The sequence below is a fragment of the Thunnus albacares genome, chromosome 1, assembly GCF_914725855.1.
Source record: "Thunnus albacares chromosome 1, fThuAlb1.1, whole genome shotgun sequence".
Classification (NCBI taxonomy): Eukaryota; Metazoa; Chordata; class Actinopteri; order Scombriformes; family Scombridae; genus Thunnus; species Thunnus albacares.
Window position 1 is genome coordinate 1,057,423 of NC_058106.1, and position 60,948 is coordinate 1,118,370.

General features: G+C 40.2%; 2 protein-coding genes and 2 long non-coding RNA genes across 7 annotated transcripts in view; 1 reads left to right on the forward strand and 3 right to left on the reverse strand.

Annotated features, from left to right (window-relative positions):
* LOC122972712 overlaps window positions 1-2,437 on the reverse strand; it is an 8,234-nt gene extending 5,797 nt beyond the window's left edge. For 2 of the 3 annotated variants that reach the window (XM_044340361.1, XM_044340995.1), the window contains exons 1-2: window positions 716-2,437; window positions 354-685 (exon numbers count right to left, since the gene is read on the reverse strand). In XM_044340361.1, coding sequence (XP_044196296.1) covers window positions 354-685; window positions 716-1,389 — 1,006 coding nt within the window. In that variant the 5' untranslated portion in view covers window positions 1,390-2,437. Of the gene's footprint in view, window positions 686-715 lie in introns of those variants that run through there. The other variant, XM_044341747.1, reaches the window with a different exon arrangement.
* A 12,243-nt stretch (window positions 2,438-14,680) lies between these two features.
* LOC122987974 lies at window positions 14,681-15,891 on the reverse strand. The gene is made up of 3 exons (XR_006404675.1): window positions 15,636-15,891; window positions 15,358-15,430; window positions 14,681-15,270 (listed from the first exon to the last, which is right to left on the reverse strand). It is a non-coding gene; the product is annotated as an uncharacterized LOC122987974 (long non-coding RNA).
* A 17,806-nt stretch (window positions 15,892-33,697) lies between these two features.
* On the forward strand, window positions 33,698-36,409 carry LOC122987980. The gene is made up of 4 exons (XR_006404676.1): window positions 33,698-33,921; window positions 34,809-35,014; window positions 35,270-35,688; window positions 36,175-36,409. It is a non-coding gene; the product is annotated as an uncharacterized LOC122987980 (long non-coding RNA).
* Window positions 36,410-38,651: 2,242 nt separating this feature from the next.
* LOC122987983 lies at window positions 38,652-46,140 on the reverse strand. 2 transcript variants are annotated; one of them, XM_044360053.1, is made up of 11 exons: window positions 45,956-46,140; window positions 45,009-45,160; window positions 44,665-44,896; window positions 44,415-44,502; window positions 44,075-44,317; window positions 41,595-41,694; window positions 41,352-41,491; window positions 41,149-41,246; window positions 40,584-40,731; window positions 40,175-40,301; window positions 38,652-39,684 (listed from the first exon to the last, which is right to left on the reverse strand). In XM_044360053.1, exons 6-11 carry the CDS (start codon window positions 41,683-41,685, stop codon window positions 39,557-39,559), a joined length of 732 nt encoding a protein of 243 aa, XP_044215988.1. In that variant the 5' UTR covers window positions 41,686-41,694; window positions 44,075-44,317; window positions 44,415-44,502; window positions 44,665-44,896; window positions 45,009-45,160; window positions 45,956-46,140; the 3' UTR covers window positions 38,652-39,556. The 2 variants fall into 2 exon arrangements, with proteins under 2 accessions (XP_044215988.1, XP_044215997.1); XM_044360062.1 differs by lacking the exons at window positions 45,009-45,160; window positions 45,956-46,140 and having other exon boundaries at window positions 44,665-44,996.
* Between the last annotated feature and the right edge of the window lie 14,808 nt (window positions 46,141-60,948).

Genomic DNA, 60,948 nt, shown 5'->3' on the forward strand with positions numbered 1-60,948 from the left:
CCACTGGCCATCCTCTGTCCGAGCAGGGAAAAGAAATTCACCTTTGCACAAATCCCACTCCGTTCTGTATGAGCCAGCAAGTAATTGTTCAACATCAGGTATCAGACAGTTATACACAGAGCATACATATCTTAACCATCCCCAGTATTCATCTGGGTTTGTGGTCGGATTGGGGGCATTTTGTGTCATTCCAACTATCTCAGCAGGAGTCCATGGTTTGCAGACAGCTGTGTTGCCAACCATGATTTTTGGAGCATTTATTGAGGTGGATGTAATGTTTAGAGGGGGCTCTAAAATGTTAGTTTTCGATCTTATATGTCTTTCCAGATGTGAATGTGTCATTCTAGTTGTACCTCGTCTCTGAGTTTTGCTACTTGCAGTGTGGGGTCGTCTCTGTGTCATCTTTGGCCTGACTGCAGGTTCTGTGTCGTCACTATGGTCTGTGTCAGACTCCTCCCCCTTACCTCTGGCTCCTTGTAACTCAAGTTCTACCTCACTTTCTCCTGAGCTGTCCTGAGTGTCTATCTCTGTTTCTTCAGCAACGGCAGCTAAATGTCTTTTCTTTTCCTTTCTTTTCTGGCTTTTTACCTGTTTGAATGACAAATTAGCTTTCTTTTCTTTTTCTGCAGCTTTCCTAGCTTTTTCTTCGTCGGCTCTATCTTTCTTTTCCTGTTTAACTCTTTCCCTTTCTCTAGCAGCCTGACTGTCTCCTTCCCTTTCTCTAGCTGCTATCTGCTCTTCTCTATTTTCTACTTCAGTCTGTAGTCTTTGTCCCTCAACAGCTGCGGCTAGTAAGAGAAATTCATCGTCAGTCTTTGCTTGTTGTGAAATGGTTTGATCAGTCATGTTAGCAGCTGAAAAGGGGTTTGAAGGTGAAAGTTGTGGAAAAATTGAAATCATTGTTTTGTTTGTGTGTGACTCTTGCAAAGGCACTCCAGCTTTGGATACAATGGTCAACAAAGTTTGTGGAGAGGGAGCATCAGTTTGCCGTTTTGCCCAACCGTATATGATAGCTTTGGAAATGGCCTTCACATTCTCACCATGCCTCTGTTTAATTTTCATCATTTCTGTAGCTCTGGTTTGCAACTCTGCTTCCAACATAGGCAAGTGACATGCTGTCACACATTTAACACAGTTCTCCACTGCTGCTCTGAACTCATCAGAAAAACGATCAACTCTTTTTTCATCCAGACTCACTCCACACCTCTGACGAGCAACAGTTAACCACACATTTACACAATCTTTCATATACGCACTATCCCAAGATGGATTTCCAAAATCTGGGTTAACATTGTACTCAGCAATCTGAAGCTTATCTCTATCAAACGCTCCTTCGTATGGCCATTCGCCATCTGTCCACTGATTCAAAATGGAAACACAAAAGTCCATCCTTTCAATCTACCAACAACTCCCGCCGGAGATTGTGGAGAAAACATCGCTCTATATTGTGCATCTGTGAGTGTGTGGGGGTTTGCTTCGGGAAGCTTATCAATGGCAGATTGACCTTTTACTTCTGAATTGGTGCGTTTGTTTCCTACTGAAACAGATTTGTTCTTTCTCTTGTGTTTTGGTGAATGAATTAATTTTGTAGTAGATTGTGTTCTACTCACTGCTTTAGACGTGTTGTTGCCCATTTTAACACATTTACATTAAAAACATCACACAAACAAACACATCAAACACAAAACAGACACATCAAAACTTTCCCAGCATCACCGAAGTTCTTTTTTTTTTTTACACCTCTCTTCCTGGTGCAATAGCAGTGATCTGAAGCCAAACCGACGAAGCAACTCTTCGTCTTGTGTACACTGTTTATTGTTTGAAAAAATTTTTACCGGCGCCCGACTCTAGGACTTAGAATCCCAAGTCTGAAAACATTTCTCACAGGACACAGAGTGGATGATCCCCGATCTTGGCTTAAACGAAATAGGCCAAATCCTACCCCGAAAACGTCTTTTCTATAGTTTAAACCTCAGGTGGGTCCCCCTGTGCCGGACGTAGCCCGAAGCTAGCCCAGAAATCCCAGCCACTTTTGTGGCACTGCAGGAGTTAAGACTCACTCAACTCTGCCTTTTTTTACCTCTTCACAACCACATGCTTTGCACCTGCTTATCACTGCACAGTTTCAACACATTTTCATGTGTTTAGATTCTTTAACCATCAGCTTTTTGGTTTTTTTTTTTTTTTTTTTTTTTTTGTTCACTTTGTGACCACCTTTAAAGTGAAAGTGATGCACAGTTTCTTTGTGATTTCGTCAAACGCAGACATGGTAAGGCACAATAATAAAATAAAATTATGCACTTACCACGTCTTTGTTGTGTTGAAATCCTGTTCGTGACGCCAAATTGTTGTGGATTTTCGGAGCTGATGCACTGGCAGTTGTCAGTTTGAAGAAGAGAAGACCAAACCAAACTTCGTATGATGATTCTGGGAAAACTTTAATGAAGAACCTTGCAAGGGAGAGCGACTCAAGGGACACCTCCTGTTCGTACGGTGTCCCCAAACTCGTCTGACCCTCACAGTCCAAAACCAGCCTTTAAGCCAATCATAGAAACTAGTTCGTCAGTTCCGAATCATAAACCTATGACCTAAATCTGTATCTTTGGTTTGTCTTGTTGCGTCTGATGATGACCTGCATTCTGGCCTTGGTTCGCCTGTGAGGCTCCTGGTTTATTAAACAACATGTGTTATCTTCTGTTTGAGAGAACAGAAGAGTACAGCTTGACATTCTGTTGTCCTGGTCAGTTATGGAATATCCATAACACATGCCACTTCTGTGACCCTTTTAGATCCAAACGTGAGCTCAAAACCTGCTTAGGGCAGAACTCAATAGAGTTGAAGGTGAAGAAAATGCAGATGAACACAGGTGCTATCAATCTGCTGATTGAGACTGCAAAATATAGTCCTCGTGTTTTGGGCACAGTATGTCATTCATCACATTGCCTTTCAGCCACTTGCTTGGTGATTTGCACAATCGGGTTGCAGCTCTTCCTGATCATTTTCTTCAGGGTCTGAAGGTGGTTCTCAAAGTGGAGGCAGGAGATGTCATTTAATGAATAGCCAAAAACTTCAACATCGTCTGCCACATGCCTTAATGAATTTATGTAAAGTATGTAATGAATTAATGTACATTGTACACAGGGAATTCATCACTGTATAGCTCTGCACTGTTGCACTGCTGCATGAGCTCCTTGGCATAGGGAAGATAGGCCTGTCTCTTTACATTGTCTGACTCCAGGAGAATGGAGGTGGCATCTGAGAGAGTCAAAAAATGCTTGTAGTAAGCCTCTTCAACTACACCCAAGAGAACAACTGACCCTGTGTACAGAAGGAATTGCCATAACTCTGTCACCTTCCACCGGTCCAGCTCTTTAAGAAAGTGTGGCTGTCTGGAGAACTCAGCTTGAATTGCACCCTGCAGCATGACCAGTCTTTCAGAAATCTGCTCTTTTGCTCTTGGTCTAAGTTTGCAGACATCAGGGCCACACAGCAAAAAAAATGCAGCAATCTCTTTGTCACTCCAAGGCATATGAGATGCATTTAATCCAATGGAAGCTGCTGTACACAGAGTATGCCAGCATCAACTAAAGGAGATGGCCCATGTTGGTGCTCTGGATACTGGGGATGGCTGAACCTGAGATCAGTCCTGGATTCATGACTGGCTATGGACAGGAATGTTTGTTTGTTACTTGATCTTACTGCATTTTCCACACAACGTTCATAGCCCTGGATGGCATTGTGGCCCTTGATGTTCTTCAGAAAGGCCCTGATGGGTGCATCACACAGAAATGCCCTAAACCTGAATGTGTGCGTTGTGCTGTCATGAGTAATGCCATTGGTGTGCAGGTGTTTCAGCTCTGCAGCCAAGTCCAGAATCTTATAAACAGGTTTTGGCTTTCATGTACCACAATAAAGTCCAACGAAAAATGGTTGAGAGTCATGGAAATTTGCAAGTATTGGCCACAACTCTGTTCTGCTGGACTTGAATAGTGGAGTCCCATCAATATTTATACTGAGTTCTATGTCATGCGTTAATATACAAAACAAGGAATGTGGCACTAGCAAGGCCAATAGCATTGCATTTTATACTAATATGGTAACTAGCTCAGGGTGTCTACAGGTATCAAGATATCAGCAAGTTAAATTTAAGTCTTCAAGACTTTTTCATGCAACAGTTTAATTAAATTTAAGGCCAAATTTGCAATAAAAAATAAGCAATAAATGTGAAAATATAGACATTTCAACTTGACAACATAATGGACCAAAGTTTACTTTCTGTTGCAGTGTTCGCTAATATCAGTAACTGACAGGAAATAAACTTGGGCCCAAGCTGTTCCCTAGCAACACAATTCTATAGGCATTAGGGCTGAACAATTAATCAAAATTTTATAGAAATTGCAATATGGCCCACTATAATTTTCTAATCGCAGGAGGCGCAACATTTTTAAAGGCGAAATCTGTTAAAATACCATTTTAAATTTAATATTGTGCTGCAGAGATATCCTGGCCTAGACAGCATATTCTACACTGTGTGCTGCAAATCCCTGCAAAAATTACACAATGATTTGAATGTCTTTCAATGAAAATTAGAAAAATGTAAAAATTATAATTCCCTCTGATATCGCAAAGTCAAAAGTCAAAAAATAAGTCAAAGTCAAAATGATCGCAATTAGATATTTTTTCAAAATCGTTCATAGGTATTTATAATGAGTAAATACACATATTGCCGGTTCAAAATGATCAGTAAGGCAAAATGACAATAACTGACTTGAAGAACCTTTGCCAACGTATGTTTGTTAATGTAAACAAATATATTTGCCCTTAATGATATTAATCACTACAGTAGTCTTGCAGCCAGAGTCTGAAATGAACTTTTTTGGCTCACCTGCCAAGGACTCCTGTAGGCCTGCTTTTCATGATAGTGTAATGTGCTATCTGGCCATGTTGAGACTACATCAAGGTAGAATGCTAATTTCATGCTAAAAGTCATTTAGACCCTGGCTGTATTATTATGGTGGTTCTGTGTTTCATAGTTAACACATGGATTTTAAATAAACAGGTAAATCCCCACCCTAGATGCAAAATATGAACTGTCACTCATTACATATTTTATTGATTTATATGTCTCATTCTGACTAAGTCAATCAAGAGACCCATGTCTGAAATTCACAAACACACCATTTAAATCATAACGCACAAACGCTATTGGTGTCTGCTCATTTAGACAAGTTATTAACTAGCAAAAGCTATTCTTCTGTCTCAGTCTTAATGGAGCCAGCTGAAAGTTAACACAGTAACTTTGCTCGAGCAAGCTAAGTCCCACACGAGTGGGAGGTAAAGATGATGTGTGGCTGGTAGCATGATGTGCTCACCAGCAGCAGGGCTATGAGTTAGCTAACGTAGCTGATGAGCTCAGGCAGCTTGTTTGCTTACATTGTCAGCATCCATCAACTTCAGTACAGCACAATTTAGTCACTAGCCTTGCTAACATGGATGTCTAATGCGTTAGCTAGCAATTCAATTCAATTCAATTCAATTCAATTCAATTCAATTCAATTCAATTCAATTCAATTCAATTCATTTTTATTTATATAGTGCCAAATCACAACAAAAGTCATCTCAAGGCACTTTTCACATGGAGCAGGTCTAGACCATACTCTTTAATTAACAGAGAGAGAGACCCAACAATTCCCCCATGAGCAAGTACATGGCGACAGCGGTAAAGGAAAAACTCTAGGTGGGCGGCCATCTACTTTGACCGGTTGGGTTGAAAGAGAGAGAAGAGGGTGGGGGGGGGACGGACACAGAGAAGCAGAACAGCAACAGCAACAACAACAACAATAGATACATGACTAGCAGCAACAAACAGCAACAACAGCAGGAACAGCTGGTGAAGGACAGAAGAAGGATGTCAACACATGAGCATGGTTCATGGGGTTTCCTGTGGATGAGAAAGCACAAAGATCTCTGGGGAAGAAGTCAAGTTAGTAACATGCATTAATGGTAAAAGAATACATACAGATGGAGAAAAGGAAAGAGGAGCTCAGTGCATCATTGGAAGTCCCCCGGCAGTCTAGGCCTATAGCAGCATAACTAAGGGCTGGTCCAAAGCGAGCTTGGTCGGCCCTAACTATAAGCTTTATCAAAAAGGAAAGTTTTAAGCCTACTCTTAAATGTAGAGAGGGTGTCTGCCCCCGGGATCAAATCTGGAAGGTGGTTCCACAAGAGAGGAGCCTGATAGCTGAAGGCTCTGCCTCCCATTCTACCTTTGGCGAATGTAGGAACCACCAGTAAGCCTGCATTTTGGGAGCGCAGTGCTCTAGTGGGGAAATAGGGTACTATGAGCTCTTTAAGATATAATGGTGCCTGACCGTTAAGGGCTTTGTATGTGAGGAGAAGGATTTTAAATTCAATTCTTGATTTTACTGGAAGCCAATGCAGCGAAGCTAAGATGGGGGAAATGTGATCTCTTTTTGTAGTTTTGTCAGTACATGTGCAGCTGCGTTCTGGACCAGCTGGAGAGACTTTACAGACTTGTTAGGGCAGCCTGATAATAATGAATTGCAATTATCCAGCCTAGAAGTAACAAATGCGCGGACTATTTTTTCTGCATCTTTTTGAGAAAGGATGTGCCTGATTTTTGCAATATTACATAAGTGAAAAAAGGCAGTCCTTGAAATGTGTTTTATGTGGGAGTTAAAGGACATATCCTGATCAAATATAACTCCCAGATTCCTTACAGTGATGCTGAAGGCCAGGGTAATGCCATCTAGAGTAGCAATATCATTAGATAATGTGTTTCTGGCCAAGCACAGTAACTTCAGTTTGAGTTTGGTTGCAGAAAACTGCAGGTCATCCAGGTCTTTATGTCCTTAAGGCATGCTTGGAGTCTAGTTAACTGATGGTTTCATCTGGCTTCACTGATAAATATATTTGGGTATCATCTGAATAGCAATGAAAGTTTATGGAGTATTTCCAAATAATATTACCTAAAGGAAGCATATACAAAGTGAACAGTATTGGTCCAAGAATAGAACCTTGTGGAACTCCATGCCTAACTTTTGCTTTCATGGAGGATTCATCATTAACATGTACAAACTGAAATCGATCTGATAAATAGGACTTAAACCGGCTTTTATGCCAATTACATGTTCTAGTCACTGTAGTAGGATTTGATGATCAATTGTGTAAAATGTGGCACTAAGATCTAACAAGACAAGTACAGAGACAAGTGCTTTGTCTGATGCAGTCAGGAGGTCATTTGTGACCTTCACCAGTGCTGTCTCTGTGCTATCATGCGCTCTAAATCCTGACTGAAAATCTTCAAATAAACTATTAGTATCTAGAAAGTCACACAACTGATTGGCGACTGCTTTCTCAAGGATCTTAGAGAGAAAGGGAAGGTTAGATATGGGTCTATAATTGGCTAAGATGCCTGAATCAAGAGTAGGCTTCTTAAGAAGAGGTTTAATTACAGCTACTTTAAAGGACTGTGGTGCATAGCCTGTTACTAAAGACAGATTGATCATACTTAGTAGGGAAGTGCTAATTAAGGGTAAGACATCCTTAACCAGCCTAGCTGGGATGGGGTCTAAGAGACAGGTTGAAGGTTTGGATGAAGAAATTGTTGAAGTTAGTTCAGGAAGGTCAATTGGAGAAAAACAGTCCAAATGTATGTCAGGTTTCACGGCTGCTTCTAGGGTTCCTGAGTTTGTGGATAAATCAGGGCCTGTTGAGGGCAGAGACTGTTGAATTTTGTCTCTAACTGTTAGAATTTTTATCATTAAAGAAGCTCATGAAGTCATTACTACCGAGAGCCATTGGAACACATGGATCAATAGAGTTATGACTCTTTGTCAGCTTGGCCAAAGTGCTGAAAAGAAACCTAGGGCTATTTTTATTCTCTTCAATTAATGATGAGTAATATGTGGCTCTGGCATTACAGAAGGCCTTCCTATATGTTTTAAGACTATCTTGCCAGGTTAAGCGAGATTCTTCTAGTTTCTTCTTCTAGTTTGACAGTGGTCAGATAGTTCAGTTCAGACTTTATTAAGGACACAACTCATGGGGGGGAGGTCCATAGTCAAATTTTGGAAAACGGACTGGACTGAAAAATATGTGATTTGATCTCAATTACAAACACTTAGTTATCCTCATGGTGATTTCAGAAGCAAAGTCTTTTTCTGACTAGCCTGATCTGACTAGTCATGATATGACTTGATCTGGCCCCTATCAGGCTCTCACTGATTCATCTGGGTCCATCCATGTTTGCTTGGTAGTGTGGTCTTAGGCTATTAGTCCTGATAGTTCCTTGAAATCTGAATAGCACATTGGCATGTGGTTCCCTTGTTTTGCTCTGTTTCCCATCCTAAATTCAATCTACAACAACACTACAAGTACACTACATTCACTGTTAAAATGCAGAATTTTTTGTGCAAAGACACCGATGGATTTCTATTGTACTAAATGGTTTATAAATAGACCACACAAACTTTCTGAACAGAGGCCAAACTGGCTGAGTGGCTCATATACATGAAAGAAGACAGTTTCAATACAATGTGGAAGAAGTTGCTTAACATTTCTGTTCCAGTAGAGCCAATTTAAACCCCGCCTCTTTTCATCCACATACTGTAGGAGCGCTGAACAACAGCCTGCTTATGAAGGGAAAGCAAACACAGAAAACAACATGGCAGTTTCAAGTGGCAGATGCTCAAATCTGACCAGGCTTCCTGACTCAAATGGGCTTAGTTAACCGCCATTTACAGTTAATTTGGAATACCAATGCCTCACATGTTCTAGTTAAAAAATAGAAACTTTTCTTTCCTCTTCCATTCTAATCTTTGTTCACATTAAGAGCTCTTGATGCTTTCTTTTCTCCTCTATTTTAGTAAATACTTATTGCTCTCATTGAAGTTGTGATTAGATGTTTTTGTAATTGCCATTTTGGGAGAAGTTTTTGTCCAACATGATTAAATCAATGAAAAGAATTTGGATTTTTTTCCCTTTATGTGCTTTTCTTTCCATCATAAAGACAGCATTCAGACACCTGTGCGTGCTGTTTGATAAATCTTTCTGAAGTAGTGCATCACATAGTTTCATTTCAGCATTTGATGAAGAAGTAGAACATATCTCACCTAGGACATATTTGCAACTTACTGGTAAACAAGAGGAGTACATCAGTTGTGGACTGACTAGACACACTGAGAAGGAGATGTAGTCCTTACCTACCTATGTCAAAATTTCAACTGTTGTTCATAGTTCAAACAGGTGTGGATTTTACTCCAAAATCATTCTTGAGGTTCGACTGTATGATGTATTAAATTGCATTATATAGAAAAACATATTTTGCTGACTTAATTTTCACTTTTGTTGATGATTAGATTAGAAAAACTGCTGACTGCTCTGCAATTTACTAAACAAATGACTCAAAGTATTTTAGTCTTGAACTAGTTCAGTGCCAGCAAGTCCAAACATGCAGAAGCAGTTCTGTACTTTAAAAAAAAACATGTTTTTGCCTCTCGAAATGACACATCAGCGTTTTCTGATATAAAGACCATATTGGAAGGACAATGGCATTTGTCAAAACTGTTACATATCAGATCTGCCTTAACCCTATCATTAAGATTTGATTAAGTTCAGGCGCTAAAAATACTGGCTTGTTAAAGAGGATACAAGTCTCCCATGACAAAGTCACTCTGTTGGGTCATGCAACCGCCCTCACCTACTTACAAGGCTTATTGTGCTACAAAAATGTCACGACCCTTTCCTCTTCATATTACATGTGGCTGTGTTAGACGTCCTGGACAGTTAAAAGCAAACGTGGGTCAGTTAGTCATTTAACCCAACAACAAATACCAATAATTCCATTGTACACATTCCTGCTATTTATAGACTTTGATACGTTTGTTGCACCTGGGACAGCTCAAAGGTCAACATGTCTGTCATAGAGAAGAAAATTGTGGCAAAAAGTCATGTAGCCTACACTAAGCTTTACTTGCACAATGCAAACTGAAATTCTTCATATTTTCTGATTTCTATTTCAAATGCTGATCATATCTTCACGCCCAGAAGACACTACAGCATGATGCCATACTATTGAGTGTGGATGGATGGTCTTAGAGTGTGCTATTCTAAAATTGTTCTCAAAATGAGCAGAGCACCTGTATCCTTGATACTGGTGGACTGGCTAAATTTTAAAGAAACTACATTTTTCCTTTTAATTGCATAGATTTTTGGGGTGGATAGACAGTCAAGTTGGTTCCAAAACAGATTTTAAAACTTAACTGATCCCTTTTCAAACAAAGAGAGAGGAACAGGTAGAGAGGGATGACTGTGTATCCAGACAGAACACACTGTGTGCACAAATCCAGGACTGACTCATGCTTCCCCAAGCAACAGAGTGCAGACCAGCTATCCCTGATGCTGTGGGAGACTCATAGAACTGCTCTGAGTTCCCATACAATAGAGCTTATTGATTTGACCTAACTAAAACAGTTCAACTGGAGCTGTGTACTTGTAGTAGCCCCTGACAATTACTCAACAGGAGAACAGTTGGTATAATCTCTGTGGGCTTACCATTAAAACATTGCATTCCTCAGCAGAGAAACAGAACCAGGTGTGGCCGTTTGAGTGTGTGTATGTGCATGTACAGTTTAGCAACATTAAAGTAATTGTTATGACCTGGCTCAAGTGGCCACAACAAAAGAGAGACACACCATGTTGAACTTTAACAAAAGAAAAGTTTATTAAACCAGTTAACCAAATGAAAGCCAAATTGAAAGGGAACTTAAGTAATTAAAGTATCGATTGTGTATGTGTGTTTGTGTGTGTGTGTGTGTGGTTGTTGTAAGATGGATAAAAGCAACTCCAATCAGTCACCTGCAGGGCAAGGAGAGACACAGGCTTGCAACACATCAAAACCCCAGATGACCCCAGGAAAAACATTATGAAACAAACAAAAACTATTAATCAAAAAGCAAAACTAAACAATCCCTTAATTAACCCATTGGGGCTGACTGAGCAGCAGCAGGAAGATCTGAGGATTTAGCAGCTGGTGACAGATCCCATCCAGTAGAGCTAGGTTATGGTGATGATGGTGTGGCACAGGAATCAGGCCCAACTGCATATCCTGCGTCAGTACAAAATCCCCCGTTTCTATCTCAGTTGAAAAAGACAACACTGACTCCACAATAAAAGAGTGTTTCGCACCAGTGTCACACAACAGCTTAATTGGAACACACTCCTCACTACCAACCAAGGACACAACAGAATCACATATGAAAGGCTCAAAACCAGAACCAGTTTTGGGAATCAGGCCAGAACCAGAACCAGTACCCACATCCACATCCACACACAATGGTCTCTGCTCCAAAACTGTATAACATAGCTGGAGCATAGGATGGCGAATGACATGAGGGCGAATGATGCAGGGACAACGGTAAATGACATGTAGCTCTTGTTTTTAACAGTGGACACTGCTCTTTCCAGTGACCCTCGAATAGCAGTAATTACACACTCTGGTACTCTCAGGTCACCCCGTAAATGCAGGCTTACAAATTTCGCTTAGGAATCAGGTGAAAATTTTGTCATCACTGTTGTCATCCCTATTTTTCCAATCACCCCTGGAGCACGTCTCTGAAAACTACCCTTATGCATCAACACAAAATCAGCTAATTCAGTCAATAAAGACTGTCAAATGTATCAACTTTAGTGGCTGAGCACCAATGGTGTAAATGGGAAGCCAAATCACAAACAAACTGGCTGTGGCTCAGGAGGTAGAGCGGGTCGTCCACTAATCGGAAGATCAGCGGTTTAATTCCCAGCTCTTCCAGTCCACATGCCGACGTGTCCTTGGGCAAGAAACTTAACCCCAAATTGCTCCTGATGGCTGTGCCATCAGTGTGTGAATGGTCAGCTTTCTCTGATGGGCAGGTTGGGACCTTGCATGGTAGCCCCTGTACCCATTCAGCGTATGAATGGGTGAATGTGATTCGTAGTGTAAAAAGTGCTTTGAGTGGTCAGAAGACTAGAAAGGCGCTATACAAGTACAGTCCATTTACCATCTGTTTGCTTTTTGCCCTCAAGGCAATTTCTAAATGTGGCTGGGTGCAAGCAAGGCCCAGATTTGTTTTTGTTTTTTTAGAATTTTAGGTTGGACTGACTCTTTAATACTCAACTCAAACCAGCTAAAAGGCTGGTCCAAGGCCCAAGATTACAAAATTCATTAATACAACAATTAGACCACTAATAATTTAACAAGAAATTAAAAATAGGAAATTTATTAAAGCCAACTACTTTAAAACTATACAAAAAATACAAAATATTTTAATATACAATTTTCAGTATGTAAATGGGAGTGCCAAAGGGAGATCGGCCATAGTGGGAAGCTAAAAGTTACACTGGCATAGACCCAGACACCACTGTGCCCTACACACACACAGCACAGCAAACAAAAAGGGAAAAAACAGTAAATTGTGAAGGAGGTGTAAAAATGACTACCAAGCACATTATTATGGGGGTGAGCAGCAAAGGTGAGAAACTATCGCCAAATCCTCCACCATCTGGGTGAGGATTATAGTGAGTGCTATAGCACTTATAGCACTCACACAAACAGAAAACACAGGTTAAATTCACAATAGCAGGACTGTGCAGCAGCATGCTATGTTATTAACTTCTTAGGGGAAGGCAACAAACACCACAAAGGGCTGGCAGGATGTAACAAAAAGAACTAACAATAACAGAAACCACCTAATGAAGCTAGAGGCTAATAATACAGACGAAAATAAGACGGCACTAAAGCAAACTAAACAACCATATTAACAACTAATCAGATACACAGCCAAATAAAAAGGTAGCAAAACAAAAACTAGGCTAAACAAAACAAAACTAAATAAAACAGCAGTGGCAGTCAGTGTCTACAAAAGAAAACGGATTAAATTAATTAACACACTGCCAAACAAATACATAATATAAGCAAACATACCGGTATTACCTCTCCTGCCTGGTTGTTGCGCAACATGCACAGAGAAGACTCAACATGTGGGAGCGGGGGGTCATTAGGAAGCGGAACCTATAGTGAATAAAACCAGAAAACCAGAGCGTTGCAGCATTGCATTGCGTAACAGCCCCAACCTGTCACACCGGGGACCAGAAAAGAAAAGCAGCATACTGGGGCTTCTTGGTATGACTTATATATTAAACCAAACAAATTGACAACAGGGAGGTAGGCGGTGCTAAGGCCTGTCTAGCCCTACGGTAGCCCGGGAGGGATATTTACTGGCTACACTCTGCCTGGGGGTTCTTAAACGGTCCAACAATTTAGTAAGACCAGGGTCTGAATAGAGCTGGTGTGGCACTACTAGAACCAAGTATCTGAGAATTTGTAGCCCCATTTGCTCTATTCCTTATTGTCAACAGCAAGTGGTGAGGATTAGAGTGTTTGCCAGCTGTCTCGTGTAGATTTTCTTACCACCTCAGGACAGGGGGCTGGACAAGAACTGGTACTAGCTGGGGTGTCAGGCGAAGCTGCCACAAGAAGCGTGAAGCGCTGGGTCCACTTCAGGTGGGGTCTGTGCTCTGACAGGCTGGGGGTCCTTTGGTCCAGTTGTGCGTCTGACCACCACCCACAGGTTATGCTCCTTGGTGTTGTGGCAAGAGAATAGGATGGAGAACACTAACCAGTGTAATTAAAAGAATCCAACTACGCCACCCTGGGGTTTCTACCCAGGGACAAATGTTACCTCAGACCAGTACCAATAACCCAAAAAGGCAATCAGGTTCGTTACACTGAGAAGTGAGAGACGTGGTTCCAGCCATCAATAATCCTTTATTTTAACAATTGCAAAAATTAGTAAAAAAAAGAATTAAGCATACCATCCACACATTAAAAAGAGGGACAGGGGAATTATTCAGGGCTGAGACTTACCAGTGGAGGGGAGGTAGGAGAGGTATCCAAAAGAGAGTCACCCCGAATCACATGTGCACACACATCCACACACACACACACACACAATGGTGAAGGGTCAAACCCAGGGGTGCTCAGTTGAACACAGCACACAGGAAAGGCAGGAACCCCCACCTAATCACCAACCCCACCACCGTTAGCGCTCAGCTCCTTAAAAAATAAAAAGGGATACAAAATCAATAAAGTATTCAACCAAACAAACAAAACAAAAACACCATACAGTTGCCCTTATGTTGAATTGCTTAACACTGGTTATCAACAGCTGTAGAAAAGGGTGTAACGGGTATAGGATGGACCCAATAGCAGCACAAATGACACTGGTATAAACTTTGCAGTCTTTATTTCACACGATGTAAAGGCAATATTAGCACGGTCAGAGAAACAGTCCTAATGAGTATGGCTCCACCGGAAATTGAACCCCGATCTTCCACTCCCACAGCGGACAAAGACCAGGGAACAGGCAGGCAGAACTCAGAGTCTGGGACAGAAGGCTGGTGGGTTTACCGGGGCAGAGACGAGGAGCGATGGTCGAGGACAAGCTGATCAGAAACCAGGAAGGCAGTCCAGTGAATAAAGCAAGATGACTTAGCATAGTAGTGTAGACAATCTGACAAGGAGGGAGTGGGCCGAGGCAGTTTATATACTGGCTTGATTGCAGATGATGAGCAGGTGGGAGCGGAGGTGAAGGTGGTTGAACTAATGAGGGGTGTGGCAGAGCAGAGTGAGACTGAATGATTGGATAATTCCCACAGCAACAGGTGAGGGGGAGAGCAGACTCTGACAAAGGGCCTCTTGCCAGTGGTGTAACGAAACAAGAAAAAAAAAAGGAAGAAGAAAAGAATGAACAAACAAACTAAACTAAACTAAAGAAACACTTCTCCAAAACAATAGCAGTTGGTCAGATGGTTAAACACCTAACCAGCAACTTAGGAACAGAATAAACACAATAAACTAACAATATTATTGATATGAAATCTTTATGTAAGCTATAAAGTAGAGATAAATGAATGAACTAAACTAAGCAAAACTGAGAATAAGCAAACGATGACAACAAAAGAAAAGAAAAAACCCTGCTCACTACACACACGCACACTCACACCATTAAAACGGCTAAGCTAAAAGAGTACTAGTCATGGAACTGCCGGCCCTCAACGCAGCAGCAGTGGACCCGACCAAACAATTCAAAACAAAGACAATGATTGTTAACACTAATTAAAGGCAAAGCAGCAGCATTCTTGCAGCATGGGCCAGAATGGCCACAGCAGCTCCTGGGGGAAGCTGCTAAATGCTGACCAGGGCCCACAGTCCTGCGATACATAATGAAAAATCAAATTAAAACAAGAATGACAGCTGTCAAAAAAAAGATGAACCTGGCACCATAGTAGGCTACATACCAATCAGGCAGCGTCTGTAAGTTCAGGGGAAGAGAGAGTCTATGGAGCCTATCCTGCTACTACACACAGGGACCTAGAAACAAAACAATCATTTACTACACGCAACATAATAAAATTTGCGGAGCGAGAGAGGAGTGAACCTATCGACAGCAGTCCGTGAGAGGATCACTTCTGAGGGAGGTGAGTCACCACGGAGGTATGTACAAAATCATAAACCACTAAAATAAGCAACAGCATGAGAGAATACTCTATGGACCAGCACAGAAACTACTCCATACCTACAGCAATTGCAGAAGTCCAGCGAACGGGAGGTGGACGTGCATTCAGAGTGAAGGGAGCGCTCAGAAAGCAACTACCTGCCTTTATAGTCTACCCACAGACAATGATTGGCTACTGATCATCAAGTAATCAAGAGACTACAGGCCTGCTTAGACTAGACAGGAATACATTTCCATTCTGCTACAGTGTCAGGGCCTGTCACCACTGGATTAGGCCTAGCTACAGGAATAGCATGACCACCAGAAACGTACAGGTCTGAGCATTGAGTGATGAACATGACGTATCTCTATTAGCCTATGTTGTGGGGCAACGGCATACACTGCACCTCCTTGCTCAGGAGGTTTTACCACCTGAAAAATCTCAGGGTCCCAGGCATCCTGGATTTTATTCCTTGCTTTATGGGAATGCTGGTAACACCTCCTTCTGGGCCTGCTGATGCACTCTCTCCTTCCGGTGGGTTGCAGACTGCTTCATCCTTTCCCGGGCAATCTCTACTGCCACCTGCCATCGTCACTAATGTTCCCGGACCCAGTCGCAGACTTCACCTGCAGTCAGCTCTTCTATGTGACCTAGCAGAAAATCTATAGGCAGCTGTGGTTCTGGTTCACGGCCAAAGATCAAAAAGAAGGGGGACTAACCTGTAGTTTGGTGGGACATGGTGTTGTAGCTGAACAAAACCTGTTGGAGATACTCTGGCCATCTGTGCTGCTGCTCAGCTGACAGGGTGTGCAGGAGATCATGGAGGGTCCTGTTAAAGCACTCACACTGGCTATTTCCCTGAGGGTGATTAGGGGGTGGTCCTAGACTTCTTGATGCTGTACAAACCACACAATTGATGAATTATTGTGCTTTTCAAACTGCGACCCTGGTCAGAGTGCAGCCGAGCTGGGACACCATACTTGTAGAACTACTCCTTTGTCAGCACATCTACCACTGTAGAGGCTCACTGATCTCTGGAAGGGATGACCTGGGTAAACTTAGAGATTATGTCAGTCAACACTAGTACTCCTTTTAATTAATTTAATTAATTAATTACTATTAGGGCTTGGGCACCAAACAGTGCAACGCCCTATTGCATCTGGAGGAATTCTTTTTATCTGCAATGAATTTTTGAGAGGCTAAAGGCAAAACTATTGTTTCCACATCATTATGTGTTGTACACATGGTCTTTTTCAGTAGTTGGTTGCGAGACAACTTATACGTACCCTCTTATCTGTCATAAAATTACAAATTGTTGAGACTTGAAAAATGTCATCATTAAAATCTCCCATTACAGCAATTGTGTCACTTATTGGATCAAGTAAGTCCAGTGGTCTGTTTAGATGTGCTTTAAACAAAAACAGTGGATATGATGGTGGATGATAAATGACTGCTATCAATATGTTGTAAGTAACACAGTTGTATGTCAAATTGTCTGCAGTATACATGCCAACACCACCGTGTTGTTGGCCTTGCAATGCAATCAATGCTGTATTGCTGCTACTATATGAAAGACTTCAAGGACAACTATGAAAACTAAAACCATCAACGTTTATATTATAAATGGCCTTCTTTTCAAAATCTTGAATCATTAACCCTCACAGATTTCTTACACAACTCAATGCTACATATGTTTGTCCAGCAGCTAAAATTCTCTTAAGGGAAACTACAGCTCTATCTTCTGTAAGACCCTGTACCTTATGTACTGTACATGCCCAAGTTTAAGTGGAAACTGTCGCCATAATCCACAATTACTGCACTTTGTTTTCTCTGATGCATGCCAATTTGTTTATCATCAAATTAAACATAGTCTATTTGAGGAAACTTATCATTACTTAAACTAATTATATCTGTTACTGCGCCACATGTGGCATTAACGAGACCATCCATAACGTCTACATTTTTTGTCAGCATTACTCCAGCATTTTTCCCCTAAACCAGCTTCTCAGTTAAACATGTATGATAAACTTTAACATGATGTTTGTGTTTCAACTCAAGTTTACCTATTTCTTTTGTTATTATTATTTTCATAATCCTGGGCATCTATTTCAATATGTTCAGAACAAGTTTTTAATAACTGTTAAAGATTGTGCTTATTTACTTGCTTATTTATGGAAAAAATGTGTAAAGCTGAACTATCTTCACCTGTTTCACATTGTTTTAAGAGTTTTATGTCACTGTTCTTTTGAGCGGATTCTTAAACGGTTTAGTAAATGCAGAAAAACTTGATCCTGTTGTTTCACAATTGTTTTCAACTCTACAACCTTAAACAGTTTGGACCGCAAGCTAACAGCTACATCATCTATATAGAGTGGTTTCCCTTTCACTGGTGGCAACTGAAAGAAATCACCAACAGCAATAACACTAACATTACCAAATGGGGAGAAGTCACCTGTTTGTTTAATTTGTCACAATCTACCATGACTGTATGTGAATAGTTTCTCTACCATGGATATCTCATCCATTATCAAAATTTTCAGAGAACTGTATTTTGCTTGTAAAGTACTCAGTTTTTCTTCACCTAAAGGTGTGTAAGTTAACTGAATATTAGTTCCAATGCTAAATGTATTGTGAGTGGTTGCTGCATGTAAATGGTATGCAGCAATCCCAGTTGGAGTAGTAAATAATACACAAGTGTCTTCAGGATGTTGACAGTTTGTAACCGGATTGCTTCATATTGGATAGCCTTAATTAAATGACTTTTGCCTGTCCCTGCACCACCTGTAATGAAAACGTGAAATGTATTTGGACTTTTCCCTATTACACCATTGCCTTATATGATAAAAATAGACAGTTGTATCTCAATCAAAGATCTAATTAACACCAAACTGTCACTTCTGCACAATTATTGTTCTTCTCCAAATGTGCAACTTGTTGACTACTAACTGCTAAATCTGGAATATTCTCTACATGTTCATCTACTGTCTGTTCTTTTTCTTTCTGTTCTTGTTCAAGTTGAAGGTTTTGGCTCCTTCACAATATGGCAGGAACAATTGCAAACTAGTTTGAAACCATGATTCTGGATTCTTTGTCACACAAAAGCACATGTAATGAACAACTGTGAATTGTTTCCGAATTCTTTTCATGACAAAATCAAAGTCCTTGTTCAATTTAATGCTGTTTAGAGACATTTCATTTTTGCTCAGAACACAACATTCTGATACAAATGTTGCAATATACATGTCATTGAAAGTAGCATCTTTTTGCCTATTCTTATAACCGTCAACTGAATTAGTCATCTGCATGTCTTCTGTGGTAAGATCATGTGATGATGCCTTTTGTCTCAATTTTCTTAAAAGCTTACTCATTTCAACTACATTATCACCTATTGGCACAAATTCAACTTTTCTAGAACATTCTTTTAGATGCAAATTTTACACAGTTACACAGCTTCTTGAGCACACACATTGTAAATAAACACTGCCTAAATTTTTCATTGCATCATTTGCACTAACATTTCCTTTAGATGCTTCTCTATGGACATTCCCAAACGAGTCCCATCGCCCTTTCTACCTTTGAAATATAAGAACTTGTGTAACATACACATGCATAAGCATCAACAACATACTGGAAATCCATATTGATATTCCAGCATTTTAACAGTGGTTTGGTATATTGATTTACCCAAACCTCATTAATCTGCCTTTTTAACACAACTCAAAAGTTACTTGATCTAAACCCAAACTTTCAAACAAATGTTCCACACTATCATAGCTACTGTTCTCATCTCAAAAAGCCTTCTTGATTGCTGTCATAATGTTTGCTGCATGGTCTCTTTTCCTTTTATTAGAATCTTTCTGACCCTGATTTACACATGCATATTATGTTAAAATGGTTGCCTCATCTACCTGACATTTGCATGTTTTTTGACAATCTTCTTCACTTTTGCCACAACATATAAATGTTCGACCGGATGCTGGCCTGGGAAAACTGAAATGACAGTGTTTTTCTTTTTATAAGTCTCTGAATGTTGCTTTGAATGTTGCTGAACAGATGACACAATGTCCAATAATTTGTCGTCTTGTGATGGTAATTCACATGTCACATATTGATAAATAAACTGTATGACCTCGTCATCTGTATTTTTATCAATCTGCAGTGCATTTTCTATCCATAACAGGCAATGGACATGAAGTGAACCACGCTGCTGAGATTCCATCTGATAAAAGTAGTTTTTTATTTTTCCAATTGGATGCGAGACATAGGGACCTCCCTCAAAAAGCCATTGAAAATCAAACATTTTTGTTGCAGTGACAGGATTGCAATGTAAATTGCTGGGGTGGCTGTAGCTCAGGAAGTTGAGCGGGTATACTTATGGAAAGATTGGGGTTTGATTCCCGGCTCCTCCAGTCTGCAGGTCAATGTGTCCTTGGGCAAGATACTTTACCTAAATTGCTCCTGATGGCGTCTTTTGCATATCAGCAGAAGAAAACAAACAAAACCAAGTGAGGATACCAAGTTGATGAAGACAAGCTAGCAGGTCACACTGTGCTCCTTGCCAAAAAGCTGGGGTACCTCTAATATCAATCAATCAATCAATCAATCAATTTTTATTTATATAGCGCCATATCACAACAGAAGTCATCTCAAGGCACTTTTCACATAGAGCAGGTCAAGACCGTACTCTTTAATTTACAGAGACCCAACAATTCCCCCATGAGCAAGCACTTGGCGACAGCGGTAAGGAAAAACTCCCCTTTAACAGGTAGAAACCTCAAGCAGACCCCGGCTCTTGGTGGGCGGCCATCTGCTTTGACCGGTTGGGTTGAGAGAGAGAAAGAGAGAGGGAAAGGGGGAGGGGGGACAGAAGAAAACAATCACAACAACAACAACAACAGCTTCTTGTTCCATGTGTGGTGTCTAAGGAAATTAAACACATCATCAAACTGCAACAAATTCTTTAAAGATAATTATTGTTCAACAGATTGTTGCCTCTACAATTTGTTACCTGCTGTAGCACACTTCTTATGCTCAGAATTTCCACAATACTTCCTTTTGGCCATGGCATTTACATTCTGCTTGTGCAATTCAATTTGATGGTATTTCCTTTTACTCATTGCTTTAACTTTCTCCCCCATGCAACATATTTGTCTGATATTTCACTACACTCTTTTCTTCCCATTTCTCTCTATGCAACACATTTTCCTGATATTTCCTTTGATGCATTTCCTTAACTTTATCCCTATGCAACACATCTTCCTGATATTTCCTTTTATACATTTCCTTATCTTTCTCCCTATGCAACACATTTTCCTGATATTTCTGTATAGTATTTGCCTTAATGTTCTCCCCATGAAACACATTTTTTATTTTCCTCTTCATATACTTGGATAAACAAGAAGAGTGTTTTGAATCTCTACTACTAGGGATGTGCAGATTTGTATTTGTATCGATATTTGTTGAGGCAGCAAAATTATTTATATTTGTATTTGGTTTTAAATAAAAGTGGAAATAGGTGTAAAAATCCAGTTTTTGTTTTTATTACGCTTTTGATTTTACTATATTAAAGTGTTTATGAACAAACTATCTCAGAAAGGAGGCCCCCACACTGGGTCTTGAACTTGAGTCTCCCAGATCATAGATGACTGCACTGACTAATGAGCTTAACTGAGTACACTGCCAATGTGCAGACAGACCTCTACTTATTTATACACCCATAACCCAGAGAAAGCACAGCATGTAACATGTAGAGAAGAACTTCAAAGGTGATTCTTGCTTTGCACTTTCTGCTTTTCAGAAATCACATCACTGACAAACACAACATCTGAATTAACTGCAGTGACATCATTGCTTTTCATTTCCTTAGATGCACAAGTTCTCTCTGTAACCTTACACTTCGTACCTCTCTCAGTGTTTATTGTTGATGGAATAGTGAATTCCAGTGATGAACCCAAACCCAGCTCTGTGGTTTCAAAAGTCTTGACAGAATCTGTACACTTCACTCAGACACACAGACTTATGACTGTTTTCATTTGAGCCTGTGTGAATGATACAAACACCAGCAATCTTAAAAGGCCTTTGCCTTCCACTGAGTGATGCAGATAAATTGCATATGTAATCATACTCGTCTTTGAGACATCTAAAATATACAATAATTCTTCAACGATATACATCTGCCATTTTAGCAGTATTGCATGAATGAGAATCAGCCACTGCATACTGTCTATTCAGGAGGAGGAAGCGCTGCATGGTTTTGATGGCTCATGCAAGAGGTGCTCTTTAGTAGGGCAGGTGAAAACACACACAAAAAAACAAAATCCAGGAGGTCTTGCTGAATGTTTGTCCTTAAGTGGCACAGACAACCATGGAGGAAAAACAAAGGCACTCTGTCCTCAGATGAAATAATATAATAAGTTTATTCTTTGAGTATAGGCAATCAAACAGACCAACACGTATCGACTCTAAGCCTTCATCAGGGTCTAACAAACACATAATCAGTCTAAATTATATACCAGCCATGAGTGGCAATCAACCCAACACATGTGAACAAATAAATGACCAATAGGGGGCATATGTGTAAAAAAATGTGAATCTGCAATTGGACATGAAAATATTCAACATATACCAATTAAACAATAATACTCAATACAGTAATACAGTAAACAGTAATATTCTCACCCCCCTCCCATGGGGGTTGGTGGTGGCGGGTCCTCTACCAGAGGCCTGGGAGTTTGAGGGTTCTGCGCAGTATCTTAGCTGTTCCTAGGACTGCGCTCTTCTGGACAGAGACCTCAGATGTTGTACCTGGAATCTGCTGGAGCCACTCTTCCAGTTTGTGGGTCACAGCACCTAGTGCTCCAATTACCGCTGACACCACTGTTGCCTTTACTCCCCACATCTTTTCTAGCTCCTCTTTCAGCCCTTGGTATTTTTCGAGCTTCTTGTGTTCCTTCTTCCTGATGTTGCTGTCACTTGGGATTGCTATGTCTATCACCACTGCCTTCTTCTGACCCAAAAAACACATGAAACCAACTTCATATGATCTCAGTAATTTCAATTAATTTCAAGAAGAAGTAATTATATACAGTTAAATCAAACAAAATATCAAAGATAATATATATAGTATGTATCAATATTCCAAAAAGACTTGCAATAAAGCAATAAGTGAGTGCAGCTGCATCAAAGAAAGTTTGCATAAGGCTCTAATGTAAACAAACAAATCTCAGTTTAACATATGGTTACCCGATCCCCTACAAAATGATCAAATAATTAAAGCAATGCTGAAGTCTATTTGAATAAAAATTGTGGTGTGCAGCTTCCCTGAGGGCATTTTAGTGATTTTGAGATCCAGATAGTTTACTTCCCACTGACGGTAGGGGAGACCAGGGACAGTTGTAACACTTTTTGCAATTTTTCCCAATAAATCAAAAACCATTGGAACTGGAACAGTCCATTTGCTATATTATAAACTGCAATGTGTCAACTACTGAAACAATGTATTTAAGTGGATGAAATATGAAATATGTACAGGTTGCAAAATTGATTTAAACACAGCCACTCCACCATTACAACTGTCCCAGTGTACAGGGACAGTTGTAACACATGCCAGGGACGGACATAATTAATCAGTCAAATACTCAAAATGAAAGATCATTTATCATTCAAGTTATTGTGACTATTTATTTCTTTTTTTAATGAATAAATGTATTAATAATGAATACCTTTTTTCACTACATGACAAAAAAGAGGGGAAGCCATCAAATTATATGCAAGAAAATTATTTAATGGGTAGAACACACATCCTCAAAAAAGTTTAAACATGGAATCAAAATGGATTAGTTTGAGGACAACATTCAGTACAGGGTCACATGGCAAATGCTGTATGATTTGGCCACTGTCCTGGCTGATTTGCCCTGTATTATGCCATCTGAAGCCCTCTCCAACAAAGGAAGTGGGATTCCCCTGTCTATCTTCCTCTTTCTGATATTTAGCATGTGTTTCCCCTGACTATTAGCATGCAACTGATTATCATTAACTTGGCATGTAATTCTATGACATTTTACATTTAATATGCTATCTATCTATCTATCTATCTATAGATATCTAGTTTATGCAGGCCTTTAGGTTTTTAAAACATAAATGAAACTTGGTTCAGGGATGGTTGTAACAAAGCGTTACAACTGTCCCAGTATCACCAGCCATGTTTTCACCTCATGTGAACTAGCTTGACTGCTAGTTTGACACATGTTAGCCATTTCTATTTTTAGCTTACAAAACAGTGATTCTAATAACACTTGTTTGGATTCCTAGACATTTAATCTCAGGACAGTATCCAAAAAATATATCTGATAGAAAAGTTACATTTTTACCTTGAAAAAACACTTTTGCTGGTAACTTTCTCTGGGGTTTTCAAATGTGGCTCCTTTTTTATAAACAAGAAGACAATCTAATGGAGAATGTGCAAAGTGAGTGTAATCACTGTAGCTTGTTTCTGATTGGAGGAATTCAAGGTGTTACAACCATCCCATGTTACAACTGTCCCTGGTCTCCCCTACTCTAATGAGAGTTCCACACTGTCAGTGGAAGAGGTGGCTGTGAAAGTCCTTAAGATCTTGTAGGTCACCATTACAGAAGAATATTAAATCATCAATATACCTTCCATACTCGATAATTTTCTCCCGATGGCGGTTGGAGGGGCCCAAGATAAACTTGAAAGGAGGTGGGCATAGTTAGGTGCAAAACTGGCAACCATGGCTGTGCCATGTTTTTGCCTAAACAGTTTGTCCTGAAACACAAATACATTGTTGTTAAGGGTCCACTTTATTAACGTCAGAATGAATTCATTGGGTGGATTTTCCACTGTTCTGGAATGTAAAAAGTGTCTCACTGCTTCAAGGCCTTCCTTGTGTTTGATTTTACCATATAAGAATGTAACATCCATGGTGACCATGAATGCATCACCTGTATTTTTAATTTCATCAGTCCTGGTGAGGACATGTGTGGTGTCTTGTATATAGGCTGGGAGAGCAGAAACAAATGGTTTAATGCAGTTGTCAATGTGTTGAGAGACAGGTTCAGAGATAGAGTCTATACCACTGATGATGGGTTGACCTGGAGGGTTGGATATATTTTTATGTATCTTTGGTAGCATGTAAAATGTAGGGATCTTAGGACTGTTTTTTACAAGGAAGTCCGGTCATTTTCTGTTTTTCACTTTTTTCAATGGCATTATTCAGAATGTCCTCCAATTCACATTTCATACATTTCAAAGGATTAGATGAAAGAGAAGTGTAATATTCAGAGTTGTGTAGCTGATATTGGGCTTCCTGTACGTATTGATCTCTGCCCCAGATTACCAGAGCAACACCTTTGTCCGCTCTTTTTACTAGTAGGTCTTCATTATTAGAGAGCAACCGCAAGGCTGCATTTTCTTGTTTGGTCAGATTAAACCTAGAGGGACATCTAGCAGTCTGAAAAAGGGATTCAACTTCACAAGAAACTTTCTTGGTAAAAAATGTCAAACAAGCATTATTACTTGTAGGACAAAAAGTGGATTGGGTTTAAATTCCTTTTCAAAGCCAACATTGATATCGGGTTTTGTGAAGTTCTTAAAGCAGTATTTTGAGGATTTTGATGGTACCAGGCTTTCAGGTGTAAACTCCTATAAAATTAAATAAGTTGACCTTGGCCTGAAAAAAGTTTGCATGATATGTGGGTACAAGCTAAGACCCTGGGACAGCAAAGAGAGAGCAGTCTCAAAGTGTACTAATCTATGAATTTGGGACTTTGATTAACAATTAATTGAATAACTATAAACAAAATCACCATATCAGTAGTTAGTTATGGTTAAAGGATTTGGAGTTCTTTACAGAGCAGGGGTTGGCAAAACTCATTCCTGTGCAACATTAAAACAGACAACAGGTATATCCAAAAGCATTTATTTAACAAAAGGGTAAAAGCAACACACAATACTAATCTAGCTAAGTGTACCTATACAAGTGTGAGTGTATGTGTGTGTGTGTGTGTGCGTGTGTGTGTGTGTGTGTAGGGAAGACAATAGCAAGATGGCTGCAGTCATCTGGTGACTGAGCACATGGCATGCTGACAATTTGGCTGATAAAGGGAACTACAGAGATAAAAGGCCAGACCATGTGGAACCACATGTGCTGCCTGAACCAAAGTTCGCCAAACTAGGTTTTAACCTCTTAACTGTGTGGTTCTCTATTCAAGGCCAATTGGTGTATGCTAAAAGTGCCAGGTTAAGATGAGGTTAGTTGCATGCAAGGCCTAGTTATTGGATGTAACATGTGTTAAGCATGCTAACATTAACCTAGCGGTGTGGCTATGCAGTAACCTGACCATAGGCAACAAGGACATCACAATGACAGTTCAATGTACAACCTTAACCAAATCAATACACGTACAGTACATTGTTTGAGTTAAACATTCTTGCTTAGCCGTACTATGCTTCACTGTGTTGCTAGGCTATGCCCAGTTGTTACCAGTCCATGAAGGAAGAGATACTTTGTGGCGTTCTGCTTTGTAGCTGGTGAATCCATGGGTGAGTCAGGCTGAGAAGGCTTTGGCTCTGAAGCTGAAAGATGCAGGCGTTGCTGGAGAGACAGCACTCCAGTCATGCAGAGGGCCCAGGTCACTCCTTTGTGTAGAGTTAGTGGCAAGCTAACTCCATTTTGCAGCTCCTGTACTTGTTAAACTGGCCAGCAGACTTGTGTGGTAGCTGCTGGCACAAGGAAACTTAGTTTCTGAGTCTTAGGCAGGCTCTTGCGTCTTCTGCCGTAAAGAAGACGGTATGTGTCTGCTGTGAGCAGGCCACACAAGAGATCAGAGAGCTGCTCCAGCAGCTGCTGGAGGTGCGAAAGACCAAGCAGGTGCTCCTGCAGCTGAAGGAGAAAGAGAGCAAGGAGCTGCTCCTGCTGCAGCTCGTGGAGAAAAGAGAAAGATAGGAAGGGAAACTCTAGTTTTGATAACCTGGATCCATGGGTGGAGCTTCACACTTTGGGTGTGAACCCCCAGGGCTCAGGTTTCTTGGAGTCTTGAAACATGTGGTAAACTGTGGTCCACATGTAGTCCCAACATTGGAAATCTTCTCCATGTCCTCCTTAACTTTCATTTTGAGTGATATTTGTTCCTCATTGGTCACGCTAAAGATACAGGATTAACAGGATTGATTTTGCAATAATCCAGATTATATCTGAGTTAACTGCTGTTTCTTATTGTTTTATATTTAGTTTATGTAAAGCACTTTGTAATCAATAACAGCTACACTTTTTGTTATCGACGTACATGTATCTCAGCAGTTTATTTCAGTACAGAAATGGAGTAAATGTGTCTGGTTACTTTCATCTCTGACAGAAGTTTGGTAAAATGTAAACATTGATATCTAGTGTCTGTAACTCCAAACTCAAAGTGCTTTTACTTCTAAACTGTACTCACCGTTTAACACTTCATGTTCCTCTGAACAGAAACTCTCAGCCCAGTGTTGTGCCGTAAAAGCATCCCCTCATTGTGGGAATCCACATTTGAAGACAGCCACCTTAAAACGATGACCAAATGTGCACACAATATTCACAAGATGTTTTAATCATTTATAAAGTGAGTATAAAGTATAAATGTCAAAAGGGATGAAACAACTCATGTTTTTCATGACACAACTTACTATGACTAACAACCTACACAAATCAATATCATACTCATTACACGCCACATTCTGTTTAAAGTCCAGATATAATTTGAGATTGAATAGAACAGAATATATTTAGGGCTCAAGCTCAAAGAGAAAAGGCTCTATTGTATTTCGTGTGTTTGTTTTTTTATTATTCCGCCACTTCAGACCTAAATTTGACCCTCTAAACATGCTCAAAAACTCACCAAATTTGGCACGCACATCAGGTCTGGTGAAATATTTGGTAAATGTAAAAATTAACCCCCAAAGTGCCAAAATGTGCCACCTATGTAACTAAAATGGCCGCCACGGCCCGTAGGAATGTCGTAGAGAGATCAAACCAAAACTCAATTATTTGTCTCATTAAGACCTACAAATCGTATCAGACACCCCTGACCTAAATCCAACAGGAAGTCCACAATTAGCCTTTCAAAATAACTTTTCCTCAATTTTGGCTCCCGAACAAATGCTATCTCCTCTGAGGGCGTTAATGGTATCAGCTTCAACCTTTAATACATGACTTATGACACTGTGCTGAAAAAAGTTGTTAACAACTTTGTAATAACTCGAACGGTTTAGATTTTATAAACCCTAACATTTACAGTGCCACCCTTACAATGTAAAACAATGGGGAGGCATGAACTTTGTGTCAAACAGAGGCCTCTGACATCTAAACTATAAGTTTGACCACTTTTAAACCTGTATCAATGGATTCTCCACAAAATTTCCTACTAATATATGATTTTTAATGTAAGATTTGGCCAAAGTCGTGGGATTTATGTGGAGATTTCACAAGAAGTGTATTCTAAAATCCTCCTCTCCAACTGCTCCTTGTGATGTCACTCCCTCAGTGCTCTGAAACATTCCGCAATACAAACTTTACATGTTTGATAAGACTCCCGGCCTGAACACGTGTACATGACAATATTCCATCAGTGATGCAAACTGGCTGAATAGCGCCCCCTACAAAATTTCAGCGAAGCAGCCCCAGCAGCAGGCAAAATAGGGGACAAAGGAAGTGATGTTTATCTTGTTCTTGCACTGTCTGAAAACAGCCCGAGTCTTAAGACTCGTTTTGCTAGTTTAGCATTAACATGAGCCTCATATAGCTAAACTGCACAGCTGCCAAACAACTCTATGAATTTTCACAGCTTTATGCCTTAGAGTTCATTAACATGACTGCCTCAGTGAGCAGACTGAAGCACACTGCAACTTTTTTCTTCCTTGTATGGCAGGGAGGTCATTTGTTGTAGAGTTTGTGTGGCCCTTATGGGCGGTCACCAAACACACCTGTAACCTGTAATCTCATTAAAAAGCAATGGGCTCCGCTTGATGACTTAACTACATACTACAGCAAATCTACAGAACATTTTCTGACAGTTCCACCACACATCCCTTGTCTTCTGAATTATTAGTTAATATATTTTTAATCGGTTGAATTATTAACAGCAATTAACTGTTAATTGATTAATCATTTACATCCCTACTTTATATTATATATTTTCTCTGTACTCGTTTGCCCAATTTGCAACATAGCCAAGCCTATATGAAATTTCTTAATAACCTAAATGTGGGTGTGGGTGGATGTGTGGCCAGGCACCACAGTTAAATAGGGACAAAATAATTCTTGTTCTTCTATCAGAATGAAACTTATTAATATAAACCCACAAACAATATATTTCTGTGTTATAACCTTTATTTTTTATCATTATATTATGCAAATTAGGCCAATTCATGATACAAGTTAGAACAAATATAACAATTTCAGGTGTGTTGTCTTCCCTTAATCTTACATGTATAATAATTAATTAATAAGCAAAATATGTATTAATATAACACATATACTGAAAAGTTATGTAGATAGTTTATAATTTGAAATAGTAAAAACTAAGACAAGCTTTGCAAAAAAGAAAAGTAAATGGTATTTTTTTAAAAAGTAAATGGCATGAAAAAGACAAAAAGATAACTGGCAATAGAAAAGCTGTTCAAAAGCATCATCTTCCCTTAAAACACTATTGGTCAGGAGTATTAAAACTTGATGGCTGCATTAGAGAACATGGTTATGTGTGGAATGGTGCTGAAATCTCTTAATTTTACATATTGTAAAGCAGGTGTCAATTAATGTAACCTGTAACATGTTTTACAAATTTGCAGATGGGGAATATGACTTGGCTTTGGCTTGAAAAAAAATTCAGCAAAAAGGTTTTTTTTTTTTCTTTAATCCCTGAGTAGCCTGCTAAACCTGCTAGTAGGTTCAGAAGGGAGTTAACATCTATTGGTCAGGTGAAGGTCACCTTTGAGTTACAGACGCCCTAATTATTGCCTGGAGAAGTGACATAGTTCAGATTACGTCAATACAAGATGATTTTTCACTTGTTAGGAGGAGGCGGGTTGGGTAGATAGCTAGATGGTTATTTGAGTTGCAAGCAAGAGACAGTTCAAGACCACCGTTCACCTCTGTCGGGACATTTTAATCACATTTTCTGCTGCTTAACCTGACATTTTTACAGCATTTTATTGCTGTTTAACCTGACATTTTTACTACATTTTACAGCATTCATAACTGACTGTTACCACGTTAAACCATGTTTCAAGTGATCATTTCAACCCCTAACCAAGTGTTATTTGAAAACCTAACCAGACCTTAACCTTCACATTGTCACATCATAAAACATAATTATTTTTTAGTGTAACGTAACATGTTTATCTAACCTCTTAAGTAACTAGCATATTAAGCATCTCTATTCTGTCCACTCATTTTCTCCTTTCTTCACTCTCCAATCTTTTCCTACCTTATGTGTACTCTGTCCTCCATTTCTTCTTTACACTCCTTTCCAACTGCTGTCTGCTGCTGAAGTTATTTTAAAAACCTAAAAGATTTGGGGCTTTTGAAAAAACACTCAGGGGTCAAGCCATAAGTTAGTTGTTGCCTGATTGGACAGACATGCCTATTATTATGCATAGACTAGAATTTCAGTGTTGTTATTGTGTTTTGGGACTTAATGAGCTTTTTAGTTCCTCCAATACACTTAGGCCTATTTTGTTACCAGTCAATTTAAAGGGTCAGTTCACCCCATTTTTCTCTCTTACCTCTTGTGTTATCTCTCTAGTCAGAAAATTTTCAAGTCCATGTAAACCAATAATAAACGTGTTTTGAGTTTGTTACACCACAAAAAAATTTGTAATTAACCACCCAAAGTTGAATGATTAAAACAGTTGCCAATGTATAAAAGGTTTCGAAATAATGTAAAAATAAGCAGTATTCTCTGCTCTGAAATGCTGGGGGCATATGCGCTGAAGGCGCTGAAGTACAGCCCAACTGAACAGCCTCTGAGTTAACGCTCAAACAAAACTCCTGTATAAAAATACACAATTTAAAACAGGCCTTGTTTGTAGGTTTAACGCAAGCGACTTGGATGATGTTTTTAAAATAAAGCAACGTTAGGAGCCACTGTTTAATTCAGCACATATTTTGTAAGTAAATGTGGACTTGTTTCGGTAAAAATGTAACTTAAATGACTAGTTAACAAGCGAACCATCACCAATCATTGTTATGTAAAATTGTCTTTTTTTTCAATGGAGTTCAGTATACTTGACGTTAAACTTAATGGTACACTTTAACGCACTTAACTCACTTCCCTGCTGAAGTCCTTGGCAGCTTCATTGTGGCCATCACCCTTGGAGCAACTGCCTCTCATGCCATGCTTTTTAGTGAAGTGCTGCCTGACAAATGCTCTCCCTCTGGCTGGGGATCTCCCTGCCGCACAGATGGTGCTGACGCCAAAGTCACAGGGGGCTCCACCCATCAGCAGATGCTTCAGCTGGGTTTAAAATAATTCCTTGAGCATTAACATTGACTGAAAATGGCCCTATTCACCAGTCACAGCAGATTATCTGAAGTGAGTCCCAGTCTACCTGGTGTGAGTGTGTGTGCTAGTAAGCCCTCTACATCATAGAGCCACCATTTCAGGCTCGCCCAAAAAAATCCTCAACACAGAAAAGGTGAAAAACAGTCACACTCTAACTCCACAGTTCAGTACTACATAGTTCACAGTCTTTTCATATGTTTATTTTCTAACATTTATAATGTGTTTAAAAAGAAATCTCTTGTTTTCCTTTACATGGACTGTAATTGTCCCAGTTCTGGACCTACTTTCTGTCTCTGAGATTGTTGCCTCCATTTCAATCCTGTGGATCATTAACACACATTGGCTGGTTAGCTGGCTGGCTGGCTGGCTGGCTGACTGGCAAGCTGGCTGGCTTCCCATGTAAATCCCCCCCCCACCGCCCCCATTACCTCCAGGCCAAAAGGAAGATGTACAGTAAACACTGTTCAGTCATTCAATCCTGCACATTAGAGTGAGGCTTTTTCATCCACTCACAATGCTACTACATTCTTCAGTCCAGAGCAGGGATGTGGCTGCACTGTGACACACTATCTGACAGGCTGCCTTTCATCTCTACACAACACACTTGGCAGACAGATAGACGTTGTACATGGGAGGAGGGTGACATGAGTTTTGATCAACTGACAATTATGTTAATTATACATTTATACATTCAGGGACTCACTTCCCTTCTTGGGACAAAAGACAAGTGCCCATAAGTCATTAAAGTTATATTTCCTCTTGTTACTGGAAGAATATAATTCTAGAAGTGATAATTCTCTATTGACAAAAACATCTTTTTTTTGTAATCATAGTTTTTTTTTTTTTTTTTTAAAAAAAAGCTGAACAACAATGCCTAACATATTTACAAAAAGACAAAAACTAGTACAAAAGAGGAAGCCATTACTACTACATACAACAGTGTTCATCAAGAGAAGAACTTACTGTTGAGAACATTGCAACAAGTATGTCAGTGGAGTGGAAGTGGTGCTGAGCATCTTCTAGTGTGGTATAACTTCACCATGCTGACAAAAGTTTGAATGATATAGTAGATCTCTTTATCACCTGGCACCTAAGGAATTTTAGTTACAGAGCAGGCTAGTGGAAGACATCAGTATACTTGATGACATACCCATGATGCATTCTATTTTCTGGTGAGAAACTTGTCTTGAAGAACTTTTGAGGGTTCTCTGACATCATGTCTAAACACTTCTTCCCACTGAAACTCAGTGGGAATTGCTCAGCTAAAACAAAAAGTCTCCCAATCTTTGTCTTACTCAAAATGGTTTATGCACAACATTGAACTGATGAAATCTCACCAGTGCTCTTTGGGTTTCAGTATGCACACACACACACTGGAGGTTTTGTGGTCATCACCCTTGTTTTTAGTACCTGTATATGGTACCTACCTACCTATTGTCCAACCTCTTCATACTAGCAAATTACACCATTATAATCTCTCTACATCACCTGTTGCAGGCCCAAAGTCCTAAAAATAGGTTTTGGCAGAATTGGACATGCCTGGGCATGTCCTAGTTTTTACACCCACTTTACACCCTTATTTCTCGATCCTTTCTTGAGGTTATTTTTTAAAAAGTGAAGTTTAATACAACACACTCTTACAATTTCATCCAGTGCTCTGAGTGTGATATACTTTATGCCCATATATCAATCACAAGTTTTTGTGAGGTATACATACAATATCATAATAATTCAACACACTTCTACTTAATGCTTATCATTTTAACAGTAATCATTTGCATTGTATTTTCTTTCTTTCTCTCAGCACATCATAAGTCTTATAAAATTATACCACATGTGCAAACACTTAAGAATTGAAATTGAGACGTATTACTTTTGGCAAGCCAAATGTGGTGAACTTTACCACGGCCATTGTGATCACCAGGCATAGGGATTGAAACTGTCAAGCCTCCTCCGTTAATCGTCCTTGCTTTTCCAAACAGAAGTAAAAGCACTATAAAGTTCTTCATGATGAGGGACCAGATCAGTGGCGGCTGGTGACTCAAAAACTTGGGGAGGAAATCCACCTCGGACCGTGTGTATCAGACTGCCCTCTGCTGCAGACCATCCTGACCTGCCAGAAAGGTATGTGTCATACATATGTACATTAAAGTAGCATTGTATACTAGAGTAGTATTGATTGCTTTTTCTTTTCTTTTTGGTTTCTTTCCTTGGTGTGTCTATTTATACATGTTTTTGTGAAGTATGGCAAGTACTTCACTTCTTTCAATGGTGTTTCATTGTGCTGTACAAAATACGTGTTCTTGTTTGTCCCCCTCTTTCAAGCAGGCCCTGTCTCTATGGGGCCAGAACAGTGACATTTACATTTTGGCATCGAAAATAAAATTTGGCATCGAAATCAAATCTGCACTGAAAAAAGAAACATGTATTGGCACTGAAACAAGGCATTTAAAAAAAATTACAATCTTTCAATCTTATCTTATTTATTTTGATATTTTTTTGCATTATATGTTTTTCAATGTCAATCTTAAGATTTTATCTTCATGTCTGTCTTTTTCAATGACAATTTTTTTTTATGCTGTCAGTTTTTTTTCAGTGTCACCATTTTCAGTTTCAACTTTCTCTTTTTCAGTTTCAACTTTCTGTCACCGTTTTGGCGTAGGGGGGAGGGGTTTGAGGGAGGGGCTAGGAGTGCGTTCACGCGCTTCAAGAAGAGACTTCCAGAACTCACCATCTAGTCTGCTCAGAAGCCTGACATGACTGCAGTTTGAGGCAATAGTCTCTCCAAGTTCAATTGGAACTTCCAAATCGAAAGTAAGTCTGTTTCTTTCTGTCGTTTTTTTTTTTTTTTTCCACATAGAACCGGGTTGGGTTGTAGTAAACTTTTGTTTTGACAAATTTATGATGAAGTTATGCTGGTTTGGCAGAGGTCTGCTGGAACAATAACGTTAGCTAAGTTAGTTAACCTGTAACGTTAGCCCTTGTTACACAGTCTCTCAGGGTTTCAGCCACTGTTGGCTGAAACCGGCGGGCAGATCCCCTGCCGGGCCTAAGCATTCGGGAATTTTTAAAATGTATTTTAAGATGCTTTCTAAACTAAAACGTGTTATACAAGCAACTGTTAGCATAGCTTCTTTAAAGAGCCAGCCAGCGTGCGGTAGAGAGGGAGGGGGAGAGAGCGTGTGTGCAAAGGTGAGGGTCCAGCAACACCAGTCTCCAGTGCACACAGACGCAGGAACAAGCCAGAGAACGACCGCCACTTAGAATCAGAACCGGAGTAACCCACCTGCCATCCAGAGAGCGGGAGAGTTTCTCCCGAAAAGAAGCACCAATACCCGGGGAGACATGAGAACAGCTGCTGGCTAACAACTAATGTAGCAGGAGGGAAGACAGATGTCTCATTCAGCCACTCTGCTGCTGCTGCAGACACTCAGGGAGCAGAAATTTTCTGTTAATAATTGTGATGCTCGTTGTCTGACTAATTATTAATAACACGCTTAGTATTTTACAAATTAGAAGTTATTTATTTGAATGCGCCTTTATTCCTCGGTATAAAAGGCACAGTGCCTTCTTTGTTTGGTTCAGTGTAAAAATACAATGGTGGGTAATGACAGATCTTCCTTACATCTTCAGTGCAGGGTCTCTACAAAAGAGCCTGTGGTTAATGGTAGGTAAGCCCTGTGATGTCTTTTGTTCTCCAGGAGTTTGAGGCCAATGTTAGTCCTGCTGCCCAAGGCCTTATAAACTAGCGCAAAATATTCAGCAGCAGCATCACACCCCAGCACTGAGAAATTCAGAACTCCGAGCAGCAGCATCAACAAGCACAAACCCTGAGCATTACATCAGGTCAGGGGAGGTGTTGCTGAAGTGGAGAGAGATGGCAGACTCATGACTCCAACAGATAACGGTAAGTTAATAAAAATTTGTTTGTCTATTTAGCTTTTTATGTATTTGGCTTTCTAATATGATATGGCTTTTATGGTGGTGGTGCATATTTGCAAACTTTTTCATCCATTTTGTTTTTGATTAGCAAAAACCATAAACTTAGTTTGGTTCTAAGATAGAGTAACTCATCATAGCAGGATGTTTCATCTAATCCATGCAACCTGAGTACTGATAAATGTCATCACATTAGTAATAATTCTTCAAATGTTAATTACAGGCACCTTTGGGAGGCAGTTCATGGAGAGGATGATGAGAAGGCTTCAGGAAGTTCTCTAACATCAGCCTGTGGATTTTGATTATTTACACTATGTTTTAAGTCGTGAAAAGGAACTTGTTTGCTCTTTTGCTGATGTTGTACAACTGCCAAGTGATGTTGCTTGTGATCTGATGTTTTGAGATTACTTCGTTTACAAGAGGAGGAGAGACCTCCAGCCTCTTCTTATGTAGTGAAACAGAGGATGCCACACATCAGATACAGGATGATGAAGGGTGAATTGCAAGCCTTGGGACAGTGTGTCAGATCGGAGCAGGTGTCAGCATCAATGCATCAGGTGGATTCTGCAGGGATCTAAGAGAGAATGGGACGTTTGGGCTGTGTGGCAAGACAAATGTATTCCATCAAGGGTCCTCAGAATGGTAATTAAAGATCCACAATAATCTTCTTATTCTTCTCATTATTATTCTTATTAGATTTAAGATTCTTTGTTTAGAAATGTTGAAAAGAAGAGCAGTATACTGAGATAAAGTTAGTTGAAGGAACAGTCAGTTCCATGAACTTATTGTTTTTGTAGAGATCATTATTATTATTGTTATTATTATTATTATTATTATATGGACTCTATTGTAATTAGAATTATTATTTTAGCATTCAAATGCATTTTTTAGGTGCTAGGGGTGCTCAAAAATTGCACATGCATCGAAAGTAGATAAAGATGGTAAATTGTGAAGTTTTTTTAGTTTTCATGGAATGCCCTCGGCATGGCATGCCAGTCAATTTTGCCTAAAAGGTTTTTGGGGCAATAAGCAGGAGGTTGAGATCTAGTGGGACTGAATGTCATATATTGGACCTTTTTTTAATATGGTAAACTGGTAAGTTTTTTGTTTGTTTGTTTTCTCTTGTAGGGTTGAGCACTTGTGGCGTGACGTGTGGATGGCTGTAACAAGTGTGTATTATGAGCTTCTTCATGGCCTTGAAGAGGACTGCCTGCTTGATCCCTCCAACAGTCTGCACTTATTCTGTGCTCAGTACATATTTGTACCACGCCTCCAGATGGACCGTGACACTTTCACTAGTGGGTAGAATAACCATCTCCTGTGAACTGAACAAAACCTGACTCCCAATCAACTGACCGTAGGACTTCTCCAGGACCCTGTGGCAGCCCCAGAGAATCTAGAGGTATAGTTAAAAATGTTTTAGAACTTTTTTCCTTTTTAACAAATGAAATGCAACTTCTCCTACAGGTTGGGTGCACAAATTTCTTGTGTTTACAGGACATGCAAGATGATGTCTCAAACTGGAAACCTGACAGTTTGAGAGAACAGTCTGCTGGTGGAGTAGTTCCTCCACCCATCCAGTGCCCTCTGGGGCCAGATGCAATGGCAGGACTGAGGGCAGCCATCAATCCTCTGACTCCCTGTAGAAGAGACGTTTACAAGGCTGCACTTTACTATGTAACATTTCAGTCATATACAAGGCAGGATCATATGCTGTCTGTAGAGTTGATGTAGATGGTCAATGGTTTTTGTGTTTTGAAAATGGTGTAGACATCTCTCTACTTAAAGATAAATAATACTGTCAAGTAGTGCTGTGTTTGACAATTAACCGATAATCAAAATAATTGGCTATTAATTTCATAGTTGCCAACTAATCCATTAATCAATCAATCATTGCAGCTGTAATGTAGATTAACTGTTACCTTAATTAGTCATTGTTAACCCAAACTGCATAATACACTTAAGTAAAACACTTAAGTTGTGCCCTTTCAATGAATGACAAATTACTGAAGAGTATGAACTTCACTTTTAATTAAAGAAAAGTGTCCGTTGCTGTATGTGGGTTTTACAAATTAGCAAAGGCCTAACTGTAAAACAAATGAGATGCCCTGATACACTATATCAATTGTTAGTCATCTACTGGCCTGTGCACAACATAACATTATGTTGTAGTTAATATTCACAAAGATAAAATGCTTGAGGCTAAAGATCACATTATTATTGGCAACTTGAACACAACATATAAGACTTCATTATGAGTTTTAGTCCACAAAATGTCAACATCAACCAAGCCAATCTTGCTGACACTTTACTATGAATATGCTAGCAAAGAACTCCAAATTTCCCAGAAAATTGATTTCACTTGAATAAGATGAATTTGCAGTACAAATGTTAAAAGTACTGCATCTGTGGAAAACAGAACAATTTGAAAGCTCTTTGTTGGGACTCACTAGGGGACCACATGCTTCAAGACTCCAAGAAACCTGAAACCTTGGATGTTCACGCCTAAGGTGTGAAACACTACCCATGAATCCAGGTTAACAAAACCAGAGAGCCCCCTCCTCTCTCTCTCTCTTTCTCCTCCAGCTGTGGCTGGAGCAGCTCCTTGCTCTTTCTCCTCCAGCTGCAGGAGCAGCTCTCTGCTTCGCTTACTCCTTACAGCTCTCTGCTGGAGCAGCTCTCTGCTCTCTTGTGTGGCTTACTCACAGCAGACACACACAGAACTCTTTCTTTACGGCAGAAGATGCAAGAGCCTGCCTAAGACACAGAAACTAAGTTTTCCAGTGCCAGCAGCTACCACACAAGTCTGCTGGCTGGTTTAACAAGTACAGCAGCCACGAAACAGTTAGCTTGCCACTAACTCTACACAAAGGACTGGACCTGGGCCCTCTGACCTGCACGACTGGAGCACCAGATCTACATAGCAAATCCTGCATCCTTTCAGCTTTGGAGCCAAACTCTTCTAAGCCTGTCTCTTCCACGGATTCACCAGCTAAGAAGCAAAACACCACAAAGTATCTCTTTCTTCATGGACTGGTAACAACTGGGCATAGCCTAGCAACATAGTGAAGCATAGCACGGCTAAGCAAGAATGTTTAACTTAATCAATGTACTGTACATGTATTGATTTGGCTAAGGTTATTCATTTGACTATTGTTGTGATGTCCCTGTTGTTCATAGTCAGGTCATTGCTTAGCCACACCGCTAGGTTAATGTTAGCATGCTTAACACATGTTACATCCAGTAACTAGGCCTTGCATGCAACTAACCTCTCCCTAACCTGGCACCTTGACCTACACCAATTGGCCTTGAACAGAGAACCACACAGTTAAGAGGTTTAAAACCTAGTTTTGCAAACTTTGGTTCAGGCAGCACATGTGGTTCAAGACACCTCATGGTCTGGCCTTTTATCTCTGTAGTTCCCTTTGTCAGCCAAATTGTCAGCATGCCATGTGCTCAGTCACCAGGTGACTGCAGCCATCTTGCCATTGTCTCCCCCCACCACACACACACACACACACACACACACACACACACACTTGTATATAGGTATACTTAGCTAGATTAATATTGTGTGTTTTGCTCTTTTACCTGTTTGTTAAATAAATGCTTTTGGACATAGCTGTTGTCTGTTTTAATGTTGCTCAAGAATGAGTTTTGCCAACCTCTGCTCTGTGAAGAACTCCAAAATCCTTCAAACTTAATTAGCTACTGATATGATAATTTTGTTTATAGTTATTAAGTTAATTGTTAATCAAAGTTCTACATTGATAAATTAGTACACTTTGAGACTGAATTGGAATGACTGAAAGACTGAATCTTTTTCCCTGACTCCAGGGTGGTGCCCCGTTATTATTAATTCTCATTAATAATTTTATTGATTTTAATAATTAATGATTATCTTTGATAATATCTCTTCAATCCCACAACCTTGATCTGAGAAATGAACAGAACCTGTTTGTGAGCATCACACTTGCCATTTTAGTTAACATGACCTGTGTCATGCAAATAAAAGTTCTTGATTTAGCTTTTTCTTAATCTTATCTGTTAACAGTGGTACGTAAATACATTCTTTGTATAACTGAACTCAACAAGAAACTAAATGAATTTGGGGAATTAAGTGTAATGAACCAGACACTAATATTTCATGTAACTGTTTTAGTTTGAGTTGTTATTAAAGAGTACACAAAAAATCGCTCCCTGAACTGATTTTTAAACAATCATACCGTTAACAGTATTTCTCTTGAAAATCACATAATAAAACAATACTGGCTGACTTGGCGTAGTAAAACATGGGTGGTCATGAAACTGCCTCTTCACTCGACTGAAACCTCTACTCATTCTGATTGCTGCTGCCATTATACCTCTGAACTCATTGTATGTATTCATATGTGCAACAGAAAGAGTTACTGTATTTGTGCAGGCACTTACAAGTGGGAAACAAATTTGGTGACCAGGCATTTTTTCATTGCACTGGTGTTCAAATCTCACATTTATTTTAAAAGCTGCCCTATCTTATGGAAGAAGGGGCTTGTGCCCTTGTCCAGTGTTCTTGTTGTTCTAGACTCCAATGCCCCTCTTGATTTTGACTTTGCAGCACTTCTTGGGTCAGAGGCTCACACATTTCCTGGTCTTCACCTGCATGATGAAAAAAAAAATCTATTGTTTGAAAGAATGTTTCATTACAATGGTGTAAAAATCAAACATTGTGAGAAGCTGGCCCTATTCAACAATTTGCAACATGAATCCAAAAGGTTTAATTCAACCTAATCCTACTGCATTGAAAGTTAAAACAAATATAGGAACAGTCTTTTGAGTAGAATAATGTAATCCAAAACAATACCATTTGCCCAGTATGAAATCTTTCGATCAAATTTGTAGTCTACTATGTTGTCACATGACAATATTACAGTCCAACTTTTTAGTGGTTAAAACACAACATGACAAGGAGATGTCAGGGTGCTAAATAGCTTGAAGAACCAAATGAGAACCAAATGTGGGTCATGTATGTTCAATCTGATTCTACTTCACTCATTTTCTGTAACAGCTGTCTGTATGGCAGATTTGAGTGGCCTGAAAACTTTTGCTTTTGATTACACTTGTGATAGAGACAGGTAAAGAGTCAAACCTGTCACTTCAAGGTCTTGCAGAAAGTCCTGGAAGAAGTTGATGATGGAATTTTCTCTTGCTTGCCTTCGACTTCCACTCTCACTTAGCTCAGGTGCTAGGATACTCATTATGTAATCAGCACCCGGCTGAAGATAAAAGGAAAAGGAAAAAAATAGAGCAAAAGAAAAAAGGGGGTTTATTACACACATTGAAATAGGTAGAAGCCTTTAAAAAGCCCACAGTCCACTTTATACATGACTCTGTATTCTTCCAAAACAAAGTTAAGCAGAGTGATAACAGAAAGTCATAAAAAGATAATTGTATCAATCATAAAAAGAGATGCAACTATACCACTACATCCTGTATGGTTTCTTTTTAAATCATAGCAGTGAAGCAACTCTGGATAATGTAATGTCCAGCATCCTTACTCTGTCATCATCCTCTTTGGAGACAAACAGGTTTGTGCAGAGAGTTTGGTGCCTCCCAATCACCTCCAGAAGGTTGTAGACCTTCATGCCATTTCTAATTTGCTGAAGCATGGGAGTCAGACGCACTGTAGCATGTAGAACAATGGCTCTATTGAAACAGGGAACAAAGTTTGTCTTGATTTGCTGAGGCCCAAACAATAAAGGGGTAATACATGCTTTTTCCACACAACTTTAAATTTCTGAAAGACCAAGGTTAGGCTTTACTTACAAAGTACAAATGCGGCATTTCAAAAAAACAGTGTAAAATTACTGAACACTAAATTTAAATAACATTTAATTACATTTTTTTAAATGTACTGTTTGCATGAAATCATTAAGCTTCTTTCATACCTTAAGTATTGTGACATCAGCTAATATAGACACCATATTACAGTGTACTTTGCCCAAGTCTAAAGTGGATTCAGTAATAGTGGTAACTAATGTGCCAAGAAGGCTGTGTGCTTGAAAATTCATAAATTAGATATATACATTTAAAAACATTTCTCTGGAAATTGTACATACACACCTTATGATACTGTCTTTTCTGTCCACCTTTAGCAGCTCTGTGTAACCACAACTCACAGTTTCTTCTGTGAACTGTGTCAGATCAGTTGCTGCCTCCACCTAAAATTAAAACATAAACTCATTAACAGGATGGCAATGAAATACTGTACCCTAAGGAAGGCATTTTAATTGTTTTCTACAGCTAGTCACAGCAGATATACTAACCTTTTCTATGAGTAAAGCATATTCAAGATCATCCACATCATCACTGGTCAGCTGCAGAGCATGAAAGTCTCCTGTTGCAAGAAACTGGTAACACCAATTTTTGAAGAAGCATGGTGCTGGGCCATCCTGAGCCAGACTGACTGAAAACACGTCATCAACAAACATTGCAGACATTGTAAATGTGACTTTTACACTTACATGCATAAACTGCATAATGTAGGGCAACTATGAAACAATGCTTACCTGTAGAAACCATTTTCTCTGTCACTAATGGAGTAGACAGGACTCTTTCCCTTCTTGCCACTGCCCTCAAACAGTCACTTCTCAATGCCATGCATCATTTCTACAGTAAATGATGACAGACAACACAATCCAGTAAATTAATTGAACTGTACCTATGAACCTGATTCAGTTGTGTTCACTCCCTCCGATTGTCTTGCAAGTTTCATTACATTACCTGTCAAAAATTCTTTGCTTATTGCACCACTGTCAATCCCTGCTTCTCCAATGAAAGTCACATTGAGTTTGTTGACAGGGGAACTCTTCTTCTGTCTTTGCCACTGAATGAAGCCTCTTTGGACAAGGTCTTCCCGGATGATGAAGATCTTAAAATCTTTGCTTGCATCCGCAAACTAGAGATTGATGAGGTGCAACGAACATGCTACAGCAAGGGGGAGCCAAGACAATGGGTCAGAGGGGAGATATCATCATCTTCCCCACACAGATTGGGTGCCAAGCCCCAACAAGCCCTTATGGCAAATGACCTGAGAATGACGATCATGACTAAGCTGGACATCCAGCACCCCCGCAGCCGATTACCAAGGCTAAGTGATAAAGTACCCTCTGAAAGTCTGCTAGAGGACGTGCTGATATACACCACAGCAACAGTGATCCTAGAGATGCTTGGCTACAAGATGAACACCATAATCCACAAAGAGCATTACCCTCCATGGAGAAGGAGGCTGGAGGCCAAGATCAAGGCAACACAGAGAGAAGTTAGTCAACTCTCAGAGCTACAGAAAGGTGTGGGGACAAAAGGGATACCTAGGAAGTACAAGCTGTCTATACCTGAGGCACTGGAGACTGCCAAGCAAAGGCTGTGTATTCTCTGAAGAGATACACAGGAGACGCAGATGCCAGGAGAATAAATGGGATGTTCTCTACCGAACCATCCAAAGTGTACTCTCAGTGGCAAGGTAATAACATGTGATACGGAGGCATCACATAACACCAATGCTCAGTGGCTAGTGGACCTAAGAGCAGACCACAGCAATCTCCCAGAACAAGATCCAGTAACCATTACAATGGCAGACATCCAAGAACGAGTGTCAGGTATGAAGAGCTGGACAGCACCGGGCCCGGACATGATCCACACCTACTGGCACTCCATGAACGCTTGGCAGCACAAATGAACCAACTGCTGATGGATGGGACGCATCCAGAGTGGTTAACCCAAGGTGGGACAGTCCTGATCATGAAGGACCCCCAGGAGGGCGCGATTCCATCCACTTACCGGCTAATAACCTGCCTCTGTAAAACATGGAAGCTCCTGTCCGGCATCATAGCGGCTAAGATGAATAGGTACATGGCCCAATACATGAGCAGGGTCCAGAAAGGAATTGGTAGTAATACCAGGGGTGCTAAGCACCAGCTACTGGTCGATAGAGCAGTCACCTTAGACTGCAAGACCAGGCAGACCAACCTGTGCACCACCTGGATTGACTACAAGAAAGCCTATGACTCGATGCCACACACATGGATACTGGAATGCTTGGAAATGTACAACATCAACAGGACACTAAGAACCTTCATCAAGAACTCAATGGGGCTGTAAAGCCAACTGCACAAGTTACCATCAAGTGCTGCATATACCAAGGTGATGCACTATCCCAGCTGCTGTTCAGCATAGGCCTGAACCCCCTCAGCCCCTACATGGCATGTACCATGGACAAATAGAAGAAGTGGCTGATATCAAGAAATCCTACCAGTGGCTGGAAAAGGCTGGACTGAAGGACAGCAGAGAAGCACTGATCATGGCAGCACAATAACAGGCACTCAGTACAAGATCAATAGAGGCGGCGATCTACTGCACAAGACAGGACCCCAGGTGCAGGCTGTGCAAAGATGCTCCTGAGGCAGTTCAGGGTAATAGCAGGGTGTAAGATGCAGGCAGGAACAACGTACATGGAACGCCATAACCAAGTGGCAAGCATAGTGTACAGGAACATCTGCACTGAGTATGGGTTGGAGGTCCCAAGGTCACAATGGAAGACCAAGCCAAGATCCTGTGGGACGTCTGGGATCCAGACTGACTAGTGATGGCTAACCAACCAGACATCATGTTGATTGACAAACAACAGAAGAAGGCAGTGGTGATAGATATAGCAATCCCAAGCGACAGCAACATCAAGAAGAAGGAACACGAGAAGATCGAAAAATACCAAGGGCTGAAAGAGGAGCTAGAAAAGATGTGGGAAGTAAAGGCAACAGTGGTGCCAGTGGTAACTGGAGAGTGGCTCCAGCAGATACTGTCAAATTTGGACTTTTAAAGGAGTATATTTTATTCTTCAGTTACACAGACATTGGGACGAGTTTTATGATATAGTATTACCATGGACAAAACATTGTGAAAGTATTCTATCATTAGTTACACAGCGATTCCCAATTCTGTGTACAAATAAGTAATAACAGTCTGTTTTACAATTAACAATATATGCATTCACCTCATCATCATCTGCTGTAGATTGAGACTCCATTCAACCTTCAATGTGTAATGCTAGAATATGCAGAGGCATGCTTTCTTTGGCATGCAAATTCAGTGGCATCCCATGGCAATGGAGTAAGATCAAGGTCCTGCTGCTGTGAAACAATGGTCTTCCCAGCACCTGAAGCACTGCGAATCAGTCTTCCTGTATAACCATCTTCATCAGGAGGAATTGCAACCAATTTTCTTCTACCATGGCCACCTGCATATACAGAAAGTGAGAGAAAGAGTTTTGAATGTTGATGTCCCTGCACTATCCAAAGTAAAGGAAAGGTGTTTGAAAATGGTATGTAATGCACCTGAAGTCTTGTAGAACAGCCACCCTTCCACTCCTCACATTTTGGGATATTCTTCAGTGAGAATTTTATTTACCGAAGAAAACCATCACTTCAGTTGAAAAGGCGGTGAAAGAGTACAGTACAAAAGTATTTTAGTAGTAGTAGTTAAGTATTTTATCAAAATAATTTTATATTGACAGCAGCGTACATGTGCTTGCTTTCTAACATTTAAATTATGATTCATTTAAATTAAAAACAGTGGTTACAATACCATTGCATGGCTCATATCATCTGTCAAGGTGAGGGACCTCTTCCCTAAACCTGCTTGGCTCAACTCCAACTCTTTGGCAGCAGAAGGAGTGCTGGTACAGCCCTTATTCACCAAATTTACATAGACGTTGAGTGGCTTAGTGTTGCAAATTTTAGGCTTCTTCCCTTGAGTGGTTTGTATGGGACAAAATTGGTTTTTGCCTTTTCTTTTGGTAAAGAAGCCAGGAAATGACCTGCATGTGGAAGGTTTACATATGACTGTAAGTTTATGAATTAACATTATGAAACATATCTTCCCATCAAATATATCCAATATCAGATAATGATCACAAATAAATTCAAAACCTGGTCATCTCCTCCTGTACTGTTTCTTTCAGGGTTTGTGCTTGCTGATTCTGCTGCTCTGACTGCCCTGAGGTGTGAGGTTGCTGCTGAACATTTTGTGACAGCACATTTATGAGGCCTTGCGCAGCAGCAATAATACTGGCCTCATACTCCTAGAGAACAAAAGACATAACAAGGCTGGAGACTTAGCTACCACTAGCTATTTTATACAGATACGCCGCACTGAAGCCGTAAGGAAGATCCGTCATTAAAGCCCCTTTCACACATGCATTGCAACCCTGACATTTCCTGGACATTACCGGGAGGAGCCCAGAGAGGAGGCCATGTTTGAACACAACAGTGAATCCTCTGGAGAATTCACAGCGAGCTAATGGACTACAACTGTTCGGTGCCGCAAATGCAACAAAATCCTGCAGTAAGGGAGACAGTACAAGCAGAACATAAACTTAAATATGATGGCTTTGACTTCCAGCAGTAAACTCCCCTCTCATCCACAGCCACTAGTTTACACATGTAACTGGCACTGGATAAACGCAGCAGGTCAGCTAAGCTGAATTGTTTTGACTGGGCCTGTAAGCTCCACTGTGAAGCTAGTGCTAATGGGTCTTTCAGCTAGTGCTCTGCGCTGGAGAGCGGTTTTCCTACACCCTCACTCTCTACTACACTCTGGCTACAAAAACTAAGCTACTCTTTAAAGAAGCTACGCTACTTGTATAACACGCTTTAGTTTAGTCCCGAATGCTTAGGCCCGGCGGAGGGTCAGCCCACTGGTTTCAGCTAACAGTGGCTGAAACCCTGAGAGACATTACAGGTTAGCCAACTTAGCTAACGTTATTGTTCCAGCAGACCTCTGCCAAACCAGTGTAACTTCATCAAAACAAAAGTTTACTTCAACCCAACCCACTTCTATGTGAAAAAAAAAAAACGACAGAAAGAAACAGACTTACTTTTGATTTGGAAGTTCCAGTTGAACTTGGAGAGGCTATTGCCTCAAAGTGAGGTCACATCAGGCTTCTGAGCGGACTAGATGGCGAGTTCCGGAAATGTGTGGTCTCTTCTTGAGGAGTGTGAATGCGCTCCTAGCCCCTCCCTCAAACCCCTCCCCCCTACGCCAAAACGGTGACAGAAAGTTGAAACTGAAAAAGGGAAAGTTGAAACTGAAAATGGCGACACTAAAAAAAAACTGAGTGTAAAAAAAAACTGTCATTGAAAAAAGACAGGCATGAAGAAAAAATCTTAAGATTGACATTAAAAAACATAAAATAAAATAAAATAAGATAATAAGATTGAAAGATTGTATTTTTTTTAAAATGCCTGTTTTTTATTTTTCAGTGGAACTTTTTTCAATGCCAATACTTGTTTCAGTGCCAATACATGTTTCTTTTTTCAGTGCAGATTTGATTTCAATGCCAAATTTTATTTTCGATGCCAAAATGTAAATGTCACTGTTCTGGCCCCATATGTCTCCACCTCCACCCCCCTCGGACTGTGTGTGTCAGACTGTCAGACTACCCTCTCCTGCAGACCATCCTGTCCCACCAGAAAGGTATGTATCACACATATGTACATTAAAGTGGCATTGTATACTACGGTAGTATTGATTGCTTTTTGTTTTCTTATTGTTTTCTTTCCCCGGTGTGTCTATTTGTGTATTTTTACATAAGAAGAGCTAAATAAATTTGATGATAGACTTGGTCAGGACATTTTAAGAAACATGTGGTATGTTCTCTAATACTTTGAGGGGGTACACACTGATTAGTTGAGTCAGTTGTTGGGTTCTGGGCTGCAAAAAGGCAGATGAGGGGTTGAACTAATGTGTTCTGTAAGTAAGAGACATATTTGAAAGACAATATGATTTGGATTGTCTGTAGTAACACTGTATTAATACTTTAATGATCTATTTTCATTACAGATTGCAACGCTGCCCACAACTGGGGGAAACTCTTGTAAAAAAAAAAAAACTGTGTGGCAGATGTGGACGTAGGTCTTCGTACCTGAACTAGCCATCCAATTAAATTGGTGTGGGAGAGGACAGAAGACTGGCATCAAGTCAAGACCAGTCAAGGAAATTATACTGTGTAAGTCCAACCGTTACTTGCAGCTGAGCATCACCCAAACGGATGTTATGTTGGTATTGGATGAGGTGCCCCCCCCCTCTCTCTCGTCACCTTACTGTAGCTGATGTGTAGTGATTGGTGACATTGGTTGTGGATGAAACGGCTACTCCCCCTCCCTCTACTAGGACTTTGAGCATCTGGAAGGGAGCTGTATAAATGATTATTATTTATGTCATTATTATCATTGTTATTATTTAATAATATTTATGATATTAATACTTATATTGTTATATTTAAAACAAAACCATGAGAGGCATTGTGCGAGTGCACACTTTGGGAGAATTGAGGTGCAGCCCATGACCACTCTTTAAATTGAAATTGACAGATGTTTTTTGCTTAATATATTTTCTTTTCTAGTGTTAGTTCTTAGAAATTGAGCCCTGCTGAACATTACAGAAGCTGAAGCAGAGTCAGCAATACAAAACTGGCTCAGGTTGAGCCAAGACAGTGTTGGAGGACGAAAGAGGCAAAGACCAGTGGAAGAGCTGTAAAGGTATATAGTTGTGGTAATATAGGCAGTGGCTTATATGTCTTCAGAATGAATGCTCAAGCAGATACTGAAAGTTTGTATACTGTTATTTTTTAACACTACTTTTATAACTTTCAGGACCAAAGCATTATATCTTGAACATGAACCAACAGTTTTACCAAAATAAACAATATAAAAACAACTATAGGATCTAAGTAAAAAGAAAAAAGTCCCAGTGTTTTATCAAATTAATGTCAAAGATGGAAGAAACAAGAGACAGAGCTCAAACATTCAAGTACATTACTGAATGAGTAGTGTTGCATTCCACCAAAGAACCTGAACATGGACCAAATATTTTTATGTAATAACTCATATGCTCATACTCTTGATCACTACACACACACATGCATAGGATATACTGTTTATATATTCTTAATATATATCAATATTAATGTTGTGTTAATGTTCATATTACTGTTATTGTGTACTGTCCAAATATTTGGACAAATTATACTTTTATGCTTTGGCAATATTGCTCTTTTCATGCCAATAAAGCCCCTTTGAATTGATTTGGGGAAAAAAATGCTATGCTATGACAGGAAACCATGCACCACTGTCCGAAATAATCAATAGCAAATGTAATCGTAATTATAACTAAATTTAACAAATTGCTTTTTTTACTGCAGTTCTGGGTGTGGTTTGTCCAAGTCGTGTTGCCGGACCTAGCTGTCCAAGACGGCGGACCATAGACTGTAAAGAATATGGATGTAGCCACTGTGACATCACTCACTGGTTTCTGAAGAGCAGTTTTGAAGCTCAAAGTGGGCGGCTCTGGCTGTCACCATTTTGGTAGTACCTGACTCCACAGGGCTAATCCAAAATAAGCAAAGAAGTGGAGCTGAGGCAGGCTGAATGAAGCCTGGTTGCTGAAACAAGCCACCTAGTGGCTAGCGACCTGTCACTCAAAGTAGCCACATCCTTAATTATGCATAACTTTATTAACTTTATGGCTTAATAACATTTAAACAGGTGAATTATAAAAAAAAATCACCCCCCATACAGTTTTCATGAATGGGGAAATTAGATCAAAACTGTTTTTGTACCAGACTGTAAACATGTTATTTCTGCTGTAAAGTTGGGCATTTTAACACGGGGGTCTATGGGGATTGATTTGCTTTTGGAGCCATCCTCAAGTGGCCATTCAAAGAAATACTGTTTTTGGCACTCCGCATTGGCTTCATTTTCCAGCCCCGGAGGTTGCCGCTTGCAGCAGACCCGCTGAACAGATCGGGCAGCTGGTATGGATTGGGTAGTAACAACAACCACCATTGATTCCAAAGGAGATACAGCACTAAAGAAGCTATCAGTATTTTTTTTTTTAACAAGAAGAAATCTTAAAGGATCCTTGCTAGTAATATAATCCACGCATGCTGGAGCCTCTCTATGCACCCTGGACTCAAGAAGTGATGGCATATGACTGGGGGTCACTCATCGGGATGAGGAGATGGTCAGCTCACCCCCCTGCCGACTGCTACCAGGCCAGTCTAGGTTTTCAAATGCAAACATCAGGTTAAACATCAAGTAAGACCATCCATTTCAACATCAAAGGAAACGGTCCTGGCCACATGGATCTTCTGGGGTTCCTAACCACCCGGATGGTGGCCTTTTCTCCTTGCTGGGGTCGAGAGGAGGTTCCGGGTGCACCGGGCCGGTGCCGAGGGGCTTAAGAGGAGCTTCTACCCTCTGGCCCCTGGGATCCTGGATGGGATTTCTACATAGGACTGTCATCCGAGGCCGTTTATTGTACCACAGAGCATGCCTGTCAAAAACTGCGTCAAGTTCAAAGCAGTGTTTCATCAGCAAAAACACCTGTGTTTCACAGAGTGCTTTGTGGACTACTGTTGGTTCTCATTGCTGTATTGCCTGTATGTGTCTGTCTGGCCAGAGCAATCAACATCGATGGAAAACAACTGGACCGCCAAGTGATTGAGCTTGGGACAAATGCTGGCTCATGGCCAGTTGACGCCCCTACAGTGAGTTTTCATCATAACTTACTGGGATATTTTACAATCTATTCCTCTGTCCTGCAGCACGGACAAGCCCAGGTGCCAGAGTGAATCACCGATCCAGTGGACCAGTTATCTGCCAGCCCATTTCAGAGAATAGCAGGTCTCCTCTTCATGCTGATCCTGCTCTCCGGAGATGTTCAGCTAAATCCTGGACCAGTGACCCCTGGAGTGCTGCAGAACTTCGATGCTGATTTGTGCTTGAGTGTGTCTGGGACTCCTCTGGTGCCAGCGATGAATGAGCAGCAACTCTCTGAGCCAGGCTTCTCCCTTAACAGACCTTCTTAAGATTAACAATCTTTGTTAACAAGAGGCATGATGTCTCAATGAATAACTTTTCGTTACCGGGCTGTGGAAACTTTGATAGATCCAGTGTCTCTCTCACAAAACCTGCTGCTGACCCCACTGTGTGTCGAAACCCTGCAGTGAGAAGGCAGAGGTTATTCAAAACCTTCCAAACTGTCAATCATGCAAAAGTCTTATGGGATGGGAAGCTGATACCAAGAGGGCTATTCGGGGAAGATTTTAACATCAGAAGCATTACTGCAAAGAGCAGTCAGCTAACTCATCTTCTGTTTGACTCAAATCTGGACTTTCTCTGTCTGACTGAAACATTGTTGAAACAAACAACTCCTGCAAGTGTGTTCACGGTGCCCAGATACTAATGTTTCAGAAGAGACAGACCTGATGGAGGAGGAGCAGGGGTGCTTTTTTATGTGAGAGACAACATCAAATATGAATGTGCGGTTTATAATGCGAGTAACACATTAGAATAGGTTGGGATAAAAATAATGTTATCCCAACAAATGTCTTTTAACATCATAGGTGTCTATAGGCCCTCTTCTGCAGATGACACTTTCTATGATCAACTCACAGAGGTCTTGAAAGAGTGCAATCTAAACAAAGAATTATTACTTATGGGTGATTTTAATGTGAACTGGGAGGATAAATCTAAGAGGAAAAAACTAAAAATGATCACAGAGAAATTCCAAGTAGAACAACTAGTAAAAGGCCCAACTAGGATTGCAAAATGCTCTAGTACACAAATTGATCTGATATTTACTAACAAACCAGTAAAAATAACTAAAAGTTATAATTTAATCACTGGCTTATCAGATCATAACCTAACCTTATGTGCGAGAAAACTGACTAAAAGTAGATTTAAGACCACGGCAACTAAGACAATGATGCTTCAATGCATACCCAGAGCTAAGCAATTAGCAAAGCTAAGAATTTGTAAGTGAAATTAACAGCTTGAACTAGGATGATGTACTATCCTCTGATGATCTGGACTATGGCTGTGATACTTTTACTCACAGAATCAACTCTGTGAGGGAAAGATTTAATGTGAGGTACAGATAAAATCTTAAAGTAAAAACAATTTACCGTGGTTTAATGAAAATTTGTGGAAACTAATGAAATCTAGAGATACTGCATTGAGGAAGACAATTAAAACTAGAAGAGGCACTGACATGCTGATTTACAAAGGTTTAAGGAACAAAGTTATCCAAGAGCTAAGAGAAGCTAAATTTAGTTTGTATCTCTCTCTTTTTGAATGAGGCAAAAGGCAATAGTAAATTGATCTGGAAAAACACTGCTAATCTCACAAAGAGGGACCCAAAATTTTTAGGAGATTTTAAACTCAACGTACAGGGAAAGTTAATTGAAGATCATCTTACTGTTGCTTCTGTCTTAAATATTTTTTTTCTTGAGTTCATGTATGAGTTAGGAAAAAAAATTACAAAAAGGAAACTGGATATTGTTCCTATGGATGCTACAGGTCAGGTTTTTGAGCTGGTAGAGACTAATGAATTACAAGTAAACAAAACAATCAGATCCTTAAAAAGTTCCAAAAGTAGAGATGCTTTCCAATTTGACACCATGTTTGTCAAATCACACAAAGATATTTTAACCCCCCTATTGCTCATTTAATTAAGTTGTATTTTAAACACAACTCCTTTCCTGATTACTGGAAATGTGTCATTGTCACGCCTGTTTTTAAATCTGGAGACCGCCTTGAAGCCAGTAACTACGGAACAATAAGTATACTACCAGTACTCTCAAAGGTTACTGAGAAAATTGTCATTTAACAACTGACAACATTTCTTAATACAAGCAGTTTTGGTCTACATTGTATGCAATTTGGCTTTAGAGCAAATCATTACACCGAAACTGCTACCTTGCACTTAATAGAGCAAATTAAATCAAGACTTGACAAAGGAGGAGTAGTTGGTGCTGTATTTTTAGATCTGCGTGAAGCATTCGACACAGTCAATCATGATGTTTTAATATCAAAACTCTCTAAATTTAAAATCTAGAGCACTGGCATGCATGTCTTCATATTTATCTAATAGGATACAATGTGTTAAAGTTGTCGACAGACTGTCCAGTAACATGACGTGCATAATGGGTGTTCCACAAGGGTCAGTGTTAGGTCCCCTATTATGTAGCCTATATATTAATGATCTCCCTCAACAGTGTCATGATGTAGAACTACAAATGTATGCAGATTACACTGTTGTGTACACACGCAAAAACAGCTGAGTTAGCTGCTGCTAAGCTAACAATTGCATTGGAAAGGATCACACATTTGCTTGATCAATCATGTCTGAGTCTAAATGTAAACAAGACAAAAGGTATGTTTTTCTCTAAAACTATGGTACAACCATAGTGTGGCACTGGATCCAAATTTGAACTTTAAGAAACATGTTAAAAAATGGTTAAAACCATAAAGTACAACTTAGCAAATTTTAGACATATTAGAAACTGTCTCTCTTTGGACAGAGCCAAGATATTTATGCATGATATAATTCTTTCCCATATGTTTTATTGCATCACATGTTGGGGGCACGCTGGAGAAACAGCCATAAAACCTCTTGAGTCCTTATACAAACAAACTCTAAAAACTCTGGACAAAAAGCCAATGCATTTCCATCACTGTAGGGTACTGGAGAAATGCAATTTACTGAACTTTGAGAATTTTAGATTATTCTCAAATTTGTGCCTAGTTATAAAATTTTAAATGGTTTGGCTCCTCCTACACTATGTGACTTTGTGTACACTCGCTCAGTAAGTTCTATTAGATCCTCCAGAATATCCTCTATACAAGATTGTACCATACCATTTCATCGCACTGCATTTGGGCAGTCTGCTTTCTCTGTGAAAGCTACAACTCAGTGGAATGCCCTTCCTGATAATATGAAGAACTGTAGTTCAATCAATACATTCAAGGCCAAATTAAAAAATCTACTAAAGACCAATCATCTGTGTGACCACTGAGTCTAAACTCCTTCTATGGTCTTTTCATTAGTGCAGGTGTTACCGGCCTCAAGCCTAGGGGTACCTGGGCCAGCAGCAAGGTTGCTACACAGTCCTGGATGGCTGCGGACATATTCCCGCTTAACTGATACTGCCTTTTGCCCTAATAATACTTTTATATAAATGGAATACTCTTGCATAGATGCACCGTCAAGTGCATGAAAACAATGAAACAAACAATTAAATTTCATAACTGTAATGTCAAACACACAAAAATGATAAAACACAATAAAATCTCATAACTTCAATATCAAATGCACAGATGATGAAACACAATATAACATCTCTACATACATATTTCTCCTCTCTCTAACACCAAGTTAGTCTGTTTACATGAACTACATCACCTGGTGCCCGCCATTATATATTATTACAGCGTCATTAAGTACAACAAATTCACCATGATTTCACCTCTAGCTCATGGAATCAAAACTAAATACTTTCCCCTCACACAAGAAACTGAAAATCTACTGTACTTAGTTATTTTCAGAATGTGGTTGAAACCAAAAACTATTCTCTCCACATTTGCATCTCAGTTACTGTGAGCTAGGCAGTGTAAACAACAGATGCTAGCTTGAAAAATACACTCGACACAAAACTACGTTCACACTCAGTCCTTGAGCACTTATTTAACTCACAAATCTAGTCGAATGCTTAGCTAATGTTTAGGGAGTATGTCGACCCACTTTAAGTTGTTTTACACCACATTTTACATACCTGGGGAGCAGTAAGGAACAGACACAAGTTTATCGGTGTGTGACCAACTCAAGTGCCATTTTATTTTGTCTCTGACATGACCAACACGGGCTTGAGTGGGATGTTTCTTACTGGACCTGGTATTACAGTGACCCCTACTGTCATAAGATATAACAACAACAACATTCAACCCAAATGTATTATCTGGGGGATTTATGTATTAAGTCACTTGCTATTTACATGTTGTATATTTAAAAAAAATAAGGGGGGGTGTCAGTTTTTTACTACTTCTAATAGATGCTATTTTTTCCATCCTCTACACAGGTAGTCTTGCTTTTAATTTGACATGTTTACATTATTAATTTCTAATTGACATTGTGGTTGTTTGTGATGTGATGTTGTGTTTAGCTTTGTATTTTGTATTTTGTATGGTGTGTTCTGTGTGGGTTTTTTTTGCTTTGTACTGTTTGTTGTGGTGTTGTTGTATGTTTTGATTGTGGGGGACTACGGATGCAAATTAGCTTCGAGCTAACCCCGGTGCAGTGCATCTTTAATATTTAAAACTGCACACTGTCCCAATCAATAAATTAAATCTACAAATCTACAAATTATTGTTTTTCACTGTCGCCTTATATTCCCATGAAATTTGATGTTTATACATGTTCATTTCAGTCATAGATATGACTAATAAATATTTGCTGTCTGAAACATCCAACCTAAATAAATAAAGGTCATATATAGTTAAAAAAGGCTGTAAAGTGATTGGGCAGTGCAGCTTTGATTCATCATCCAAACATCGTCTGGCCAATTAGCAAACGCTCTCCATACTACATCTTGCCGATGCAATTTTATACATCAGGCTGACATCTGCAAGATGTATGTGTGCCATCTTGGTTCTTTCTTTAATGGAGATGAAGTACTAATGTCCTGATGTCCCACTGCATTTGTGGCCGTTGCTCATCTAGTTTGTTTGTTAACAGAATATTGTCACTGCTGGTTAACCAGTCTGATCATTAGCAACAATGACAAACAAGCTAAATGTCCCAGTTGTTTCATTTAAATTGTGTTGTTAACTTTCTATTATTGAGAGGAGTTCACTTCAGAGCAGGAGTACACTGGGCCACGGCATGCCACCGTAGTCCCGCTATGTGTGAAGCCCGGACAGCTGAAATCCATTCTCACTGTTAGCTTAACAGTCCTTAACAGTCCTTCAGGGCTGCTACAACATGCTAACTGTTGTGTTGGAAGTAGCTATCTACTGCTTGATAAAAATGGGGAACGTATATCTGAAAACAGTAAATTTGGACTTGGATTTGGAAAAGGCCTAAATAAAATGTAATTTTTTAGTGATGGATTAATGTATGAATCTGTCTATTACTTTGGAAATGTCAATATTGTATTCTGATTGTTGATTGGTTAGGGAGGACATCCTCTGTTGGAGCATCATTTTACATGTTTTGGCCATGCATGTATGAACAGAACTGGATACAGCGTTGGAGGCGAGGCCCTGTTCATTCCTATGAAAGTTGCTCTGTGGCGCTATGAATGTGTTATAAGAGCTGGATACTGGACCGAAAATGGTATCCATTCAGTCCAATAAGAATTGCTCAGCTGGTGCATATGTCAAATAGAGTTCCTAGCTTCTGGGTTTGCTTCCATGTTATGCAGCCCACTGAAAATGCACAGTGGTGTTTCCACCACTGGCCCTGACCGCAAGTTCCTCCTCGGCCCATAGACTTAACATCGTGATGACAGTCACGGTTTTTTAAATCACTTTTGTCAGCTCAAGGAAAGTTTTACAAATATAAAACCTCCATGGATCAAAAATTCACAATAGAAAGACTCATAATTGACTTTGTTTGCAGTTGGAGGTGTCGTGTCAACAGTTTTAGTGGTCTATGGGAAAAATGCTTTTTTGGCCGCAGGGGTATTTTTTGCCGTAATACCACGAGTGACCACTGGGAAAATTGGCTGCAAGGCTGAGTGGTGGTCCTATCCAGCCCTTATAATATATCTATGAGTGTTGCATGATGCCAAAAAAGCCACTTCCCACTGTAAAGAAATTATACAGATGAAAACATTAGCATGCTCCATTGGCACATGTGGTCCATAGAGCATGCTCACTAAAGACTTCCGCTGGCTGAGACGGCTAACTTCCCTCCATTTAGCTCTCCAGCTAACTTGAATGGGGATAAAATGGTTCAATTGTGCGGCTCAATAAGTCATTTCACAGGGGTTGTGGCACTCAAAAAAATATATCTACTGATTTACAGAAATCTCTTTCACAGTGTCAATCTATGGGAAAAAGTCTCTTTGGGCCAATGTGCATCATATGACGTTGTAATTACATGGTTTGGACACCATGTCACATTTGCTTCAAAGACCAGTCCTGTATCCAGTTCTCTTTATATATCCATGGTTTTGGCCAATAACCAATTAGCATGAAAAAAATGAGGTATATAAAATTGATATAAGAGATCCCGCCCTAACAAGGACAGCAAGAGCCCATCCTCCTCTCCTCTCCTTTCACCACTTCACACAGAAGTCCTGCCTGCCCTGCTGGTCTCACTGTTTTTCCAAAGAATTCCAACCAATTACTCTTTTTTACATTTTGATCTCCCTCTCGCCACTCAAAAATAGAGGAGGAGCAACCTCCCCTGCCTCTATGGATCAGATCAATTTCCAGGTCATGCAAGGCATGAGGAATGATCATATAAAGATAATGGTATATACTCTTAATCTTGTTAATGGAACAATGACTATCAAAACTGCAAGGAAAACACACATTAGAAGATGTGAAACTAGCCACTGAGACTCTCACTTCTTTTGGGAAGATTTAATGTCCTTGTAGTTTGAGAGAGGGAAATTGGGAGTTTTTTAGTTGACTTCAGTTCAGTCAGTCTTTCTTATTTCCAAATCTGATCTGGACAACATGCATAACATGACTGTTGTGATGTGATATTTTTATTTTTATTTAAAAAAAACAGGTCCTTGTCCACAGAAATCTCACCAGTGTGATGTGGAAGGATTCTTCTCTGCAGTTCCAGGGTTGTCAGTGTTAAAGCAGACCTTTTACTTTAACCACCAATTTTCTTGAGAAAGTCTAACTTTCTCCCCTAACTGTGTAGTGAAGTAACTGAGATGTCATCAGGTAGGAAAGTTAATCTACTGCCCATTAGAAACAGTGATGAGAGATTCTATATCTAAGCTTCTTTTGTTTAATGCTGTTTGTGAATGAATTTGCAAATTGCTCTGATCTGAAAACACAAAGCACTCTCTCACTCTTTCTAACAGACTTGGTAAGTGACTGGACTGATGTGAATTGGTGAGAAACAGCCAGGAGTAAGAATCTCTTCCTGACATCAAAAGACTGCTATCTTACCTCTGTCAGCTGAGGGAGGGCGGGATGACAGAGAGCAGTCAGGCAGACACATATCCCTCTGCAAGCTGAGCCCAGAGAGTGCTCTGTGTTGAATGGATGTTGATGCAGAGGCCTGCACCAGTGATGAAACCCTATGACAATATAGTGCCAAAAAGAAAGCTGAGACAATGTCCACAGTCATCCATCCCAGCAAGCGAGTTTTGGTTCTAAAATGGTTCTAACATGGTTGAATGTCTCTACATCATCTTCCACTGGTGCCTTTTGACTCTGAGGGATAAGGTGAGCATATATTTCAGTTGTATATCTTACACTCTGGGATGGAAACCCCTCTCTGACCTTGAGCTGCACATTCACTAAGAACTTTATTAGTGCAGAGAACCATTTCTTATAAGAAAAATACACATGTACTTCTAATAAACCTCTACATCCTCTATGTTATTTGAATGTTATTAGAATCCTTTGAAGTATTCATGAATGTGAACAGTACATTACACATAAAGTTTCTACAAATTACATTTACGTAGAACTTTTCTGCAACAGCAATTTATGTCAGCATTCAGTGCCAACTCATGAAGTTGTGTGATGTTCTCACTTGATCAATCTTTTAGTTGCCAAATGTGGCAATAACCAAGCAAACCAGAGTGCACAGACTGATAAACCATGCGTACAGATGAATAAACTGTAAGTAAGTGAGTACTCAGTCAGGTTGCATTCATGGGAACAATAAGACCTCTGGTATGGAACTCTGACCTTCAAAATAAAAGGGATGGCGGTATAGACAGATTCAAAGATTTATTTGTTACATACTCATATTTTTGTGCAGTGAAATGTGGAGGTGGCTCTAGAGCAGAGGTCAGCAATCAGGTTCAGCCATGGTCCATTGTTCAGGATTTTTCACTGGGGAGCTGATGACTGGCACAATGAAAACACAGGTCTATATGTTTTATTTACTTTAATTCATTTAAGAATAAAATAAAGATTTATAAACACTTCAGGATTTTATCTGAGAACAGATGCCATTTCTCCTAGGAGAATTACTTTAGAATTCTACTACTTAGAATACTACTAGAATCAGAATCTTTTAATCAAGGCAAAGCAGGCAGAAAGATCAGGCAGACAAAGCTGTGGGGGACAGGTAAAATCTTCAAACCGGTAATCAGACAGGGTAATAAGCAGGCAAAAAAAAGGTATGGGAATGCTTGATAGCTAGGCTTGAACTCTGGACATTCTGGCAAAGTGTAAGTGGATCTAGGCCAGTATATGAAGGATGACTGATGAGGATAATGGGATCCAGGTGAGGAGATGGGCGGGGCACTCAAGTGAGGGGAATAAGGTGATTGCAGGAAAAATGGGGGTGGCAGGATCTGTAATGACAGGAAAGTTAGTGATCAGGCAGGTGAACACAGAGCAAAAAGCATCAAAAATAGTCACTATGAAGGTAACCTTGTGACAGAACCCCACTGCAGGGATGGCCCCTGACGTCCCACCAGGTTGACCGGGGTGGTCATGATGGAAGTCCCTGATGAGGGATGGATCCAGGATGTCCCGGGCAGGAACCCAGGAGTGCTCCTGTGGACCATATTCCTCCCAATCCACCAGATACTGATAGTCCCTCCCACAGGACTTGAGGAGGCACCTCATGGTGTAAGCAGAAGCACCACCAATAAGCCAGGAGGGTGGTGGAGGCCAGGAGGAGGGCTGGAGTTGACTCTCCTTAACAGGTTTGAGGCGAGAAACATGGAATGTGGGGTGGACTCTCATGGAATGGTGGAGGCGGAGGCAGACTGCTGCAAGGTTGATGATCCTGGTGATGTAGAAGGGGCCCACAAACTGTGGGACCAACTTCCTGGGGTCCACTCTTAATGGGGTAAAGTGAGGGGCAGGGGTGCAACGCCAATTAGCGTTCCTACAGTACTGGTCAGAGTTTCAGAGCAGAGTGGAGAGTAGGGATGTGCAGAGGGCCCAGTATTTGTGTTTGTATCTGTATTTGTTGAGGCAGCAAAATTATTTGTATTCAAATAAAAGTGGAAAGAGGCTTAAATTTTGTTTTGTTTTGTTTTTATTATGCTTTTAATTTTATAAAATTAAAGTGTTACAATAAGTGTTCATAAATAAGGAGGTCCCCACACCAGGTCTTGAACTGGAGTCTCCCAAATCATAGGCAACTGCGCTAAGCTAAAACTTTACTGGTTACCTCATTGCAGACAAACCTAGCACACCATGTAACATGTAGGGAATAACTTCAAAGGTGATTATTGCTTTGCACTTTTCATTTATTGCCTATTTTTTACAACCAAACTTTGTGGAAAGGAGAAGGGGAACAACAGGTTATGCAGAGTCCCTTGGAGCACTTTGCATGTGTCAGAAACTCAGCTTTATCTCTGGGGGGCACCCCTAACTCCGGGAATGATGTCCAAATTAGGAAATGAGCGTCATGTAGCAGGTAGATGTGACTTCCCTCATTGAGACCTGCTGATAGACGTACCAGCGGAGCAGAGAGCAGAGACTGAGATAGCAATGTAACTGACCTGTGCGCTGGTATTTGACATGTTTTTTTTTTTTCTTCCCAAAAACAAATAATTTAAAAATATTTGTATGAAACAAATATTTGTAAAAAAACAAAAAGCAAAACAAAACTTACTATTTGTGCTTTCCCAAATAACGTATTTGTATTCGGACACACCCCTAGGGGAAAGACCCTGCAGCCAAGGGTGGCAACATCAATGAATGAAGGCCTGGACAGATGGAACCCTGGCCTCCTGCTCCTGTATTGGGAAGAGTGGGGGTTGATACCCCTGGGAACACTGGAAGGAGGAGAGTCCGGTTGCAGAGCTGGGACCAGGATGAGGGGTTGCAAGACAAGAGGCAATGCAGGGCCGTCTCCATCTCCTGATTAATCGGTTTGGCCTGTGGGTGGGTGGAAGCCAGGTGAAAGGCTGATAGAGGCACCAAGGAAACTGAAAAACTCTCACCAAAAACAAGAGGTGAATTGGGGCCCCCAATAAATGCTAAATGCTAAATGGACTGTACTTGTATAGTGCCTTTCTAGTCTTCCAACCACTCAAAGCACTTTTTACATTATGAGTCAGATTCGCCCATTGTCACACATTCATACGCTGAATGGGTACAGGGGCTACCATGTAAGGTCCCAACCTGCCCATCGGAAGAAATCTAATTGTTCACACACATTTACACACTGATGGCAGAGCCACGGGGTTCAGTATCTTGCCCAAGGACACTTTGACATGTGGACTAGAGGAGCCAGGAATTGAACAACCAATCTGATTAGGGGATAACCTGCTCTACCCCCTGAGCCACAGCCATAAGAGACAATGTCTCTGAGGACGCCTGCAGGTGGAATATATGGTGTAACGTGAGTTCAGCAGTTTGTCTAGCTTGGAGTGAGCAGCCTTAGAGAAACAGTCAACCACAGTGAGTATGACAGTGTCACCATCTGAGGGAGGCTGTTGAAGAAGAATACACATTAGGGTACAGACTTGATAATCAACATTTTGGTAGAGACTTGATAATTGAGTGACGTCTGGGACAACCCTCTTTCCTGCCTCCTGACCCCTGCTGATTTGACCCCTCATGTTTTTGCCCCCTTGATTTGCCTTGATTTTGTATGCAAATGCCCTTCCTTCCTATCTTCTGTTCACCATTTGTTGATCACTGCTTTGATCCTTACTGTATAAAATCGTTCCATTTCTTCTGCTCTGGGTCAGCCTACTGTATCAGACCAGCTCTGCGTCAGTAAGCTCACCGCATTTCCGGAATGCTATTAAACCACTTCCACCACAGCAAACTTTGAACAGGGACTTTGATTTTCTTCAACACTGTCCGGTGACAAAGTCCAGAGAGATGTGGGGCCAAGGTCAATGAGGAACTGGCA

Bases quoted from the DNA above. Each gene is read 5' to 3' on its own strand.
- LOC122987983 (XM_044360053.1), bottom strand. From the start codon at position 41,685: ATGGCATTGAGAAGTGACTGTTTGAGGGCAGTGGCAAGAAGGGAAAGA. The intron at 41,247-41,351 runs GTTAGTATATCT...TTTTAATTTTAG, and splicing joins ATGCTTTACTCATAGAAAAG to GTGGAGGCAGCAACTGATCT. The intron at 40,302-40,583 runs GTAAGGATGCTG...TTTTATCTTCAG, and splicing joins CCAAAGAGGATGATGACAGA to CCGGGTGCTGATTACATAAT.